Source organism: Sminthopsis crassicaudata, chromosome 1 (assembly GCF_048593235.1).
Source record: "Sminthopsis crassicaudata isolate SCR6 chromosome 1, ASM4859323v1, whole genome shotgun sequence".
In the NCBI taxonomy this organism is placed as follows: Eukaryota; Metazoa; Chordata; class Mammalia; order Dasyuromorphia; family Dasyuridae; genus Sminthopsis; species Sminthopsis crassicaudata.
The window spans coordinates 101,963,727-102,035,815 of NC_133617.1; the positions used below are offsets into that span (position 1 = coordinate 101,963,727).

Here is a 72,089-nt window from a genome sequence, read left to right on the forward strand (position 1 = left end):
TTCCATCATCATTATATCTTGCTTCTCTGCCAAGTTTGAAACCTATTTCTTGAACTTGCCATTCATTTCCTCCTTTTGACTGGGTGGTTTCTAGTATACTCCACCACAATATTATTTCTGTTTCTCCTGACCCATCCCCCTTTGGTTCTCATCCAAATACTCTCCTCTATGCTTCCTCTATGCTATGTTTCAAGGATTTCCTTGCATGAGCATCTCTTTTTGATACATGATGCTACTCTGACCTCCTTTTATCTGATCTATTTCATCCAAATGAAGCATTCTCTTCCAGAGTTATATTTCCAGGCATCAGCCACTTAATCTTGTCCTTACTTTAAGGTAGGATTTACTTCCTTGCATTAAGGTTTCTAGTTTATAGTGTTTATTATCCACCCTCTGCAGATTTGTTTATAAATATCAAGGGCATTGGGTTTTATTATCGCTTTTCCTTTTGGTTATTTTTTTTTTCTGTGAATTACTGATAGTTTCCGTTGCTATTCTTCACATGCCATACTTATAATTCTCCATAGTATCTGGGCTCATTTATATAATTAGGCAATTTTCTACCTTTCTTTTTACTTTCAATTTAAATCTCTCTAGATCATATTAAGACATTTCCAGACAAGTTCACATATTTCATTGGTCCTTGATAGATGCATTCCCTGGTAAAAAACTCATCATTCCTAAATTTTGCACTCTTGTCCAGAAAGCCAAACTCTTTGTAAACACAATTTTTAATAGTAACATTTTATTTTTCACAATTACATATAAAAACAATTTTGAAATATTCATTTAAAAATTTGAGTTCCCATTTTATTTGTTCCTTTCCATCTTTCCTGCCACCATTCTAAAACAGTAAGCAATTTTATATAGGTAAAACATGTGCAATCATATAAAACATATTTTCATATTAATAATCTTGTGAAAGAAACACATTCCAAAAAAATTCCATACACAAAAAAGAAAATGAAAATTAGCTTGCCTCAATTTGCATTTAGGCTCCATTAGTTCTTTCTCTGAAGGTGGTTAGCTTTTTTTTTTTTTTATTTTTGGTCATGAGCCCTTTGGAATTGACAGACATTATATTCTTAACCAACTGTTCACCTATGATGTCCTCTTTTTCCTTCTGGATTTTCAGCTTTTTTAAAAAATAGAACTTTATGATCCCTAGGAAAATTTCCTAAGTTCTTTTTAGCTGTATTCTTTGTCATTATGAGAATTTCATAAGTGGTTAGTAGTCATTGGCTTTGACTAATGTAGGTATGCCTTCCATCATTGCTTGAATCTAACATCTGGGAAGATAGCATCACTTCCATATTGTTTATTTCCATTTGACATAAGGTTAGCACTTCCTCTTCTTGCTTCTTCTCTGACCAGAATAGAATGCCATCTCTCCTGGTGGCTTCTATTTGGAGGTGTTTCATCAATCCCTTGAGAACAAATTGATACTTCCTCCTTAGAAGTTTCAGTTTTCCTGGAATTTACAAAGTCAGACCCATTTTTCATGCCCGATATTTAATGACCCTCTTACTTCCCTTCTGTTTCTGTCACATTCTTTATCTTTCCAACCTTCTGACATAAAAGCTCTGAATTTTCATGTTTCTTTGCTTTCTGTTTAAAGCACCTTTTCCATTCTCTCTAGTAACCCTTAATTATTTTTTTCTGATCACTTGGAGAATATACACATGTTCTTCCAGAACTTTTCCTTTTTGTTCTGGTAAGGAAGTCAGCCATAGATGGAAAGGCCCAGTGATCCAGAGAGTACAATGGTGGGACAGATTTGACTTTTTATTCTGGAAAGCAAATCAACCATGGACGGAAAGATTCAATACCATGGATAGAAAAATAGAAAGGTCCTGAGAGTACCATGGCAAGACAGATAAGTAAGACCCAATCCTTCACATGTTTCAGAACACTTTTACATTAATTACCCTATTAGATAATCAAAGTATAATTTCATGCTGGTAGGAAGGGCATGCATTTTTGTCTCCATTTTACAGATGAGGAAACTAAGACTCAGGAAGGTTGACTAATAAATTGAATTTTGCCTGTGAGTCATCCAGTAAGTGACAGAGTCAGTATTCAAACTAAGCTCATTTGACTCTAAGTCCTGCATCATTCTCATTATCCTCTGCTGTCTCACCTTTATTTTCTGCCTTCTCCCTTTATTTATTAGAATCCTAATAACATATGTAAACACATACAAACAAAATTTGTATTCAGTAGATTTGGACTTGAATTCTGACTTACATGATTGTGTAGCATTCAACATAAACTCTCAGAGTTACTAATTTCTTATCTGCAAAATAGGGATATTAATACCTATTCTGTCTAATATACACAAATCAGTCGGATAATCAAATGTAAATGAAATGATTGTTATATGAAGAAATATTGTTATTAATTATAAAATTGCTCAGGTTTATTCCAATGGTTTACTATAGCTTTTTCTTTGCTAACATGGCACAGACAGTTATATTTAAAGCTTAATTGTTGGAATAGTCACTGAATTTCCATTAATGGTTATTTGGGACTTTAACATTCTCCCAGATGTATGTATCCCCCCCAACCCCAACTCTGACCACACACATTCATTTAAAAGAGACATCAAATGTAGAGTTAAAGTAACTTTGCTGAATACTATTTTCTTCAACTATACTTTTAATGAAGCTATGGATTTTATATGTTAATTTCTCTTCATGAGCATATGGTCACAATATGTTTCTAGCATGTGATATAGCAAGAAGAGTGAATGTGGAATAACTTGTGGGGGGATTCCAATTCCATAGTTGTGCTAAATGTGGAGAATATGTGAATAAACATAGCCATAATTATAATAGCTAGCCAATCTCTATGAAATACAAGAACAGAACACATTTTTATAGGTTTTAAGCTTTATAAAGAACTTTCTTCCCAACAAAGGTTAATATGCCCATTTTGAAGATGAAGAAACATATCTCAGAAAGGTTAAATGAAACTTCTCATAGTTGCTTAATAATAGCTCATCTTTAAATCATGAAATGGCAGTTAGATAGCACAGGCCTGGAGTTAAGAAGAACTGAGTTTAAATTCAGATTCAGACACTTACTTGCTGTTTGACTCTGGGCAAATCACAAACTTGTTTGCCTCAGTTACCTCATTTTAAAAATGAACTAGAGAAGAAATGTAAAACCACGCCAATATCTTTGCCAAGAAAATCCCAAGTTGAGTCACAAAGAGTCAGAAATAACAAAATAGTGAAAAAGTTTTAGAATATAGAATTTAGAATATAGAATAACTCTATAAGGCTGATGAGTATAAATATCCTTATCTTCACATGGTAGAAGAGAGCATTGTAATTAATAATGAGTAATTCTCAAAGACACCTAACTAGTAAATGGAAGACTCTGCCTTTGAACCCAGAATCAATTTACTCACAGAACTGTAGCTTCTTCAAAGTTCTTGGACTTCTTTAAATACTTTTCAGTGAGCCTAAACTGTTTTGTGGCTTGAAATGTTGCAAGCAGTTTATAAAGTTTATATCAGTAGAGGAAACACTTGGGTGGGCTTTGGTAATGGAGAATATGTTCTTGAGTCCCTTAATATCATTTGCACCATAAATGTGAATTTGGAAGTATTGTGTAGGAAGAGAATATAAGGGTCATGATTCCCCAGAAAGTATTCCCATGTTCATTCCAACCAGTAATTTCAGTTTAAATGATTCACTGATATATCCCTAGAGAAATTGATGGATTTATTATCTCTTTCACTGAGTGGGATAAAAATTAACTTACAGAAATCAGCTTCATTGGAACAGAATAAAACAAACTACCCATAGAATAACAAAGATTTCACATACTTATTTGATTCTTCCAACATCATTATTTTACCCTTTTTATGAATAAAGAAATAGACTCAGAAAGGTCATTGAAAATAGACTTTGAATTGGAAAATAATAATCATATCTCCTTCATTGTATTCATATGCCTGTTCTCTTTAACTAGGCAAATCTTTTAAAACTAATTGCTGGGTCTTTTGATTTGTTTATATCCTGTCCACAGAGTCGTAGTAATAGCCACATATTAGACACTTATCAAATACTTCCTAAAAAATGAACTTCAGTGGAATATGAATTCCTAATTAACTTTATATTTTGGAAGGTAATTCTCTTTGGCTTAGTATGCATATGTTTTGTAAATAAAAAAACTTTAAATAAATGTTTAATAAATGTATGTTGATGACATCTAGACATCCCAAGAATTCTTAGAAGAGCTTGCAACTTAAACTCACACCACTGGTTTAGATAAACTCACAGTTTAGTAATAGATTGAATGAAATTAAATAACAGGTAGATGATGCACTAAGGGTGTTCTAGAGTATCCAACAGATAGCTTCTCTGTAGTGAACCAAGATATATAGTCAGAAGTGTGGTCTTTTGCCTCTCTATCCAAGGAACAGAAAGTATGAGTAAAGGCTTCAAGTCATATGTCAAAATATTATCTAAACCAGTGGTGTGAGTTTAAGTTGCAAGCTCTTCTAAGAATTCTTGGAATGTCTGGATGTCATCAAAATACATTTATTAAACACTTATTAAAGTTTTTTATTTACAAAATATATGCATGGGTAATTTTTCAACATTGACCCTTGCAAAACCTTCTGTTACAAATTTTCTCCTCTTTCTACCCACCTCCTCTCCTAGATGACAGGTAGTCCAATACATGTTAAATATGTTAAAATATATGTTAAATCCAATATATGTATAGATGTTTACAGTTATCTTGCTGCACAAGAAAAAATGGATAAAGAAGGAAAAAAAACTGAGAAAGAAAACAAAATGCAAGCAAACTATATTATACAGATTATATGTGCATATATATACATATTTATTTCCATTACAGATTTACCACAGCCAAAGAATTCACTATTTAATGATCACCTTACTGGTGATGAATCTAGCTACAGCTAGACCAATTCCTGGTCAAGAGACATAGTTTATATTCAGAGCTTTATAAAAACCAGTTTGTTGAGATAGCACAGTTGACATTGATATAAATACTTTAAGGTTTTAGCAATACCTCTCTATCATAGTGAAGAATTGAAGTAGACTTTTAGAGAATTAGATGGTTCATAATGCCCTTTCACATACATTTAAAAATATATTTTGCTGATATAGTTTGTACTTAAGTCATCTGTGGTTCTACTATCTCCTATTCTTTGAACTGAGTCTTCCCTTGAAACTCTCTTGGTCTAAGGTGAAATCTCATTTCCAATTGAAGAACTCATTAACTCTTGTGTATTCATTGTTATATTTTTATTTTATGTAGTTTATTCAGTTTGCATTTGCTGTTTTCTCTGGATAAATGGATTTACTTAACTAAGAAAATAAAGATTGTCATCCTCAGGAGGACTGGTAATAAACTATCATTATTGCTAAAAGATGCCTTCATCCAGTATCATGAATCCTACTTTCTAAGTCAATTTCTATTTCCTAAAGCACCCATTTAAGTTCCCAAATAAGTGCTTTTGTTTCATTCTTAGGATTTTTGGTGTTCCTGCCATTTAAATTGATTAGTGAGTGCTATTATTTGAATCCTGATTTGGATTCCATCTCTTTCTCCCTAGGCAGTGGGAATTTTTCTCAGATCTATTGTTGACTTACATTAGTCATCAGCATAAATTTCTGGTCCCTCCTGAGAACTCTGATAGGTAAGACAATATTATTATACCCATTTTAGAGATAAGAAAAGTGAGATTCAAGGAGGTCAAATAAGCTGCCCAAGGCTGCTAATTAAGAAGAAAGGCAGGACTAAAAAACACCTTTGGCTCCAACTCTTTGTTCCCATGAAATTCTGTCTAGCCTCACCCTATCCTTACTGCCCATAGCTGCCAACATAAATTATTTTTAGACCATAAAAAGGAAAGAATTGTGCATTTTATTTTCTTTCTCATTTTTTCCGGTTTGATTTGAAATTTTTTTGTGCAGCAAGATAATTGTATAAATATGTATGCATATATTGGATTTAATATATATTCCTACCAGGCTTAACATATATTGGCCTATTTGCCATCTAGGGGAAGGGGTGGGAGAAGAAGGGAGATTGTAATGTAGGGCTTTGCAATGGTTAATATTGAAGAAATATCCATGCTGTTCATTTTGAAAAATGAAAAGCTTTAACAAAGAAATTTTTTTTAAAAGGAAAGCATACTTAGTTGACAGAAATCTGGATGTGAATGGTGATGTTTTTATTTAATCTAAGTCAGGTTGTCACACATAGCCTTTCAAGACACTCACTACTCATTACCAAAAAGACTTTGGAGCTTGGAGTGACCTTTACAAAGTAGAGCTTCACTATAACTACCCTGACAACTTTCTATTCCACTAATGTTTTTGAAAATTGTATTATGGAAGGCAGCTAGATGGTGCAATGGATAGAGTGTTGGCCCTAAAGTCAGGAGGACCTGAGTTCAAATGTGACCTCAGACACTTAGTACTTCCTAGCTGTGTGATCCTGGGCAAGTCACTTAACCCCAATTGCCTCAAGGAAAAAAAGAAAGAAAATTGTATTATGGGAACTTATTTCAAATATGCTTCACTAGGAAAGTAATCTAATTTTTATAATGCTTGTAAAGGGCTGAAACTCTGAGTTGATGCACTGGGGTTGGACAACTAAGCACTTAAGACTAAGCTCCGATTGGACAATACTCTATTAGCATATGCTTGGAAAGTGGCCCTTCTCACTATTCTGTGCTGGTTCTATCTTTTGGTGTATACAGAGAATTGTGGGAGAGATTAGGGAGTAGAGTAAGACAAGCCAGGGTCACTTTGGCAATAGATGAGGAGAAAGGATGTTGTGGAGATCCTGGGTCCATCTCCTTTACTTCGACCCCCAAATACCAAGAATAAAGATCAAGGACTTTTGCTTATCCTGACTCTGACTGATCTAAGGCATTCGGGGTGCTAATTTGGTCTTCATAAATGCCATTTGTAATTATCTTCTGGTTTTATCTTTTTGCAAAATAAAAAGTGAAGCTAACCAGAGACCATTCTAAGTAAACTTTCTTTTATCCTGTTTAAAGAGTATCTCACTTTTTTTTTTTGTTCTGATTCAAAAAAGATAATAGTTTTTTGAAAGGGTGTTCTAGAAAAGTACCTGCTTTGGATAGTTTGTAGGAGAGGTATTGGTCATGATAAAGATGTAGCAGAAGGATCTAGAAAACAGGGTTAGTCAGGTTGAACAGAAAGGGGAAAAAAACTAGGAGAGAGTTATGACACATAACCCAGAGAGGGAGGAGACAGTATCCAGGACGGAGGAGTTGGAGATCTGTGTCAAATGAAACATAAAGATCAGAAAAGATAAAGACCAAGAAAAGGCCATGGAATTTAGCAATTAAGAGATCATTAGTAATCTTGGACTAAACAATTTAAATTGAGTCATGTGGATGAAAATTAGGTTTCAATGGATTGTAGTCAACGGAAAGGATAAGGAGAAGAAAAGGTGTTAAGTATATTATTAAATTGTTAAATGCTTTCAAGGATCTCACTTACCTTTAGATATTTCCTATTATTCCCATTCATTAATTTTTATGTTCTAGGAAATTTATCTGTTCCAGAATTTAGAATTCCTTCTTTGTACAGCATTCCCTCATTTTTGGAACATATTCTCTTTTTCATTTCTGCCTCTTGAGAATCCATAGCTTTCTCCAAAGGTCAGCACTGGCCAGCTCCTCACTGAAGTCTTCCATCATCTTACATTCTCTTGGCTCCCAGTTTATCTGTATTCCCTTAATTATGTACCTATGATACCTCAGTAGAATGAAAGAAAAAAAAGAAAGAATAAGAGAAAGAGGAAAGAAAGAAAAAGGAGGCAGAAATAGAAAAAAGTAAGGGAGTTAAGAAAGGGAGAGAAAAAGGGAGAATGGAAGGAAAAAAGAGAGGGAGAGAGGAAGAAACAATGAAGTAAGGAAGGAAAAAGTATCTATTAAGGAATTTCATAGGGCAGCTAGGTGGCACAGTGGATTGAGCACCAGCCTTGTAATCAAGAGGACCTATGTTCAAATATGACATCAATTATCAACTGTGTGACCCTGGACAAATCACTTAACCCTGATTGCATCTAAAACAAACATGCAAATAAACAACAAGAAAAGAAACAATGCAGCAAGGAAGGAAAAAACAGCATCTGTTAAATATTTTTTAAATACTGTGTTCTATTCTAAGTATTAGGTATACTACTAAGAAAAGGTAAGTCAATGACTTCAAGGATCTTATTTTCTAGATGTTAGAACCTAAGCAGAGATGGTTTAGTTTTTGTTTTATGCATTCTCAGTGCTTAACACAATCTGCTAAACAAAGTAGTTCCTTAAAAAATGCTTGTTGACTGTATTTGAATTGAATTGTATTGAGTGGAGTGAGGGGAAGATGTCATGTCAGATTTCTCTTTGATATAAGGGAAAAAATTCTAAGAATTAATTTTTAAAAATTGTCCATTGAATTAGTGTTGGAGCTGAACTCAGTTCAGTCAGGGAAGCAAATAAAAATTTGCAATTATTTCTGCTATATTATACTTGACTAATTCACCTTTAGTAGGGTCTAAAGCTTGAGACTATTGGTATCCTGATACTTAGGAAGTTAACTGAGCATTATTAAGGGGCACCAGATTAGGAGCCTGTGGGTCTGGATTCGTAGATTTGGAATGTACAAAATTTGAGTCTGGGCAAACAATTTAATCTTTTTGATAATAGTATTCACTCCAAAATCACAGGGTTACTGTAAGGGAAAAAATGGGATGTATGAGAATATTAGAAATTTGTCAAATGTGTATTACGATGATATATATTTCATATCTGCTCAGGCCTCACAGATCCTACAGGGCTCCATTATTGGTTAACAGAAATGGCTTATGAATTTAAACTGAAAATTTTATTAAACATTTAGTGCCAGAAATCAGCATGACCAACTAAATTTGTTGAGCAATTATTTACATTTAAGTCAATGTGGCTGAAATAACAAAGTATACTTTTTTTTTCTTCTAAATTTCTATCAGGATCTTTTGTTACTTCTTTTCATTCTTAGTCACAAACTTTTCCTTTTATATGGACACCAGGTGTACTTCATTATCTGGTTTTGTTTTGTTTTCTTGTTTTTTTGCCTAGTGCTATTTCAAGGTCTTTGCAGATTTCTTTGCATTTCTTGAACTTGTATGCCTTTATGGAATCTGGAGTCTGGCTTAGAGTTAACAAAAGGGAGGACAGAAAATGTTGAGATGAAAAGTCTGCATATTTACTAAAAATGAAATTATTGTGTCAATATGCATGACTATTTTTACAACTCTTATGATGCACAGTCACATTTCGCTCCCCCAAAATTCCATAAGTTTGTACTTTTACTAGTAGTGAATGGATACCTGTTCACAGTTTAGTCAACACTGGATTTTGTGTCTACATTTTCTGATAATTTCATGGGTATGAGATTGTTTTTAAAAGTTGCTTTAATTTGTTCCTTTGTCAATAAGGTAGAATATTTTTTGAGTTATTGAAAATATGTATTTCCTTTTAAAATTTGTTCATCTCGATTATTATCTTTATAATAGATTTTTATCAATCAATCAATAGAATTTTATCACTCAATCTTTTATCAATATCCTCTCTAATACCAAATTTTAAAAAGAAGAACGGATGGTCAATCAATCATTAAACAAACATTTATTAAGCACTTAGTATGCACCAGCCATTGTGTTAAGTATTGGGGATACAAAGACAAGAGTGAAGCAGTCCTTGCCCTCAAGAAGCTTATATTTTAAGAATTCTCAGGAACTATTTTTGGTAGTGTTAATAGTGGTGAAAAACTCCCTTCTTCAAGCTACTTCCCATTGGCTTCTTCTGAGATATGAAATTCCCATCAGTATACCTAATTGGTTAAAACATTGGATGTACTCTATATCAAAAAGAAAATAATTTGACAAAATCTTTGCTTCTGGGCCTCAGTTTCTACATCAGTAAAAATGAAACATTTAGATGTTATATTATTTCTGAGGTTATTTTTAGCTGTTTTTTGTTTTGAAATATTTTTATTCCCCTTTTACTAACTTGATATGACATTTGCTTCACTAACATAAAAACCAATTAATTTCTTATTTCACTAAAACATAAGGGCTGGGCAAATCAGGGCAGGCTCAAACCCTATGTGGCATTGGGATCTATATAATTCTGCCTACAATTCTATGAAATTCACCTTCTCTTCACCATCCTCCCCTCCCTCACAGCTACAAAATGGTAACCTTTGGTATTTCAGAAATCATGGTGACAATGTGCTTCAGTTATCCTCAGAGAAGATAACACTAACCCATATTTCTATAGCATTTTAAGGTTTACAAATCACTTTGCTAAAAAGAACTCAGCCATAGAGAGGGAGATTATTTTACTGCCTATTTTATAGTTGTAGAAATTGAAGTTCAGAAAGCTTGAGTGGTCAGTCACAGAGCCAGTATTCACTAGAGCTGACAGATGAATTCAGGTATCCTTAATTCTGAATCCTGCCATGCCAGAAGCTATTAGAATTTGGTTTGGACTTTGTTGGGATCAGTAATGATTTTTATTTTATGGTTCTTAAGATATGAAGTATTGCTACTCTTTCTCTGTCTCTGTCTCTGTCTCTGTCTCTCTTTCTCTGTCTCTCTGTCTCTTTGTCTCTCTGTTTCTCTGTCTCTCTCTCTGTCTCTCTGAATCTCTTTGTCTTCCTCTGTCTCTCTGCCTCTCTTTCTGTTTAGGGAGGTGGTGGATTATGAACCAGTCAACTATTCTCAAAATTAGAATGGGATAGTGAGGAAAAAATCTAGAAGCCAAAAGCATTGGTCTCATTGACCCTGCCTTATGTCCCTTAACAGCTTTGAATAATCAATTGGTTTTTGCTGAATACCTGTGTATTGAGCAGAACTATACAGAGGAAGACAAAACTTAGCATTCTTCTTTCCTATAAAAAAAGCTCAAACTGGGTACACAGAGGGAAGGTTCATGCATATGAATTTAAAGAGGGTTGTCTTACTCAGCAGGGAAAAGAAAGCATATTCATTTCATGTCTGCCGCTTGGCTTGTCTCTTGTGATGGGGCCTCCTCCTGGACTCTTTAATCTCATCTTTTGTCAGATGTGAGAATGGAATTTTTTTTTTCTTTTAAAAAAATACAGGAGGACTCTTTTGTTAAGGAAGGTCAGGTCAAGTAGAAAGAGGTGACCCTCCATGACTAGGGATGTTGATGTCTGAGCACAAAGAAATGCCCCTGGAAGGGGGAGTGGCTTCAGGCTTTGGGTCCCCAGAACGCAAAGGCTTAATCCTCTGTAATGACCTGTGTTTGGCAGTGTCTTTGTGCACAGGATGAAAGGAAGCTGTCCTATGTAGAGGCCATTTCTACTCTTCAAACTTTTTTTTTGCCATCAGTTCCCAGAGTGTCTTGGGTTTCTTCTAATGACTAGGTAAGTTATAAATGAATCTATATGGGGAATTACCATCTATCACAAATATGGGGAGAATAACCCTGGCATTGGGCCATTGGGTCCCACCAGCAGGCACTTGGCACCATTCAGGGAAAGAACTTGAAATCACCCTAGGAAGCCCCTCTGAAGCATCGGAAATAGTGCTGCCAATAACTACTCACATTTAATTACACTCTCAGTTTTACAAAGTGCTTGCCTCACAATGACTCCAGGGAGCTGTGTATTATATCATTATCTTCTTTTTAAAATGAGGAAGTTGAGTTTCAGAGATGTTGGCAGTTTTGCCTATAGTCACACAGCTGAAGGATTAGGCTGAGCCACTATTTAAACCCAGAATTTCTGGTACCAAGTCCAGTCCTCTTTCTCCAACACTATTTTATTCACATTGAATTAGAAGTAGGGGAGTCATATTTAATTGTCTCTAAGGTGTTTTCTCCACTGCCTAAAACAAATTTTCTTTGTATTTGTATTGTCTATTTATTGCATTAATATTGGTATAAACATTGCTTTCCGTAGGAAAATACAAACTTCTTGAAGGTAAGAATTATGTCATCTCTTTCTTCTTTTCTTCAGTGTCTAACACAGGTATGCTTTTGTTGAATTTAATTCCAACTCTAATGTTCTAACATAGTTCCTTTTTAGGGATGGTTTTGAAGTTTAGAAAGTACTTTTCTACCGAGTTCTATGGGCTAGGCAGTATAAGTATTATATTAGTAGTTGATAATAATTGCTATATAATACTATGTGCAAGACACTATGTTAAATGCTTTACAACTATTATCTCATTTGATCTTCACAAAAACCCTGTAAGGTGATAATAATAATAATAATAATAATAATAATAATAACAATAATAATATTCACATAGTACTGATTGTATGCCAGATGCTTCACCATAATCCTCATAATAATCCTGCAAGAAAGATTTATTATCTCCCTTTTATTGATGAGATAACTTGGGCAAATGGAAGTAAATGACTTGCCCGGTTACATAACTAGGAAGTATCTGAGATTTGAATTCAGATTTTTTTTTTTTTTAACTTCAGGCCCTCAGATCTATATACTGTACCACCTACCTTTATTATTAACTTCTTTTTAACTCATTTTATCTAAAGCATTGTAGAAGGAAATGGCAAACCACTCTTGTATCTTTTCCAAGAAAACTCCAGAGGGGAATCATGAAGAGTTACACATAACTGAGATGACTAAACAACAACAATCTAAAGCATAAAAAGATGGAGAAATTTTCCCACAATAGTTTGTAGTGATTTTAAACCTGAATCTTCTGACAAGATGTAAACCCTTTGAATCAGACAACATTGACTCTCAAAGTGCCAACCAACTCAGACCTACTCAGAGATGTAATCAAGTTTGTGACCAATTCCCTTGAAATCCTGATCCTCTTTTCTTACATGGTATTTGCTTTTAAACAGAGGAAAATATCTGTGTCTCCTACCTGAATGCAGACATTCTAAGGAGTTGCTGCTAAGAATTTTACTTTGGTATGGAGCAATACAGGGAGAGAGGAGAAACCCAGGGGTGAAGTGATGTTTCTGGGAAAATATTCTAAATGGAAATCTTGAGAAAGTTGGAAAAGCAGCTACAAGTTGGCTTCCAAGTTGAGGTTAGCAGAGAAGAGAAAATGAGCTTGATCTGAATTAAATATATATTTAGCTGAATTCCTGGCTAACTTGAGAGGCTCCACACCTTTCTTGTTAGTGCCACTCCTAGGGGATGTGAAGTCATGGTACATAGAGAGCCTAGAGAATTATGTTCTAGTTCAGGCTTTGTCATTAAATTTCTGGGTGGCCCTGAGCAAATCATAGTTGTTCTCTGAAAATTTGTTTCCTCCTCCATAATATGAAATGGTAAGATTAGAATGCAGGACCATGGCAGGGACCGTTTAATTCCCTTTTTTTTTTCTTCTCAGAGGAATATCTAAGTTTTAGAGAGACCAAATGATTTGTCTAAAGTCATACAATTATTAGGAGAGGTAATTGGGATCTAGAGTCTCTTAATAAAAATCTAGCATTCTATCTCCTCTATCAGGATGCTTACTCAAAATGATCTCAGCTTTGACATAGCAGAAGGGATAGTGACACTGGCTTCTTAGGAATTAGACTTACAAGGGAATCTTACAGATCTCTGGATAGGAGAATTCTCACTGGCTGCTGGACATGTCACACTAGCCCTGAAAGATTCAGATGTACTTGGACTCAGAATCTGGAAGACCTGACTTTCAATTCTATCTACCTCGGACACTTTATGGCAGTGTGACTCTAGGCAAATCATTTAATCTTTGTGCAAAATGAGGGTAAACCCATCTCTGTAGAAATAAAAGACCTTTGATTCCAGGCCTCTTTTGACCTCCATTTTGGTTTTAATCCAAATCAGATTCAAAGCACTGGGGAGAATGCTTTGGGGTGTGTGTGTGTGTGTGTGTGTGTGTGTGTGTGTGTGTGTGTGTGCCTTTACTTTGTGGAAAGAGAAATTTAAAACCCACTACAGCCCAGCTGGAGACAAAATATGATAGAGGACCATGGAGGGCCTTACCAGAGCCAAAGCAAACACAGGCCTGGGAGTCACAAATGACTGAGCCATTGAATATTCCAGACTCATAAAGGATTCCAATTTAATTGATTAAAAAAATAGGCTTCTTTTAAAATCCCCTAATTGACAAACTAACTAGAACCTATTTCCTGTTGTCTTAAAAAACTCTACACTGGGGCCATCTCCAGTCATCCTGATCCATATCTTGCCACTGGACTCAGATGGGTTCAGAGGACAAAGTGAAGCTGGTGACTTTATCCAGCTCTCCCTTGGTCAAGTCCAATTCACTTGCATGTCATGCCATTACCTCCCTGATGTCATGATCTTCAAGAACAAAGGTCAAACAACAACAACAACAACAAAACTATCTTTATTTCTTTATGGACTTTTGAGATTGGCATTTTTCTAAATATTTTCTCCTGAAGTTTGAAGGCCTCAAGATCTTTTAGGAAAGCAGGCTAGCATAGTGGAAAGAACAACAGACTGTGAATTGAGAAGTCTTGGGTTAAGTTCTGGTTTGCTATTAACCTCTTATAGAATTTTGGAAAAATTAATTTCTCCTTATTTGAAAAATAGGGGGTTGAAACTAGATGATGCTTAAGGTATTTTTTAGATTCATAATAATAATAATAAATAATCATTTACTAAACATCTACTATGTTCCAAATACTGTGAAGTATTTTACAAATATCTCTTTTGATTCGCACAAGAGCTCTGAGAGATACATATTATTAAAGTAAGTATACTTTACACATGAAGAAATTGAGGCAGACAGAGGTTAAGTGGGTTGCCCAAATTCCTAAGAAAATTAAGAAAATATGTAAGGCTGTATTTTGACTCAGCTCTTCTTGATTTCAGGCCTAGCCCTTTATACATTCTGCAACCTCACTTACTCTTAACACTTAATTAATTTGCTAAGATCTCATCCATCAGGTTTTATAATTTTAATTTCTGGCATGCATATTCTAACATTTATATCCTGATTTCCTTCCAACCAGAATATTTTGTGTTCTAAAGTTTCTTCCAACTTAAGAAATCTGTATAATATTTTTTGTTTTAAAATTCTATATTCTAAGGTCCATTTAAGGGCTTATATTTTATGTCGTAGGGTCTTTCCCAACTCTGAAATTCTACGTTTCAAAAGTACTTTCAACTCTAACATTTTATTCTATGTTACCTTCTAGCTCCAGCATGGTTCTAAAGTCTCACATCCTACGGCCACTTCCAGTTCTGCTTTATATTAATACTAAGCCAGCTCTGTGTTCTAAGATTACTCCTAAGTATGATCCCATGTTTCTTAAGATTTTCTAACAGCACAGCCGATGCTATCTTTGTTCCTGTTCCTCTGTTTCTTTTCCCTTGGTACTGAACTTGATTCAAACCATATACGGCCTTGGGTTTGTTGCTGAGTATTCCGGGTGCTCACCATTAGCACGCTTGTTAACTTCTTCATTCACAGGACTGGCCCTGAATTTTAATTATATGTCACATGTAGCACTTATTGATTTGCAGGCTATTTTCCTTACAAGAGCTCTTGGGTGGTAAATAGGTGGTACAAGTAGTCTTAGATTACCATTTATAGAAAAATCAGTTCAATTTAACAGGTCAAGACAGGGGTGGGAGGAAAGACAGTTTAGGTTCAGGCAACAGTTTCCTAAATAGAGAAAAGTACATGGCATGCTTGGGAAAGACTAAAAAGTTTTATTTCACTGAATGATGGAGTATGTGAAAAGGAAAGTGTGATGAGTAGTGGTGGGAGTGAAGTGTTTTCAAGACCTAGAGTGCCAGACTTAGGAGTCTGGATTTGTAGACAATTGTTGCTGAAAATTTCTGAACAAATAATGACACGTAGTGGATTCTCATATTGATTACAATTACATATTGCACCATATTAAACATTGATTCTAAATGTTCCACTGTTAGCATTTTAAGAATGATCCATCAGATTTTTCAAAAACAAGAAAATGTAAATGTAAAAACATTGTTTTTCTGTTCTTGAAGAGGACCATGACATTAGGGAGATGATGCCATGACATGTAATTGAATTGGACTTAAGTGAGGGAGGGCTGTGCAAGGTCACCTGCCTCACTTTCCCCTCCAGACTATCTGGATCTAGTGGCAAGGTATAGGCCAGTATGACTGGAAATGCCTCGGATGCAATGGGAGATTGAGGTCATATCCATTCAGTGATTAAGGCTAGGGAAAATAAAATCAGGAAACATATGAGTTTGAGATGTGAGAAATTAACTAACTTTAGGCTTAAGCCATTTTTGTACACATTATTATTGACTTTTTATTAGTATAATATACTATCACTTCTTCGGTCATTGTTTGTGTCCTGATTGACTCAGAGTGAATGTGAATAGCAATCATTTTTGGTTTGGCCAGAAGAGTTTTTTCCCTCCCAGATCTATCTATCTATCTATCTATCTATCTATCTATCTATCTATCTATCTATCTATCTATCTATCCATCTATCCATCTATCTATTAAGGTTTTTTGGCTAGGTGAGAGAGGAAATTTAAAAGCAAAGAATGTTAGCCAACTAGCATTTATTAAGTTTCTACTATGAGACAGACACCAAAGCAAGTGCTAGGAATACAAAGAATAGTAGGAAAAACAAAACAAAACAAAACTCCCCAGCACAATGAGTTGGTTCTCAAGGATGTTATAGACTAATGAGGACACCACATGCAATCAACTATGTACAAGCAAGATATTTACAGGATTAAAGAAGAATAATCTCAGAGAGACAATATTGGGATTCAGGATGACTAAGAAAAGCTTTTTGTGGAGGGTGGGGCTGGAGGAAAGTTGAGGATGATGAGAAGGGTGAGAGTGCTAGACATGGGGTCCATCTATTGAAAATATGGAATCAAGAGATGAAAATTATCTTAAAATAAAGAATCACCTAGATTCAAACCAGATATATTTACATAAGACTCTTCTTTGATGGAGAGAATGATTATTTCACAATATGTGCCTGAGTGAGGGGGAGTTGGTATGACGATTTGAGAGAAGGAAACACTTTTTAAGGAGAAACCCTCTGCATCCCAGAGTCTTTTTCATTTATCTCCACCTTTCGTCTCACTTCACAAAGACTTTTCTTTCTCTTTGATTTCACATTTTCAACTGTTTGGAATCAACCTTATCCTCTCTTGGAGCAAAAAGGAAGCAATCTCTCTTCTTTCAAGTTCTTATTCCAACTCCACTCAGCATAGACACATAGCATAGTGTAATGATTTCTACCAATTTGAAGCTCATACTAATGCAACAATAAATTTGAGCTCTAGGTCACATTCAAATGTTAGAACATAGATTATTAAGAACTGGAAGATAACTTTTATATCACCGAATTCCATACTCTCATTTTAAAGAAGACAATGGACCTCAGAGAAACTGAATTATTAACTTAACGTCATTTGGCTGGTTAATTTCAGAACTAAGATGAAAACTGTGATCCACTTCCAGCCCAACTCATTTCAATTGGAGAACACTGCCCTCAGCCTCCATTTAACTATCGGTATTCTCCTTAGTGAAAAATGACCAAATTAGCAAAGTGTATCTTTAATGATATTCATGCTTACAATTACTATGTCTTCTTAGATTCCTCCTTTCTTCTTTTAGTGTCTTTTAGTCTCTGGGGTTCCCTATTTTCAAACAGTACATCACCTAGACATGTTGCACTGAGTAACATCCTATACTCAAGATATTTCCTTTCCCTTATTCCCTTCCTCCTTCCCACCCAGATTGCTAGTTTTTGTCCTATAATTTATCTCTACCAATGTGCAGATAGCGGTAAATGGGTATTAACGGGTTAATGTCACAATCTCCTCTTCCCCTCATAAGATGCTTACATTTTAACAGGAACTCTCCGATGAACAGGTTTGACCCAAAGAAGTAAATTTTATAGTGGCCATTTTAGGAACAATAGTAGGCCCATTGAATAGATGTTTGGAAGACTATGAAAGTTTTATCATTTCTGTGATGCATTCAGGACTATGTCAGATAGTTTGTCACTTAGTGGTTGCTAGTGGAAAAAGCTATAACTAGCAATTTTTGTATGAGGGACAAACATCACAAAATATTCTCTGAGACAAGCAGTAGGTAAAATGTTCTTGAATTCATTTTTTTTTCGATGAGGCAATTGGGATTAAGTGACTTGCCCAGGGCACACAGCTAGGAAGTGTTAAGGGTATGAGGTCAAATTTGAACTCAGATACTCCTGACTTCAGGGCTGGTGCTCTAATCACTGCACCAACTAGCTGCCCCTGAATTCACTTTTATAGACAATTTACATGGAGACCTAGAATAGATTTCAGATTCTGAGATACAGATCCTAATGGTAGGAGGGAAGATACTAGGAAAAATTTGAGGAGGGTGTCAGGGAGCCTGACAACAGGTGGAGGAGATCATCTGAAGGGCAGAATCTGGGAAGGAGGCTATATGCCATCTGCTAGGTTTTGATTTTAACTCATTCATAGTAACTAGAAGTATAGATAATTTTTGTTTAGTCATTTTCAACTGTGTCCAACTCTTCATGATGTCATTCTTGCTAAAGATACTGGAGTAGTTTGCCATTTACTTCTCCATCTCATTTTTACCCGTGAGAAAACTAGAGTAAACAGGGTTAAGATATTCACTCAGGATCACAAAGCTAATAATTGAGACTGGATTTGAACTCAGATCTTTTTTGATTTTAGGCCTGGATTCACTATCCATTGTGCCATCTAATTGCCTGTATGGATCATAGGAACATAAATGTAGAGCTAGAAAGGTCATCTAGTCTGACCCTTCAATTTACAGATGGTAAAACTGATGCTCTTAGATATTGTGACTTTCCCATATTCACTTATAGTGAGGAACAGTTAGAGTTTGAACTTGGGTAAGGTATTTTTCCCCCACTATTCTGCTTGCCAGATACTATACTTAGTATTTTTATCTGGTAGAGGAGAACAAGTGTAATCAGTGTCCTTTCAATTTTGATTAACCAGGACAAACACTCTGATCACCCCATCTGTTTATACCTCTCCTAGTGTTTGTGATATTCTGGATTAACAAATACCACTCTAAGAAAGTAATTTTGAGAAAGAAGGGGAATGCCTATGAATATTATTCATTTAAATGATTCAAAAGACAATAATTTTTTTCAGTTTGAATAAACCCTCAATAAAATGCAAATCATGAAATCTCTATATGTTGATATATGGCCTTCATGGGTTGTGTGGATAAATACAAAACCAAAATCAAAACAAAATATTTCTCACCTGCCAATGAGCCTTTTCTCTATGTGCCTGGCTAACCTTTAGGCAAGTTATGTAGTCAGTTTCTTGAAGTCCCCTTAGTTATATAATATCTGCAATTCTTGAGAATGAACTTCAGTAACTTAGGATCCATTCCACGCATCACAGCTAGATGTTGCTGGATTCACTTGCACACATATATTTTAAAATATGCATATATTATTGTATATGTAATATGAATACAAATATGTATGAATATATGCAAACCTCAAAACTTTAAATCATATTTTCACTGTCATAGTTGTTTTTTCTGGGATCCTCTCAACCTCCTTTCCTTTGGAATCTATAGTTTTGGGTCATGTCTTTCACTTAGATTCATTTATCCCTAGTCAGCCCCACTGTCTTAAAATTACCCCCCTTCTTTTTGTCTGCATATTATTCCCACTCTAAACCCTTCAGCTGCCATACTCTTTCGAGACAAAAAGTTTCTACATGGAGCTCACATATGTATTTTTCTCTTTTCAAAAGGGATCTCATTTTTTTCCCCCCTGATCTTATTGGAATTCATTGGATCCTGTCAGTGGCTTATTTACTCCAATTACATGGGGCTGATTCACAGAGTGCTGAGCCTCTACAGTGGAAGACATGATTGGCTCTGCTCCTCCATAAGCACTCACTGAAGGATGGAGTTCATGCTTGAATGAAATGATTGTGGCTACACTCTTCCTTTTCCTCTATTCCCATGTCCACTAGAGGCCTGCATATTTTTTCTGACCTTGATTTGCTCAGTGTCTACAAGCTCTGCCCACTAACTAATTGGGGTTCCTAATCCAAGTCAGCTGCAATCTTGCCATATCAAATTTAGATTGTACAACTGTGAAATTATCTCCAAATTCCTCTTCTACCTTGCAACCTCCTTACTCTCAGTTCCCCTCTACTCTTGCTCATGGCTTTTTGTAATGAGTAGCATTTTGTTCTCTCTTTCTTGTCCTTTGTTTTATACTAATAATGACATATCTCCAAGGGTGAGGAAGAAGAAATCCATTCCACGTGACCTCTTCACAAATATGGTAGCTGTGATAGAGAATGTACATGAGGTTCATTAAGTCAGGGGATTAAGTATGATCTACACCATCATGATTAGTGTGTGTATTATAAATGTATAGGTGTATATATATATATACATATATATGTATGTATATATAGTATGTATATATACATGCATACATGTGTGTCTATATTGACTCTCTCTATCACACACACACACATATATATATACAATCATACATACATACATCTATTGATTTATATATCTCAGGGATAGCTATTCCTCTACTAATATGTTTCTCTAATTTTTTTCATTATAGCATGAACATTATCTTGGCTTTTCAAAGATTACACCAGTAGAACTCAAACCCTGGAAGTGAAGACTCATTTTCCTGGTTCAAATCTGGCTTCAGACACTTCCTATATGTGTGATCTTAGGCACTTAATCCTCTTTACCTCAGTTTCCTCATCTATAAAATGAGCTGGAGAAGAAAATGGAAAACCACTTCAGTATTTTTGCCAAGAAAACCCCCAAATGGGGTCATGAAGTATCAGAAAAAACTGAACAACAAGCAATAACCAAATGATGAATTACATGGCTATCATTTGAAGACCAAATTGACTAGGTCTTGGAGAAGCTCATCTGATGGAAGAAGAAATATTTTTTTCAGCCTTAATTGTAGGCATCCAAGTGGTGCAGTGGACAAAACACTGGATCTGGAGTCAGGAACTCAACTAGAATTTAAATCTTGTCCCATAGCAGATAACTTTTGGCAAGTCACTTTAATCTTTGTCTGCCTCAGTTTCCTCATCTATAAAATAGTAATGATAATGCCTACTTCCCAAAGTTGTTGTATGGATTAAATGAAAGAATATTTATAAAGCTTTTTCCAAATCTTAAAGAGCCATGCGAAGGATGATAACAATGATGAGAATGATGATTATAATGTTGGTTCTCAGGTTGTGGAGAGATTGGAGCCCTATGTTTGTGGAAAAAGTGCTCACACTGGCCCAATAGTGAAATTTTGAAGTATTGAGTTGCAAAAGATATTTTATTACAAAATTCGAAATATTTTGCAAGCCAATTTGTAACATAGGGCTCAATCCACTGAATGACTATATCGTCTGCATGTTTTTCACATTTGCAAAAATACAATCAATCCATCCCCAAGGTATTTTTACCATTGAGTATTTGTGAATCGGCTTTAAACAAATAGTTTTTCACGAGTAGTAGAGATCACTGATCTCTACTAAGTAAACTAAGTCACTTAGTAGAACTATCAAAAAATTTTTTGAGTAAGATGAATTGGGAATATGGGATAATTCCCAGCTATCTCTACATGATGCTTACTGAACTCTGGCCATCATTCTCTTCTTTCTCTTGGAACCTTCCACCTCCTGGTACATCATACATTGCCAGATAAGTTTTTCCCTTACTTGTCTTAAACGAGGCCTCTGTGACTTTTCTCAACCAGAAACACACTATTCTACTATACTTCTCTACTTCATTTACATGTTACATATGTTACTTTTCTCTTTAGGATGTAAGCTTCTTGAGGACAGGGACTATCTAGTTTGCTTGTATTTATTTACTTATTTTCAGTACTTAACAGAGTCTGAAACATAGTAGGTGCTTAATAAATACTCCCTTCCCCATCCATTCATTCCTCCCTCCCTCTAAGTAAGTGCCTGATACCTGTAGATATTTAATTGACTCTATGAAAAGTAAAATAAACAAAGGTGTGAAGTGGTGAACACCATGTATTATGGAACATAACGAAGATGAAATTGTAAAGGAAGGATAAGCCTAGAGTGATGAGTTGGTGCAGTGGATAGTGCCCTGGTCCTGGAGTAATGCTTATAGTCCTCAGTTCAGATATGGACTCAGACACTTACTGGGTGTGACTCCAAATGGAGTCATGAAGAACCAGACATAACTGGAAAACAGCTGAACAAAATTGAGTGATGCACTGAGAAGTCTTAGAGTCATGAGGAGTTTGAATGTGATTTTCACAGGTACCTGCTACATCTTGTATCAATGGCATGCTTATCAAATGTAGATGCATATTGCTAGGAGTTGACAAACTGAGGGGAAGATGAGGAAGTGGAGTCTTCTAACATAGATAATTTCCTAGGAGTTTGGTAAACCAACAAGCAAACAAACAAAAAGAATAGAAACAGGATGTCTATTTTTAATTTAGGATTGTGAAGACCTGGAGCCAATAATAATAAGATATAGGAAGAGAAGGAATAATGGAGAGGATAAAGCCCTAGACAGCATGAGGAAAAAAGATAATTGGAGAGGGTCAAGCAGAAGGGCTATTTTTTTGAGTCTGCAGCATATAGGGAGAGAAAGTGAGGGATGAGTGATGAGGGTTTTGCAGGAGGGAAATAATGGAAAAGAGGCAACTTTTTACAGATGAACTCAATTTTTTCCAAAAAAGGGAGTTTTTGGTGGAGGAGGAGATTCTGTATAGGGAGCTATAGCCAATGTGAAGAGCCTATCCATGAGGGAAGAATAAAAAGATTGTTGAACAATAGCAAGGGCCAGGTGAAATCAGATAGCCTGATTTTTAAAAAAATAAATCAAGTCAGGACAGTAGTATCATTTTTGTCCAGCCATATCTAGCAGCAAATTATTAGGAGAAGAGAAGAAAGATGTTTCGGACACTTCAGGGTGACAAATAGGTGGCACAGTGGATAAATGTGCTGTTCCTGGATTCAGAAAGACTCACCTTCTTGAGTCTGAATCTGCCACCAAACCTGTAACTGGTTATGTGACTTTGGGCATGTCACTTTATCTTGTTTGCCTCAGTTTCCTTATCTGTAAAATGAACTGGAAAAGGAAATGGCAAACCCCTTTTTTCCTACTGCACTTCCTCTCTTCTCCTATGTACTGAGGACATAGTAGGCATTTTAAAATACCTGTAGAATGGTTGACACTCAGTTAATCTTTAGAAAAATGAACTATTTTTTCTTAATGCGATTTGGGAGACCTGACTTCTTGAAACATTAATGTAAAATTGTTGAATTGTGATATTGTTAAATGGAAATGTTGTTCAATTCTAAATATTAACAGAAAACAAATCTGTTGTCCCACTTCTATACTCTCTTTCCCACATCCCTTTATTGCCTGAGGGCTATGAGGAAGTAATTGGTGTGTATACTCAGGAACCTCCCTCATTTTCAGTCATCACATCACAAGTTGCCAGAGTGGATTGCAATGAATGGCACCTAACAATGATGGGATGTGACATGGCACATTCATAGACCTGGTTACTGTTCAGTTTATAATGAGAAGCATTTGGTAGGTTTGGATGAAAGGAATAAAACTCAAATGCTCCCTTTTTGTTAATTGATATCTGAGAATGAGAGTATTGTGGAGAAATGTAGAGAACCCTGATAATCAATAACTTATTGGGAAAACATTTGCTGGTGTGATCCTTTGCATCTAAGAACATTTCTTGCAAATCTCTTTATATTATGTCCTCAAGCCCTCTACTTTTTAGATCAGGGAAAATGGTCCCAAAAGGTCAGTAATTAGCCTTGGATGACACAGTAGTGCTGAGGTTAGAAACAAGACGTCCTTAAATTTTAACCAGTGTCATTCCGGTACTGGCCTGCCGATACCACTAATATCAGCTATCATCTCCATTTGATGAATTTTCCTCTATTTTGTGAAGGACTTTAGCACAGGTTTCATTGTTTCTTTTCCAGCTGTGTTCCTGACTCTCATGGACTTCCCCATTTTGAATTGAACTAACATTTTCCTTAGCATTTGGGGCCTTCTTACCTCAGAACCATGCCAGCCCCCTTATCCTATTGGTGAGTTTCTTCTATGTACCTAAATTTTAGTGATGGTCACAAGCTGGTCATGCTTCATTCATCTCATGGCTTTGTTGCCATATCTCTTCTCCTTCATCCACTGCTTTTCAGCTCCTCTTTATGTGTTGTCTTCTATTAGAATGTAAGCTCTTTCTTTTTATTTGCATTCCAACACTTAACACACTGCCTGGAACATAGTAAGCAAATCATAAATATCGATTGCCTCTTTACTAATTAATAGACTACTTTGGAAAATTATGGCACATTTATTTTGTATTGTAATATGTTATTTTGCTTGGTTTCTTTTGTAATCTTAGCTGCATTGGTTCAATTCTTACAAACAAATCAAATTAATTTAAAAATAAGAATTCTAGGTGACTTGCATGTTTACTATTGTATGTTTCTACATTATAAAAAACCCAAACAAAACCCAAATTCTTTTCAGGGAAAAAGAAATTAAAATATACAATCAATTATATAGGAACTAAGTCTTTATAGGGCTACAGATATAATCCAAGATGATATTTTTGTATAATGCTGAGGCTGCTTTTGTGTGTTTTTTTTTAAACTAGAAGAAATGCAAGTGGTTATTTAAAGTCAATGCTGTCTGCTAACCTCATGGTTATCTTGGTTGTAGATTCTAAAGCCTTTAAAGGCAGCACTTTTTAGAACTCCTCCTGTCAAACTTACTGAAGCCCATTTGTACAAAAGGAAACTTGCTGTAGTATAGTAACCTTAAGCTCCCCTCTTCTGCTCACAAATTGCCATCATTTTTTCCTTCCCCTTTCCTTCAAAAACTTCAAGAAGAAAAGGCAAAAAGAAAAAAAAAGCCCAACTAGTCCAAGGAGAGATGGAGTCATTGGCAAGGTCTAGGGAGAGCATATACAGAGGGTGGGTTCAGATTGAGATAATGTTTTCTTATGGAACCTCAAAGGTTCAGGGATATATATATATATATATATATATATATATATATATATATCTATAGATATATCTAGATATATCTATAGATATATATATATCTCCCTGTAAAACTCTCCCCATTGGTATTACTCATTCAAGAGTTGGATTCTGCTTCATGATCCTCAAAGTGGAAAAAGAGCTTTGATGGCTTAGAGACAGAAGATCAAACTTGTCTGCTTTTATATATATATATATATGTATATATATATATGTACATATATATATATACATACATACACTTCACACACACATATATATACATACACACACACACACACATATATATATATATACATACACATACACACACACACATATATACATACATACACACACACACAAATATATATATATATATATGTATATATAAATGGGTAAGTAGAAGTAGAAAATCTCCAGGATCGATTCTTAGCCAAGATTTTGTCATCAATGTCTTGGAGTCAATGTAAGTCAAGTCTACAATCATTGATTAAGCAATTGTTGTGTACCAGCACTGTGATAAGCACTGAGGAAGAAAAAAGACAAAAATAATCTCTTCCCTCAAGGAGATTATATTCTAGGGTGGAAGATCTCATCCAAACAACTATGTATATATTATCTATATATACATGCATATCCACATAGCAATACTTGTATACATAAATGTAGGTGAGTATGTATATGCACATATATGTATGTGCTTATATATAATTAAAGGTAGTTCACATTATAATATATAAACATAGATATAAACATCTATGAATTAATATATAAATATCACATATGTATATGCTTGTATGTGCACACATCTATACATATATACACAGTATACAATACACACATATGTATACATACACATATATACATGTATGCTGAGATTTAGGCATATGGCCTCAATCAATAAAAAAGATCCAGAATTATCTTGTGTAATGTACATTTTGAGCAAGTTGATTGAGAGGCCAAATAAATGGTCTTTCCAGGTTATAGAAAAAGATAAACTAGGTGACTTTTCACTCTAAGACTTAAGATTTGGTGACATCATGCCTTTTGGTTCTCAAATTTAGAAACAAAACATGTTCTCCAATTTTGTCAGCTTCAATATTTAGTTACTAAATCATTGGGTATTGCCTCTAACATATAGAGATAGGAGATATACCCAAGTTCACACTCAACTAGTAAGTATCAGAGATAGAATTTGAAGGCAACTAGGTAGCACTGTGGGTGGAGTACTGAGCTTGGATTCTGGAAGACTTGAGTTCAAATTCAGTCTCAGATATTTACTAGCTGTATGATCTAGGGAGAAACACGTAACTTCTGCCTACTTCAATTTCCTTAACTATAAAATGGGGATTATAAAAGTACAATATTGTTGTGAGGATCCAATGGGATTGTGTTTGTAAAGGGCTTAACCTAGCCTCCCCTCTGTTTTTTACATAGAATCATAGAATAGAGCAAAAGCAGCATTTATTCCTATTTCTAGTTCTGCCTTTAATTGTCATAAAGTTTGGTTCTGGGATAAATTGTAGGGCTTATCTACCTTAGTATCCTCATTTGACAGATGAGCAAAGTAAAGCTTAGGAAATCAAAAATGACCCATTATATTGACTACCTTGTACTACTTTCATACTTTGGAGAATCATTTATCCAAATTTCCAGTTTCCTCATCTGTGAATAAGGGAGTTTGACTAGGTGGTCACTAAATCCTCTCTAAATTGTGTGATCCTAAGCACTAGAGCTAGGTCCAGAAGCCAGGTGTCCTAACTCTAAATCCAAGTCCTCTTTTGCTCTCCACACTACCTCCAGCTATGGCTGCATAGCTCAAAGCCCAAGCCGAAGGCCATTCGACCCTCACAGATGGCGTCAGTCCTTCACACAAGCTCTTATCTGTATTCTTCATCAATAAACCCCTTTAGCTAGATATATACATTTTGGGGCCAGCAGTATGGGCACGCGCCATGAAAGACCCCCGTGCTCCGCCCAATAATTAAGCTGTTGTAAGATGTGTTGAATGAGATTCTTTTTTCCCTTTAGAAGTATAGATTTGGGTTTTGGCATAGTCCTAATGACCTAAAGAAAGATGCAGGAAATGATTTCCTTGCTCTTCACTGAGAGAAACATTAGCTCTTTGTTTAAAAATTACATTTGCGGGGGCTTTTCTGCACCACACTGCTTCTGAGTAACTCCTTGGAAGTCCTCACAGTTTGGGTTTCTGTGGAAGTTGTTGGCATCGAAGCCTGTGGCTTTCTTTCTGCCTTTTTTTGTTCCTTTCTTTCATTGAATCCAGCATGTATTGAACACACTCATAATCCATTTGGACAAAAACAACACTTGTATTTATTATACATAGCAGGTAATATATGGATGTTATGTAGAGGATATTATATATATATATATATATATATATATATATAAATTTGTATAGAGATGTATACACTATATATATATGTATATATAAAATACAAGTATATGTTTCTTTCTATGTTGTAATTGTGTGACAGTAGAATAATCTTCCTTTTTGAGATTACCTTCCATATATTCTGCATATATCATGTATATGCCTAGTTAATTTCATGTAGTCTTTCTATTAGAATGTAAGGTTTTTGAGAACAAGGCCTGGCTTTCGTCCCTTCCCTCTCTCCCTTCCTCCCTCCCTCCCTCTCTCCCTCCTTCCCTCCTTTTCTTCCTCTCTCTCTCCCTCCCTCCTTCCCTCTGTCCCTCCCTCCCTCCCTCCCTTCCTCCCTCTCTCCCTCCCTCCCTCCCTCCCTTTCTCCCTTCCTCTCTTCATCCCTCCCTCCCTCCCTCTCTCCCTTCTTCCTTCCCTTCCTCCCTCCTTCCCTCCCTCCCTCCCTCTCTCCCTCCTTCCTTCCCTTCCTCCCTCCTCCCTCCCTCTTTCCCTCTCTCCCTCCCTCTCTCCCTCCCTCTCTCCCTCTCTCTCTCCCTCCCTCCCTCCTTCCCTCTCTCCCTCCCTCCCTCCTTCCCTCTGTCTCTCCCTCCTTCCCTCTCTCCCTCCCTTTCTCCCTCTCTCTCCCCCTCCCTCCTTCCCTCTCTCCCTCCCTCCCTCCTTCCCTCTGTCCCTCTCTCCCTCCCTTCATCCCTCCCTCCCTCTCTCCCTTCTTCCTTCCTCCTTCCCTCCCTCCCTCTCTCCCTCCTTCCTTCCCTTCCTCCCTCCTTCCTTCCCTCCCTCTCTCCCTCCTTCCTTCCCTTCCTCCTTCCTCACTCCCTCCTTCCCTCTCTCCCTCCCTCTCTCCCTCCCTCTCTCCCTCTCTCTCTCCCTCCCTCCCTCCTTCCCTCTCTCCCTCCCTCCCTCCTTCCCTCTGTCCCTCCCTCCTTCCCTCTGTCCCTCCCTTTCTCCCCCTCTCTCCCTCCCTCCATCCTTCCCTCTCTCCCTCCCTCCCTCCTTCCCTCTGTCCCTCCTCCTTCCCTCTCTCCCTTCCTCCCTCTTTCCCTCCCTCCCTGCCTCCCTCTCTCCCTTCCTCCCTCTTTCCCCCCTCCCTCCCTCTCTCCCTTCCTCCCTCCTTCCCTCCCTCCCTCCCTCCCTGCCTCCCTCCTTCCCTCCCTCCCTCTTTCCCTCCCTCCCTCTTTCCCTCTCTCCTTTCCCCCTCCTTCTCTCCCTCCCTCTCTCCCTCCCTCCCTCCCTCCTTCCCTCCCTCTTTCCCTCCCTTCCTTCCTCCTTCCCTCCTTCCCTCTGTCCCTCCTTCCCTCCCTCTGTCCCTCCCTCCCTCCCTCCCTCTTTCCCTCTGTCCTTCCCTCCCTCTCTCCCTTCTTCCTTCCCTCCCTCCCTCTCTCCCTTCTTCCTTCCCTCCCTCCCTTCTTCCCTTCCTCTCTCCCTTCCTCCCTCCCTCTCTCCCTCCCTTCCTCCCTCTTTCCCTTCCTCCCTCCCTCTCTCCCTCCCTTCCTCCCTCTTTCCCTTCCTCCCTCCCTCTCTCCCTCCCTCCCTCTCTCCCTTCCTCCCTCCCTTCCTCCCTCCTTCCCTCCCTCTCTCCCTTCTTCCTTCCCTCCCTCCCTTCCTCCCTCCTTCCCTCCCTCTCTCCCTTCTTCCTTCCCTCCCTCCCTTCCTCTCTCCCTCCCTCCTCCCTCCCTCCCTTCTTTCCTCCCTCCATCCCTCCCTCCCTCCCTCCCTTCCTTCCTCCCTTCCTTCCTCCCTCCCTCCCTCCCTCCCTTCCTGCCTTCTTTCCTCCCTCCATCCCTCCCTCCCTCCCTCCCTTCCTTCCTCCCTCCCTCTCTCTCTCCATCCCTTCTTTCTTTTCTTCCTCCCTCCCTCCCTCCTTCCTTCCCCCCGACTCTCTCTGTCTTTTTCCTCTCCCTGCTCCTCCTCCTTTTTCTTCTTCTCCTCCTCTTTCCCTTCTCCTCTTCCTTTCCCAGATTCAAGTCTTGTTTCTAATATGACTCAGCCATATGACTTTGGAAGTCACATAATTAATTATTTAATCTCTCTGTACCCCAGGGACCTATCCAAGACTATAAGTCGTATATGGGGTTTTTGTTTGTATACATAATGATCTTACCATAAGGAATTTTCTAAACAGAAGAAGTCATAAATCTTGTCTAAAAGATACACACACACATAAGCATAGACATAGACACATAAACCTGTCAATGCGGAGTTTTACATATACATATACACATAAATCCACATACACATGCATATACAGTATATATGTACATATATAACTATGTGAACACATATAGCAATATACATATATAGTATGCATGTATATGTGTATATATATGTGTATATGCTTGAATGAAATATAGATACAGATTTGTGATTTGTGGTTTCATTACTATGGTAAGTTCTAATGTGGAAGCTGAAACTTCTTCAATTATGCCCAACTTGTTTCTTGCCTCTAATTTATTATTTTAGAGAGTTCCCTTTGACCCTGTATGGGTAATAGATTTGCCTCAGGTCTCATAATTAATATATGTTAGAAGTAGGATTTTACCTTGGATCTTCGTGACTGAAAGCTCAGCACTCTTCTATCTTCCTGCTGCTTCTCACTGAATGTTTCACCCAGTCTGGGCTATGACCCTAACTTATATTTGCTCTTGCAATTTGGGCCCTTAGAGGTATCTGCTACTCTCAGTTTCTATTGTTAGCTGATGAGACTGTAATTCTAAGACTTTAGCTAACATCCACTGGTATACTTTTCCATTTTAGTCAATGAGTAGACACAATTCTTAGCAAAGATATTTATTAAGATCACAGAAAATAATTGCCACAAAATATTTGCTTCTCATAGAGCTGGGGAGGACAGTACATTCCCAAAAATATACACAGCACCTAACAGAAGAGTGAGCCCAAACTTAGAATAAAAAGGAAGTAGGGTGCACATTTTAAAAAATGTATGCACAAGTTAACTTATAAATCAAAACTATAAGGTAAGTCTCTTCTCATAGTTCTCCCTTCAATCCAAATTGGAACTGACCATTGCTAGTTCTCTTTGAGTCCATTGCCAGGTCTTTTCTCTGCTGCCAGGAGTCATAATGTTTAAAACTGTTCAATGAATGCAGGTTTCTCCTTCTAATTAAGTAGTTATGCATCAAAGCAACATGATTGATCTGCCCCAAAGAGAAGAAGGAAATACTATTTCTCAAAATCTAGTTCTCTTTCAAAAGTCGGGGTCTTCTCTCATTATTGGATTTAAATGCTAGACTGCCTAAAACACAACTATTTTTTTGTGGTGCTAGTTTTAAATACATTTTTATTCTCCAGGATAAGAATTGTATTTCCACTTATTTAGAGTACTAATAAAGTGCAATGTTGTTTACTGCACTTACTTTGCATAACCAAGTATTCAAAATTTTATATAGTATTTATATAGTAATTCACAAGTTATTTTAAAACCACCCCTGTATCCATTGTTGACTACATCTGATTCTTAAATTTTTGAAAAGATGCAGGGAATGCTCTCTCTTCTGTTGCATTTAGTTAGCTTCTTCAATGATGACTTCAGAAGAAGAATCTACAAATTGGTCTGCTTTATCACTTGGAGATCCACTGGGCATGCCTCCTTCATTCTGCTACAGTTTAGTAATGGGTTAAAATACCTTTGCCAAGTCTTTCCATTGAGGCTCATTTTCTTCCTTCTTGGCAAAACTTGCTCTTATCCAGTCAGTTTATCACTTCATAGTACCTGTCAAGAAATTTCTGTTTGTCTTTATCACAATTTTTGCTTCAGACTTTTTTTAAATCTTCCCTTGTAGTTTTCATATTGAAAGCAAAAGAATCAAGTAAGTTCTTGGAAGATACCTTGTCCTTTTGTTTTAGCCTTGTATTTCTCTACTTTTTAGGTCAACATCTTTTTTTTTTTTTTTTTTTTTTTTTTTTTTTTTTACTCAAGTTGCCTTTGTCATCAGTAATAGTTTATTCTCCTTGTTTTTTATTTTATCCATACCTGTTGTTGTTTTTCCTTCATTTTTGAAGAGGATCCATAATATCACAGGGAGATGTCTTGATTTGCACATGAACTGGATTTAAGTTAAGCAAAGTTGCATAGTTAATTTTCTGGATAGTGATAATGCAAGCAGAATCACCTGCCACTACAATATCATGGATCTTTGACTTATGTAATTTGACTTCCTTTAGGACCTTCTCTATGGGGTCTAGTGTGCCACAGATAGGTCAGATGTCAGATATTCAAAATGGGCAAGAGTGATAGAGGCAAAAAAGTCGATACCTTCAAAGAGGGAGTCAAGTTTAGTATTGGCCTGGATATTGGAAGAGAAAATGTACTTCTCATATTCACTAGTGGTGAGGTAGGAATAGGGACAAGTGAGAAGGTGAGAAAAACTTTTATTCTTGCTAATAATAATATCTAATATTCATACAGAACTATAAAATGAACTGGAGAAGAAAAAAAACACATCAGTATCTTTGCCAAAAACAATCCCAAATAATGTCACAAAGAATTGGACATGACTGAAATAACTGAACAACAAATATCCTCATTTTTATAGAAAAGGAAACTGAGGCAAGCAGGATTAGTGACTTGTTCAGCATTACAAAGCTAGTAAATGTAGCAGGATTCAAACTGAAGTCTTCATGTATTCTTATATATTTCTCTGTACATTATGTGGATACTAGTGGAATACATAGTTTATTTATCCATTATTCCTTACTCTTGTCACAAGAACACTTCACTGTCTTTTCCAATTTTATATTTCACTGATGATATTATCTACACCATTTGCTCTAAAAGAAAAGCTAGTGATGTATCACAGCCAATTGGCCTACTTAAGCCCATCATGCACTCTGCTCACTGCTCTTTGGGACATTTTTTTTTCAACAATACACACATATATAATGATAATACATAAACCCATATATATATACATATACACACATATATAAAATCTTTTGAGCCTTGGTTTTTCCACATGCAAATTGGGGTTGATGGTGTTTTTTATGATCTCTGACTTTTCTTCCTCTCTAAATCCTATGAACATGCTCCAAATATGTGCTTGAGTAGTTCTTATTCTTATTTTATAGTTGAAAAAAGAGATATTCAAAATAAGGGGAGAATTGAGTTATTCCTACTCACATAGTAAGGAGGTAGCATAATCATATATCAATAACATATCCCAAGATAAGATTATCTCATTTTTGTGAATACATAAATTGAGAATCAGAGTGGTTAGTGGATTTTCTCAAAGTAATACATTATTGAGAATGGGATTTAGAACATGTCTTCCAGCCCCAAGTTTTATGCTGTTTTTGTTGTCTAAGCTGTTGTCAAGTCTCCACTAAAGATGTGTATTGTGAAAATGACTTGGGCATTTGATCCCAAAATTTCTGCTTTCACAATTGTATAGACAATAATAAAAGCAATAATTTAAAAGAAAGAATATTGACTCACATTTTCAATAATAGATATCAAATGGGCAATTCTAGGGTAGACATGAGACATTTTTTTTCCTAGCCATGGGTTCTTCTACATTCATTTTACATACCACTCAATAAAATTAACCTTCCTCCCCACCCAAAAAATAAAAAGAAAACAATTTTCATTTGGTAGATGCCGCAGAGATTATTTAGTCCAACTATTACCTGGCGTAGTAATACTTTTTCAGCACTCTTGACAAGTGATCAGCTGCTGTATCATTGAGCACTCATCAGTGATGAGTAACATCCTCCTGCTCAAGGTAGCCCATTTCATTTTTTGGATAAAACCAATTGTTGGGAAGATCTTTTCCCCATAAAACTGAAATCTGTGCCAATTTAACTCCCACTCTTGCTTTCAGTTTCATCTTTTGGGGTCAAGCAGAATGAATCTAGTTTTTCTGGATAATAGTGTTTCAAACATTTTAAAACACTCAGTATTAAAAACTCTCAAATATTTAAAGATATGTTTTCTTCCCCATAAATGGGTGAGGAAAAGATGAAGGTTTGGCTGTGGAGTATAACAATTGTCATTAAATATTTGAAAGATAGATAACTTAGAAGCATAGAGAAATATCAACCTTCATTTCAGGTTTCAAGGATAATAATAACAGTTTCTGTAGAATTCAAAGATCTATGGAAGACCTTTAAAGGAAAATATTCAAGAGAGTATGTAGTGTACATACTATTTTGATTCCCATTTCATAGATGGGGAAACTAAGATTGAGAGAGTCTAGATCACTCACCCAGTATCAAATAGCTAGTAAGAAGAAGCAATAAGTAATAGAGAGGATTCATGAATTTAGAGTCCTTAAGCTCTAAGTACAGTGCTCTTTCCATTTTGAAAGCTTTTGGTGACAGTATAGCTAGACAAAGATTTATAAAACTCTATTCTTTTGAGGGGGTATATATAAACTTGTGATTTCATCTGTGTGAGGGAGTTCCTGTTATAAAACCCCTTCTACTATTGCAGATCAACAACTCGTCTCTATTTTATAGTCAAGAGGCCATCACATTTGGCAATTAAGAAATCCTTGATAACTTTGGAGAGGGAAGTTTCAGTTTTTTAATGAGATCTGAAGCAAGATTATGAAGGATTAATGAGTGAGTGTGAGATGACAAAATGAGGCTAGGCAATGACTGTAGATAGCTTTTTCTAGGGGTGTGACTATAAAAAGAAGTAGAAATATAGGATTATAATGAAGGGATATGATAAGGTCTTGTGAGAGGTTTTTAAAAAATATTATTTATTTTATTCTGAACTTAAACAATTAAACAAGTATTTCCATGGCATAGTAGAATAGGAAAAAAAAATAATTGCACATGAAACCACAAATCTGTTATGTACAATTTGCTATTCTTTTTAAATATATAAAGTTATTATGTAACTTTTCCCTTTTTTCTTCATTTCCTCAGCTTCCCCTCCTCCAGATATTATTACCATTAGACATAAATATGTATGTGTGTATATGTTTTCATATATATGCATATGTATATATATATGTGTGTATATGTAAAATCATTCTATACAAATTTCTATTTAACAATCTTTTCGCCTCTAGGGTCATATTTTTAAGAATGACCTTTTAATTTCTAGCAAATAGGAAAAAATAGCTATGGAATTTTGGAGTTTTTCTTGAAATAAAGGGTTACCTGAGATGTGACTATTTGTTCTAGCAGGTAAGTGTAAAGCTAGTCTCCTTGATTCATTGCTTGCATTGTTCTTTCTGCTTTAGACCTCAGTAAGCACTTAGCTCAAGCCCTTCATTTTACAGATGAAGAAGCTGAGGATCAGTTCTTCCTTGAATCCTTTCAATTGTTTCTAAGTCCAACACTCTTTCACCTGTATCCCATTATGAGTACTGAAAATGCAGTTAGGATACATCAGTCTGAATTCTGGCTCCAATTATTTGTTAGCTAATTGACAATGAGCAAATAAATAAATCCCTTATTTCAAACTCAATTTTCTCATCTGGAAAATGGGAAAAAATTTTTTTTGCATTGTCAGCCTGGCAGACTTGTGAGGAAAATGCTTTGCATATCCTAAAACATTTTAGGAATGTGACATAATTAGTCTTGCTTTCTTAACAAGACTGGCAAATTCCTTAAGGTCAAAGAATATATTTTCTATTTATTTTCTTTCTTTCAAGTGCTAGATGCATAGTCTACCTTTAATAGGGACCTTAGTGCATCTAATACTTCATTTTGCAGATGAGGAAATTGAGAGATTGAGCAACTTGCTTATGAGAAAGTAGGTACTAAATGTCATGTGTGGGACTTTAGGAGTTTCTTAATCTGCTCATTACTTCATAAGTTTTCAATGAGAGAGATGAAGATAGATTTTAGGGGGTCTATGAATTTGGATGGGAAAATAAATGACATTTCTTTTCACTAATTTCTGACAGAAATTTAGCATTTTCTTTTAATTTATGGATATTGGCAACAAACATTATCCCAAGAAAGAGTTCCTCAGCTTCATCTGACTGCCAAAGGTTCATCAGAACAAAAATACTAAAAAACTTTGTACTGTGCTATTTTTGCCTAAGTATTGTTTTATGAAGAGAGAATAAAGAAAGGTGTCTATTTGCTTCCCAAAGGCTCTAGCATTCATTAACATTTACTCTGTGTCAGGCATCTTCAACAATAGATCACTTATTAGACATTTATTAAAGACAGACCACTTGCTTGGCACTTAGTAAGCATTTAATAACTATTTGTTGAGTTGAGTTGAGATAAGACATTGAGCTTAACATCCAGAAGTGAGGATATACTATTTATACAATATTATATAGCATGTCCCCAAAGTCATAGTATAGTGTAAAGTATGTTAATAGCTTAAAACTTCACTAAGACTTTTGGGACACTTCTTAGTAAATATTGAGCATTAGAAAAGTTCATACTTTTTTTTTTTTGCAACTCATAGGTTTTCACTTAAAAAGAGTATCTTCCATAACTCAAAGATCTGAAAACATCCTGTAATTTTTTTTTCATGAATCAGAGGAGCCAAATTAGTAGAATCATAAAATGTTACAGCTGGAAGGAGCCTTATAAAACATATTGTTCTACTTCATCATTTTCCAAATGAGAATGTTGATACCTAATCCAAGGGAGTTAAGTAGAAGAACTAATATTCATGAAGACAAGCCAGAACTCTTGATTCTCACTCATTCTATTTCCATTGTTTTCTCAGTTACAAAGAAGGTACCTATACTGCTATTGTGTGATTTGCAGCTTTGTCTGTTGGGGACTCCTTGAGTATCTCTATGCATCCTTATTTTTTTTAAGTTTTCAGGGACTGCTTGAGCAGTGGCCAATCCCTTGGCTTGTGGCTTTGACATTGTTACTATTCTTAAAATGATCAGAAACCAGATCTATAGACACACGCTGGGGTGTCTTTTTTGGGGACACTGAGAATCTGGCATTGCAAAAAGAAGCAAACAACACTCTGTCTATGTGGATTCTTTCTCCTTCTGCCAGGGCCAATGAGGATCTTGGATGCAGGGTCCTATTGAAGGGAACCACAATAACACATTTTCTCCCCTGCCGCCTGGAGGGAAAACACAGAGTTAGCTGAGGCACAAGAAGAGGGTTGTTTCACTGGGAGCCAGCAGCCTGAAAATTCAGTCGAGCAGCTGAAGGAGATAAGTAGTCAAAACACCCTGGAGAACCAAGAACTATGGTGCCCTAGAGATAAAAGATAAGGAGAATGCCCAAGAAAACACACTGCTTTATTTCTCTGGATGCTGGCAACGAATGCTTTGACAATTGTTTGCAACCAGAGGCCGCAGTGGTGGGTTTTTTCTTTTTAAATAAAGAACTTATGTCAGGGAAAAATAGAGTTCCTGTTGTTACAAGAGTGATAGCAAAATGAAAAGTCTTCAGTGTTAAAATGAGTGAAGGCCAGATCCCCAAACTGGCCTCTCTGTGTGTTGCTTCCCCTCTTTGGGCTTTAGTATTTTCCTTTATAAAATGAAGGGTTGGTTAGATGATATCTAAATTGGGAGACAGTTTTGTGCAATGTGAGGAATGTTGAATTTGGAGTTGGAACCTCTGTGTTCAAATTCTAGCTCTGCAATATTATCTATGTGATTTCAGAGAAAGTCATTTTTTTCTTTTCAGATCTCAGTGTTTTTTTTTCATCTATAGAATGAGGTAGTTGGACCAGAAGATCTTGGATTTTTCTTTGTGAGTTCAAAATCTAGGAGTCTGAGTTATAACATTAATCACCAAATTAATGGAACAAGAAATAGATAATTTAAACAACCCAATCTCAAAAGAAGAAATTAAACAAAGTGTAAATGAGTTCCCAAAGAAGGAAAAACCCAAGAGTCAATGGATTCACAGGTGAATTCTATCGAACATTCAATGTACAATTAATTCTAATATCATGTAAAATGTTTACAAAAATAGCAAAAAAAGAGATGGAGTAATCCTACTAAATTCCTTTTATGATACAGATTTGAGGCCAAAACAGGCAATATTTATCAATATTGAAAAAAGAAGTAATGAGACTGTCACCCTGGCTTAAAAACAGTTTGTCCTAGTGCTAATGGGTTAGATCTTGCCTTAGAGACATTTCCTCATCTATCCTCATCCTCATCTAGCAAATACATAATCAATATAAAGTGTTTTTGGAACATTCTGATTGAATGGATAACCATTGATGAGAATTAGATAAGGAGTATCTAAATTAAATTAGGTTTAATTGAGGTCTAGTGGCAGGTTCGGGGTATAGGAAGTCAAATAGAGCTCCCCTGCAACCCCTTTGGATTTGATGCAAGGATGCAAAGTTAAATGCAGTCTAGTAGCATGCAGAGTCCCCTGTAAAGGACCCGAAAACCTAGATTGATAAAAGGGGTTTGTTGTGGAGTTTGGAAGTAAGGTTAGAAGGTAGAAAGACACAGGGCCAAGGCTGACACCGGTGGGCAGAAACCCTTGACATGGCTGGAAGGATGCCATGTTTGGGATTTCTGCAAAGAGTGGACTCCAGGGTTCCCCCTTTTTATCTGAAGGGGCTCCTGGGTGCAGTTCCAGGTTGGCTACTGGCTGGGTTTTAGCCAGGGTTAGAATTTGAATAGAATTCAATGGGTTTTTAGATAAAGAGGAAGCTGTTTGTGCTTGGGGGGGGGGTTTGGAAACCTGAACAGATCATTAGAATGGGGGTTGGGACAGCCCAAGTTGGCTCAGATCTGATGGGAGCTGGGAGAGCCCAGATATCTCCCACTGGAATTCATGGAGGTTGGGAATCAGAAAGGAATCTTGACCCACATCACCACTACTGCTAAGACAAAAACAAAAGGAATTGAAGGAACTAATTGTAGGAATTCCTTCTTAACAATAACAAAACAAAAAACCCAACAAATCTCCAACTCTCAGCCTCCATACCCATAGGGAAAGCTTTCATCTTCGTATAAAGGAGTTCAAGGGAAGAAATGAGATACAGGATTGCCACTTTAAGGGTCTGTAGTCTGCGGTTTCAGCAGCACAGCTTTCCCCCCATTATACCTCATGCACAATTAGCTCCAGCAGTCTCATTTCAAGAGTGCTTTTTTTTGTTTGTTTGTTTTGTTTTGTTTTTTTGTTGGCAGTTCTTTTTGCCTTCCCTTAGTTCCACGTAGCTTGTTAAGATTCCGTTTTCTCAGGTTCTGTTCTTCTGCTCATCTCCACAAGCTTCTTAGAGTCTCTCTTTTGGACAATTTGGTTATTTAGAGACATGACATAGTTCTTCATCCCATCATTTGGTTTCCCTTCTGATTCATTTAAGGAAACAATTTGCAAATAATGAAGAGAAAATTTATCTATCTCTGCATCTTTTATGGTTAGCTTAATACCTTGTTTCCATCCATTTTCTCTTAGTAGATTCTAGACTTTCCACTACACTAATATTTGATGAGGTTTTTTTTTACATATATTATTTCATTTAAGGATAAGGATGGTTTCATTTTTGTTTTGTATCTCAAGTAGTTAGCATAGTGTCTTAACACATCATAGATATTATGTTTGTGGAAGAAATGAATGAGTAAGTGACATTTTTCTACCCAATATATTTAGACATGAGTATTAGTACTATCTCATGGAAGACACAAGCACATCAAGCAGCCTCTCTAGTTTTACTATCTTCCAGATTTATCCCAGCATTTAGATATCCTGCTCTTCATCCTTGCCTTTTGGCTTATGCTCCTATCTGTAGTTTAAATTATATATGATGATAATGTTCATCCTTAGTTCAATCATATCACAATACACACTGTATTAGGGGCAGCTAGATGGTGCAGTAGATAGCTTTCTAGCTCAGGAAGACCTGAGTTCAAATCAGACCTCAGATATTTAACATTTACAAATTGTATGACCTTAAGCAAGTCATTTAACACCAGTTGCCTAACCAAAAAAATCCAATATGCTATATTAAAACTATGAACAAAACCAAAATTCATCATATATACATAGCATAGTTTTTAAAATGATAATTGGAAAGTAATGGAGATGAAATGGTTAAATTAACATGAATTCTACTTAGTCCTTACACTCTGCTGATTATAGAGTCATGTAGATCTGCTTTAAAACTGTGTCTCTGACATCTCTAGCTATGTAATCAATGAGGAAGTAACTTAAATTTTTTGATTATCTGTTTCTTTGTCTGAAAAAATGGGACCAATATATTTGCCCTATTAAAAGTGCGAAGCAGCTCTTTTCTCTCTGAGCTCTTGTCCAGCAGCTAGCAACATGGTTAAATATATCAAGAAGGTTGTAATTGTTAGTAAATATGGAGCAAATAATGGTGCATTTCTGAGAAAAATGGTGAAGAAAACTTAGAAGAGTGAAGAAATTAGCCAGCATTCCATGAATATTTCTTTCTTTTTTTTGGCAAGACCACAATAAAGGGATAAGCTGTGGGTACTTGCCATTGTGGATCCTTTATGAAAACAGTAACTGATGGTACATGGACCTACCTTATGACTTCTGCAGGCAGAGTCAAAACTGCCATTAGAAGACTAAAGGAATTGAAAGAAAAAATTTTTCCCCCCTGAGGCTGGGGTTAAGTGACTTGCCCAGGGTCACACAGCTAGGAAGTATTAAGTGTCTGAGACCAAATTTGAACTCGGGTCCTCCTGAATTCAGGGCTGGTGCTTTATCCACTGCACCACCTAGCTGCCCCCTGAAAGAAATTCTTAATACCAAATATCAGTAATCCAACAAAAAATGAGTTAATTTATGGAATAATAATAATAATAACAAAGCTTGAAGCAGTTATCAATGATATGAACAAAAGTACAGATGATATGCTCATCAAATTTCCAGATGGCTTTAAATTTGGAAGGATAGCAAACACTTTGAATGCGGGAGTTTGAAACAAAAAAAAAATGGGATTTTACTAGACTAGAATTGAAGGGTAATTCTAATCATAAGCAATTGGATAGAGATAAATTTAAAATTGTAATAAAGGGGGTAGCAAAATTAAAAAAAATACAAGATGAGAGAGGCAGGACTAAATTATGTGTAAATTATTTGAGTTTACCTTGAGTGAAAACAAACATATTATGAAGGTGATTGTTTAGAATCACACAATCAATGTATTCCCAAGGCAGGACCTAAATACAAGCCTTTATGACTTTGAGGCCGGCTCTCTAACCTACTATACTGCATTCTTTCTCCTTATGCTATTAAAAGAGATGCAAAACACATATGAAGAAATAAGCATCTAGATTCATTCTTTTCACTTCTTTTACTTTTACTCACTTCTCTGAACTGTGCAACTTAGCTTCTGACATCATCACTCAACTGAAGCTTTTCTCTCCAAAGTTATCAATGGTCTCAGAATTGTCAGATGTCTTGACTTTTTCTCAGGTCTTATCCTTTTAGATCTGTCAGAGGCAGTTGAAACTTCTGATCACTTTTCCCCAGCTAGAACACTCCTTTTTCTGGGTTTTCATTACATTATTCACTCTCGACTCTTCTAGCTTTCTGACTATTCATTCCTCAGTCACTATTATTTTCATCATCCATATCATGCCCTGTTACTATTGTTATTACCCCAAGGCTATACTGTACCTTTTCAAATTTTTTATTCTCTATATCTTCTTACTGAATAATCTCATGATTTTCTATGAATTTAATTATCCTCTTTATTCAAATACTATAGATTTGATCCTCATCTCTAGTCTATTTTCTGACTTCCTGTCAAAGATCTTCAACTTCCTATAGGATATTCCAGTACTGACACCTGAAGATCAATATTTCCAAAACTAACGCTGTTACCTTTCCCCCTAAATCCACATTTCTTCCAAACTTTCCTATTTTTATAGAGCAGGGATTCTTAGCTTTTTCCACTGGTGACCCTTTTTTTTCTCTGAGAAATTTTAATGTGATACCAGGTATATAAGTGCATAAAATAGACATGTAAATGTTTACTGACTTTTTTTTAAAACTGATTTTGCTGATTTACTGGAATTTTTTTTACTGATTTAACATTGGCTGATAATAAATTATAATTTTGTTACCCCCAAATTCAGTTAAACAATGACCCACAATTTAAGAAGTTTTGCCTTAGAGGTCAATGCTACTCAACTTGTTAACCAGAGTTGCAAAGTTGGCATTACTCATGATTCACATATTTCCTCAGACTTTATAATTAATTGTTTACCAAGTCTTGTCAATTCTACTTCCCCACCAGTTCTCTACTCCTATGGCTATTACCTTAGCTCAGACCGTTATCACCTCTTGTGTGAATAATACATTATTCTAATTTGTTCCCTACTTTAAATATTCCATTTCTCTAATCGATCTTGCTTGTAGCTATGAAAGCAATTTTTCTAAAGAGCAACTCTATTTCACTTCCTTACTTAATAAGCTCCAGAGGCTCCCTATTGTCATAGATCAAATATAAGTACCTTTATTTATCTATTAAAACTCTTCTCAAATTAACTCCAAATTACCTTTTAGCTTTATTTGATATTATTTCCCTTCTAGAATGCTAGTGTATCTTCCTAGCTCTTCCTCACACATAATGCTCTGTCTTCTGTCTCTGAATCTTTGCTGTAGTTGAACCCCATCGTGCCTGGAATGTACTACGTCTTCATTTCTACCTATATATCTATATCTATATATCTTATTTTTTCCAAATTCTGCCCAAACACTGCCTTCTTCAGGAAGCCTTTGTTAATTCCTCCTTCTTTTCTTCTTTGCCCACATATCTCTACCTAAATATATTTTATATTTATTTTGTATATATTTCACATTATATATTTATATACATATTGTTTATTGAATAAATGAAATCTTATTGAATGCAAATATTGGGCAAGGTGTGTATGTGTGTGTGTGTGTGTGTGTGTGTATGTGTGTGAGTGTGCATGCATATCCCTAGTATTTAGCAGCCTAGCTATGTGACAGGGATATAATTGAAGCTTCATAAATACTTGCTGCCAGTCAATAGTTATGTTTTGCTATGCAATGCTTATGCTTGGATCACATCAGGAGTATTATATAATGCTTGCTTTAAGTACTAATAATTTAAAGGAAAGAAAACTAGGATACTGAAGAATATTGAAATCATCTCAGGGTCAGGAGAAAAATGGCTTTAGTGAAATTGTATATAACTATCTTTAAGTAGCTGAAGTGTTGGCATGTGGAAGAAAGATTAGACTTTTTTTTATTCCAGAAAGAAGAATTAAAAGCAATAGGTAAATATTTTAGAGGATCAGAGTAGAACTCTAGGTCAACAAAAGTTCTACTCCCCTCTGCTACCTAGTTGATAGACAAAAGCTTGCTTTGGCTGCCATGTAGTTGTTTTTTTTTTTTTTTAGTTTATGGAATAAAAATCATTTCCATATTTCTCAGATATGATTTAGAAAGACTTTCTTATTCAGGAATAGATTGGACTTTAAGTTTTCTAGGATTCTGTGAAATTTTTTCTACTTGATTCATTTCAAACATAATTACATCTCTTACTTCTCTGAATTAATTATGACTAAATCTGAATCATTTGTAGATTCCTTTGCTTTGTGTAATATCTTCTTTTTTTCAGTTTTTATAATCATATGTGACCGTGAGAATTCTCCAATGCCTTTTTATAATATTTAGTTGACCCTTGGTTATGGAAGACTAAGGCCAGCTTAGCACAAGTTCAGTTATTCCTTCTCCTAGCCAAACTATTCTTTTTGTGGTTCCCCATTTCATGCCTTCATCTCCATATCTTTGTAATCAATCAAACATTTATTAAACATCTTCCATATTGTGCTAAATGCTTGTAATGCACAAGAAGAAACAGTTCCTGCTCTAGGAAGCTTACATTGTAAAGGTAGGGACTATGCATTCATATATAGGAATATAGATGATTACATACAAAGTAGACACTAGAAAATGAGAGAAACAGGAGTGATCTGATAAAGGCAACACTTAAATTAAGCCCTCAAGGAAATCAGTGATTCCAAGGGGTTGATGTGAAGAAGGAGAACATTTTATGAGTGTGGTATTGGCAGTATAATGACATAGGTGGTAGATGGAGTGTCATGGATGAGTAATAGGAAGTGGGCCAGTATGGCTAGACTAGAGGAGAGTAAGAAAACTGGAAAGGTAGGAAGAGGTCAGGTTGTAAAGCACTTTAAATGCCTCACAAAGGAATTTATTGAAGAGGAAGCTGAGGTCAGTTTTGCAAGTTAGGAAAACCATTTTGTCAGTTGTCTGGAAATTGGATTGAAGTAGATGGAGGTTTGAATTAGAAAGTTATTATAATAATCCAGAAAAGAGGTGTTGAGGGCCTCCACAATTATAGAAAAAAGGAATATACATCAGAAAGCTATATTTTACATTATTATATTTCATTACATCGCTTTATATATATATATATATATATATTTGTGTTATAGACCTAATAGGGGAAGATTTGACTACTGATTGGATATGTCTGGTGGGCAAGAAAGAGGAATAGAGGGTTATATCAAGAATGTTATCTTATGTGATTGGGAAGGTGGCAGTATCATAGACATTGATTAGGAAGTCAAGAATGCAGGTCTTTTTGGGGATGAGGGGAGAAGTGAGTTCTGCTTTGGGTATGTTGATTTTGAGATGCCTATGGGACTTCAAGTTCAAAATATCCAGTAGACTATATAAATTGTAGCACTAGAGTTCAGAAGAGAAACTAGAATTGAATATATGGATTTTGATGTCCTATATTCTCTCTACCTCTTTTACAATCCTTAGATTTCTTTGAGGATCAGTTCAAGTACAGTTTCCTACTTGAGGCCTTCCCCCCATTTCCTTACTCCCAAATTACATTAACTTTCTATATATTTTGTATTTATTTGGCTGTATAAATAGATGCCTTTTGCCCTCCCCCATGAAAGTGGGGGGAGTCATGTGACAATAACTTCGGAGAAACAGTTTTTGAAATTTTCTCCAAACCCCAAACCTCAAAAAGAAAAAAAAAGGAATTATGCACAAGATATAGAGTAATTGCAGCTGAATCCACAAGATAAGAAGACAGTACCCCCACTTAAGATTAAAAACCTCAGGAATTGCCACCAGACAGCCTCAATATTTAGAGCTCCCATTCATCACCCCTATTCCTATGGAGGACTTCCTCCCGGCAGATGTACAGTCAGTGCAATATCTAGCATTTGGCAGTTAGTTAATAAATGCTTATGATATTAAATGTCAGCTAGGTTCTACTAAGAATAGGTGGAGGGAAGAAGCAAAGTCTGGCTAGGTACCAGATGATGGATTATATCTATAGCCCTAAGTGAAGATCTTAGAATAAGAGATTTGGAATTGTGAGAGACCTTTGATGACATGCCCTTGAAGCCCTATGTTACAGGTGAGAAAGTGAAACCCTGAATAGTTAAATGTCTAAAATCATACTAGTAGTACATAGCAGGGTTGGGATTTGAATCCAAGTATTCTGACAGTAAATCTGTTCTCCATTCCGCTTTAACATTCTGCCTTCCCAGGGAATGCTCATCACCAGAAAAATGGACTTTGGGTGATAATTTCTTTCTTTTTTTAAGCCCACAGTAAATCACTAAACTGACTGCTAACCCATAGAAAAATTTTGATCAGCTTCAGTGAGTGGAGTATTACCCAATCCAGGGAAATCATTGATCCTTGAAGCTTTTAAAAAAGTGACTATTAAGTACTCACTGGTGTGTCTATTTCATTACTTTAACCCCTGGGATTATTTCTTTGTTGACTTCATATAGGAGGCCTCCTTTGTCACCAGGGGCCTTTCTGATGTGCTCTGCTCTTTGAAGGAGCTGTACAGAGACTGGGATGCTTCAACATTTTGTACTCAGGGTTCTCAAGGGGCTAGTTGTAAATTGTTTCTCTTCCCCTCCTCCTTCTTACAAAATAAATCATTGAAACCTGACCTGTTGTCCCCTTGGTCTTTGATTCTCACTGCATTCTTACTGGATTAAGGGTTTCCAGTTTCCTGGAAGGAATAAAATACAGCTATCGAAGTGGGGGGTGGAGAGAAAGAGGTCTCAGTAAACTCTGTAATGGGAGTTTTTATGGGACATATTTTCACCTCATTTAGCTTTTATTTTATTGTGATTCTTTCATCTGTAGGAGCCCAAAGGATAAGAGGATAGAGGAATGGGAAGAGCTTCTAGAATCTGGAAATGAAAGCAGAAATCAAGAACCATGTTTGCTTACCTCAATTAAAAAATGAAAAAATGAACAGATACACATACATTTACATAAATCAAAGAAACCCAAAACAATGAAAACAGAAGAATTGAAACTTCTGGATGCATCAACTCTGTAAAATACAATAATGTCTCATTCATAAAATGCTTTACAGTTAACAAAATTATTTTCAAGCAACTACCCTGTGAGAAAGGTAATGAAAGTATTCTAAAGTAAGTATTCAGATTTTCCTTGTGGGCAGGGAAAATTCTGAGACCCAGATGCATGGACTTCTGGGAATTGTAGTTCCAATTGGCTCTTTTCATCTCTGTCACTATCTCCTTCCTCTACCTCCTCCTATGAGAAAGATGATCCTGAGTAGAAAATTCATTTTGGATTTTGATGAAAAGCAGGCCATGCAGGAGGAGGTCTAGTGGTTAGTGATATAGAGGCACTCCAAGGATTCTTTGCATAGCTTCTTAAACTGTAGTGTTAATGAGTCCATACCATGTTCCCTCTCTTCTACCCCTGGGGGTTTATCTATTTAAACCCACTGATCAGGGATGGAGTTCAAGCTGAGAATGGCAAAAAGACACTGAAAGTTTAAATCCTAATTTTTCTGTACTTTCTTTCAGTTGACAATATTCCAGTGTCTTTAAACTCTTTTTAATTTTTGATTTTTTCCTCATATAAATTATAATTTATCTTCATATAAAATTATAAATTCTCTATTTCTTAATGAATTACATAAGGATGAATTGCAATGGAAGAAGCCAATTAATAATTTAGTATATACAGAATAAAACAGAACAGCAGTTTGAATTTTAGTCTCAAGTAGCTAGAGTGTCCCAGATTTTGTGTACTCTGAGCTGTAATTGTTAGAGAATCTTATGATTTTGGTCTTTTAAAAATTAATAACACCTGTAAACTTCTAAACTGAAAAGCTATATTAATCATGTAATTCAGGAAAATTCAGGTATCATTGCACAGTAAACAGGTATTTCAGTGAATTATCTGACCTAAGGAGCAAGAAGGAGAGTAAAAAAAAATTAGCACAGTCTAATGGAAGATCACTCCAACTAAGCCATCTAGTTGAAGGAGAAAGGCTTGGTTTGGTTACTGAAATTTAGAAGAGATGACCAAACCCCAAATTCCAAAAGTGGTATCTATTTTCTCACCTGTAGGTAACATTACCCAAGAATTTGAGACAGAGACTGGATCTTTAACAACTCCTGATGAAGAAGCTTTTTAAGAGTTTATGCCTTTTTTGTAATAATCATGGAGAATCTCTTAGAAAACTAGGAAATTAAATGACTTGTCCAGGCTTACATGGTCAGTATGTATTAAAGATGGGATTTAACCTTAGGTATCCCTGGATCCAAAGCAGCTTTGTATCTACTACTCTATGCAACTTTACAATGTAAATATCATTCCCTTCACCCCATTTCACAGATGAAGAAGCTAAGGCTCAGAAAAGTTGATGGCTTCTAGGTATGATGATTTTTAGATCCAGGAATATGGATAAGAGTGGGAACAATATGGCAGAAATACATACGGAGAAATGAGGAATCTGAGACTCTTAGCAAGAGGTTCTAATTCCCAGCCAAATGCTATCTTTGCTAGGCTAAACTAGCTCTCCAATATCCAATATGAAAAAAATAAGTCTGAGAAGCCAGTCATTCAGATTCAGTATTAGAATAAACCAGACAATTACAATGTTAATTCATTTACTTATTTATTCACTTACTAGCTTTCATGAAGCTAATATTTATTATTTTACATAATTAATATGACATGGCGTTGCGTTAACCATATAATCATAGATAAGATTAAGCTCCCAATCTTAGTGAGCTTTCAGTACTTGAAATGAAATATTGCTTTTGTTGTTCAGTTGTATCCAACTCTTTGTGAGCCTCTCTTGGCAAGGTACTGGAGTGGTTTGCCATTTCTTCTCCAGTTCATTTTAAAGATGAGAAAATTAAAGTAAACAGGGTTAAATAATTTGCCAGGGCCACAAGACTAGTAAATTTCTGAGACTGGATTTGAACTCAGGAGGATGAGTTTTTCTGACTTCAGGACTGACACTTTATTTATTATGCCATTTAGTTGCAGAGAAGTAGAATAAGTTGTACACAGCTAGAAAATGACACAGCAAGAAGAACAACAAAGGGTATGAAAAGAGGGTTGTTGGCTGTGAGAGACAATTGAATGTTGGTAGTGTAATCAACTTGGAGTTAGATTTGACCAATGATACTTAGTATCTGTGTGATCATGGTTGTTACATAATTTTTCTAAGCCTTAGCTTCTTCATCTATAAAGTGAGGGTTATAACTTGTGTTGTGAGGCTTTCATGAGATAATGTTGCAGAACTCTTTGAAAACTTTAAAGAACCATAGAAATATTTGTTGTTGTTTTTTGTTATGAAGGAGAGATCATTTCTGTCCAGAGGGATGATGCATAAGTTCATGTTAGTCTCTCCAGGCCTCTCTGAAATCATCTTGCTGATCTTTATGAATAGCAATATTTTATAACATTCACATACTATAACTTATTCAGCCATTTCCCAGCTGATGGGCAGCCACTTAGTTTCCAATTTATTGCCACTATAAAAAGGACTGCTACAAACAATTTTGCACACATAGGTTCTTTCTCCCTTTTAATGATCTATTTAGGATATAGGTGTAGTAGAGACACTGCTGGATCAAAGGATATGCATTGTTTGATCACTTTGGGAATAGTTTCAAATTGGTCTCCACAATGGTTGGATCAGCTCACAATTCCACCAACCGTGTATTAGTGTGCCAGTTTTCCCACATTCCCTCTTAACATTTATCATTATCTTTTCCTATCATTTTAGCCAATCTGAGAGGTATGTAAACTATTTTTAGTTGAAATTATGCTCTAATAAAGAGACATTCTGATTTTTCTTCCACTATTTTGAGGATGGAAAAAGGAATAGAAATGTAAGGAAGATGGCTTTAATTTCAAGGATGATATTATCATCATCATTATTATCACCATCATCAGAAAAAGCAAGTATCATACAACGTAACATTTCCCTGTAGTAATGTCTCCCGTTTTGATAGGATTTGTGGCTAGAAGGACTGAGTTGGAATTCCAGATCTTAGAGTATTTCCTGTGTGACTATGAGTAAATCATTTCCTCTCTTTGGACTTCCATTTCCTTATCTGTACAATGAGGAGATTGACTGATCACAGAATCACAGAATTTTAAAGCTGGAAGGAACTGCCATCTCATCCAACCTAAACATGAAAAAAATCCCTGTTATAACACACTTGAAAATTGGTTGTCTAATAAAAGGATCTTGAACAAGGGACTGTTGACTACATCAGTCTATTCTACTTTTGGAATTTGAATTTTTTGTATGCTTTTCCTGACATGGAGTCTAAATTGGGGTCTTTGTAACTTCTACTCATTACTCCTAAATACCCTTTGAACCAAACTAAGCAAGTTTAAGTTCTCCAACTTGTTGTCATTCAGTCATCTTTTAAGTCATATCCACTTCTTTGTGATCCAATTTAGGATTTTCTTGGCAAAGATACTGGAATAGCTCGTCATTTCCTTCTCTAGCTGATATTACAGATAAGGAAATTGAAGCAAGCAGGGTTAAATGAATTACCCAGGATAATACAGCTAATAAGTATCAAAGACTGGTATCCTGACACTTTATCTAGTATGTCACCTAATTGTCTTCAACAAGAAGGTCCTTCAAAAATTTGAAGATAGCTATAATGTAGTTTGCTCAGAATTTTTTTTTAATTTCCTATTGCTTCCTGAATGATTTTATAGGTCCATTGTTTTGTGTTCAAAGCCTTGTATGATTTGGCTCATTTAGCTAAAGAGATTTATTTTATGTTATTCCCAACCAAACTGAAATTCATAAACCCATCCAGTACATGCCTGTCTCTGTGCCTTCTTCTGTATTGCTCCCAATATTTGCCAAGAATTCCTTTTCAATCTTTCAAGTCTGACATACATGTATGCTGTCTTTAAAAAAAACAGAAAGATAGAATTTGAATCTGGACTTCCTAACTCCAATTTTAACTCTATAACTCTATATCCTTATTTTATACCATCTCATAAATGTATATACAAATATATGTGCATATATACATATATACACATTTCATATATACATACATGTCTATCTACATATAATATGTATATTCATACATACATAATCAGATTGTTGCTGAATTATTATCTTTATAATCAGTGATAATATTTGTAGTAGCATCTAGGAAGCAAAAAGTTAATCAAATTAAAACAAAGACAGGTATTTAGAGACATTTGCTTTTCCTTTCTGTGGTCATAATTGAAATATGAAATAGTGAGATTGGTAGAGAATTAGTCTGGGAAATTTCCTTAATATGGATGGTTTACTGTTTACCTAGAGGAGACTTAACTCTCCAGGAAATCAAAGCTCAGGATCTAGTTTTGTGCACATCATAGAATTTCAGATTGGAAAGACCCTCTGACACCATTATAATCCAGTTCATCCATAAACAGCAGCTTCTTTGCATCAGACCTCACAAGTGGTCACCATAGCTTTGTTGGCAGATCTCCCACAAGAGGAAACCCATGAGTCTTTGAGGCAGCCCATTCCACTTTTAGATGGCTCTTTAATTTGAGATGGACCTTTGCCAGTCATCTTGACTCTTGTCTTCTCCTTTGACGCTGGAGGAGAGAGTAGGCAGATGGCTTTGAATAATTCTCTTTCACTTAAGTTCAATTCATTCACAAGTCAAGACATCACTCTCATGATATCATTGATCCTCTTTGAGAACAAAGGGCAAACAATTACTACTACCACAATACAGTTATTAAAGAAGTTTTTCTATATTGCAAGCTAAATTGGCTTCAAAGATTGCCTTTTTTCTATCATCATGGATTACTTTTAATTCTGTCCTCTAAACCCAAACACAATGAATCGAAGTTGGTCTCCATGTAACAAGCTCTTCAGGAAGCTAGAATTCTATGTAGTGTTGTGCTGTGTCTGGTCTCAGACAATCTCAAGGTTTTGGGGCTTCATAATTATGAAGCATTTTAAAACAGTGGTTGCCAATATTTTCTAGTTTTAAGATTTCTTTATAAAGTTAAAAACATTGCTCAGACTCCTAACCTTATTGAAATAATAACTAGGTAGCACAGTGGAGCTGTTTGCCTCAGTTTCCTCACCTATAAAGTCTGCTAGAAAAGAAATAACAAATCTTTCCAGTGTCTTGCCAAAAAAATCCCAAATAGGATCATGAAGACGCAGAAATTATTGCATAACTGAAATGACTAGAGTGCTGGGCTTGATTTGAATCTTGTCTTATATAACAATATCAACAACAACTTCTATAGAACATTAACTATGTACCCCTTAGAGTCTGTAGCCAATATGTGGGGAGTCATGGTTTTAGGAACTATATAGTTGTTGCCAATATGAAACAATTAAAAAAACTTGTCCTCCACATCTCATTCTTATTTAGGACTCAGATAGAGGTTCTCTGCCTTTAAATAGGGACTATTCAGAATTGTGCTGAGCAGATCATAGATTTGGAATGAGAAGAACTAGACAGTTGTCTAGTGCAAGAGAAGACTGCTGGTTTGGAAGTCAAAGGATTTTACCTCAAATTCTAGCCCAGATACTTGTTAAATGCATGAACTTGGGCAATTCATGTCACTTCCAAGGACCTCTATTTTTTTTTTTTAATCTGGAAAATGAAATCTCCACCAGATGACCTCCAAGACCCCTTTGAAATTCTATATCCTAGGGACCTATATATTTGATTCCCCATATTGATTGTGTGATCATCAGCAAGCAACTTTGTCTATCTGAGCCTCACTTCCTCATCTATAAAATGAGTATAATAGTTGCAATCCTCCCTTCAAGGTGGATTTGCTATAAGAATTATGTAGGTTAATGGATGTGCTTCAAAACATTGAGGGAAAAAAGCTACTCAAGTACAAATAATTATTATTACTTTTGTTGTTAAAATAATCTTTGGCTATTGAGAGTAAAGGATTGTTTTGTTCTTTGGATACCTGTTATTTAGAGGAGAACTTGACACAGATTAAGTACTAAATAAATGTCACTTTATTATTTTAACCTTTGTTAGAGCTCTAGACCCATTTATTTTATTTTTTCCCCAAGAGGTTCTTTTGTCTGTGCTTTGCCAGAATTCCCAGTAGGGAGCAGCAAAACCCCACGTTAAAGTCATTTGTGTTTCCATGTTATTTACTACAATTTCAATTCAATTCCTTGATAATTTAAAAAATTTTAAAGTTGATTTCATTGATATATTTTTTTATATCACTTTCATTTGTATCTGTATCTCCCTTCCTCCCCACTGCCAGGAAGATATTCTTTATAAAAAAGAATTGTTGTTTTTTTTTTAAAGGGGGCAAGGAGAAAAATGTCTAGAAAATCTAGTTAACATAATGTAAAAGTCGGATATTACATGCAATATTACACAACTGAAAGGCATTGGGGGAAGAGAAGAAGGGGTCTTCTCTTTTATTTGGGGCCAAGATTAGTCATTAACATTTAGCAACATTCACTTTTGGTGGTCCTATTGCTATTCTTTCTATTTATATTATTATAATGTGTACATTGTTTACATTATTGCAATTGCATATGTTGTTTTTCTGGATATGATTAATTTATTTTATTAGTTTATATGTCTTTTCATGTTTTAATTGTCAAGGTTATTAGTTCTTATATGACAATGATATTCCATTATATCTTATTCATCACAATTTATTAAACCACCCTAATAAGCAGACATTATACTTTTTGCCAGTTCAATATTCAGCATTTAGGTGGTACAGTAGATAGAGTTCTGGACTTGGAGTCAGGAAGATTAATTTCCTGAGTTCGAATCTATCCTCAGACACTTCTTAGCTGTATGATGTTGGCAAGTCAGGAAATGGTAAATCCATTTTTGGGGGACCAAGAAAACTCCAAATCAGGCCAGGAAAAGTTGGACATGACTGAAACAATGAAACAATATCAATACTCAACCATCTTTATATGAGAAACTTGATGCAACAGTTTTTTTTTCCAAACTACTTCTTTATTAGATTTGTTCGTGTGATTTTTTCATTGAATTAATAAAAAATTCCATTTTATTTTGTATGATTCTCTCAATTATTTTTTTGTTTAGAATGAACTTCTCACCAATCTGTAAATATAAAAAAAACAATTTACTCCTTGTTCCTTTATTATTATTATTATTATTATTATTATTATAATGCAAATCTTTATATTTAGGTTACTCATCCATTTGAAGTTTATTTTGATATGTTGTATGAGATGTTGGTTTAAGCCTAAATCAGATTGATAACAGTACCCACCATTTTTTTCCAGTTTTCTTTGGGACAGATCTCTCTGTCTCTCTCTGTCTCTCTGTCTCTATCTCTCTCACTTTGTCTCTCTGTCTGTCTTTCTCTTTCTCTCTCATTAATACTAAGCCATTTTAATGATTTCTACTGTGTAGTGCTGCTTGAGATATGGTACTGCTAGATCCTCTTCATTCTCACTTTATAAAATATTCGTTTGGCAATTTGATTGGTATAACATTGAATAAGTAAATTAACTTAGTATAATATTTTTATTATATTGACTTAATCTTCTTATTAGCAATTAACATTTCTCTAATTGTTTAGTTCATTCTTGTACTGGCAAGACCAATTTGATTACAGATTATCAGACTTACAGGGACATTTTCAATTTTATTTGGTCCAACTTTTAAATTTTATGCATGAAGAAACTGAAGCCCAGGGAAAAGTGCTTTGATAGAGGCAGAGCTTTACTCAGATCTAGGTTTCCTGATTACCAAGGATTCACCAAGGATTCCTTCTTCCTCTATCACAGGGAATTTTTGGGCAACTTCTCCATTCTCAGAAAGTATATAATGTTCCCAATCCAATCTATTAATCTAATATATTGGATTATGTGTGATGGTTCATGTCTTAACTAATTTTTATATTCCCCTCTATTCCAATACCTTAAATAGAGTTTGAACTTAGTAGTTGTTAACATGAAGCCCCTCAGACTCTCTCCAGTCTTTAGGCGATGATTTTATTTGTAGCTATGACAAATTAACAAAAAAAAATCACTGAATGGCCATTCTTCTGGTGATGAAGGTTTCTTAACAAATTAAGCTGGTTCTTGAAAATCAACTATTCAGAAAGTATAACTAGGAATTTCTTCATTAAGAATATTCATTAAGAAATACTATTCATGTGGGGGGCTTGCTCATATCAATAGCAATTCAACCATAGCAATATCAATTTTTTACAGGTGATGAGAGTTGATACCCCAACCCCTATGAGCCAGAGGAGGAGGAAGGAGAGAAAATGATTTCTGGAATGTCTCAGGGAAGAAGCATTGTCCTTGTTCAAAGGGAAATTCCCATTAGCCCTAGAAATTCTCTAGTACTGATGGATTGCTACAATCTTCCCAGCCTATGAGGAAATGGCAGAGATGTTCAACTGCAACATATAAGAATTGCCAGAAAACATATCTCTATATTAAATATTCTTTAACATTTTTTATATCATGGAACACTTTTCACAATTAGATGAAACTTTTCTTGACATAATATATTTTAAAAAATCATATTGAAAGAATTTCTAAATTTCAGTTAGAGGTTAGTGAAAATAAATACGAAAGTTTTTTACACTGAAGTTCATGAATAGCTCCCCTGAAATCTATCATGAAGTGCCATAGCAGACCATGGACTGCAAGTTAAGAATTCCTAGTCCATTACATGAATTGATGCCAAGTGAAGTGAGTAGAACCAAAAGAACATTGTACACACTAACAACAAGATTATGTGATGATCAATTGTGATGGATTCGGCTCATTTCAACAATGATTCAAGCTGATTCTAATTGTGTTGGAGAGAGCCATCTGCATGTAGAAAGAGGACTATGGGTATTGAATGTGGATCACAACATAGTATTTTCATCTTTGCTGTTGTTTATTTGCTTTTTTTCCCCCTCACTTTTTTCTTTTTGTGCAGATAAATGTGGAAATATGTTTAGAAAAAAATCCTGGTCTAGATCAACATTTGCTTTTTCTTCTTTATAGATAGTGAAGTGAAAAATTAGAGAGATGAATTAATATGTCTAAGATCGTACATGTAGCAAGGAGTAAAGGAAGATTTCAAACCAAGGTTTTCTTAAAATAGTCTTGTTACATACTATGTTGCCCTGAAAAAAAAGTAGATTCATCTATTTTCAAACCAGCTTTCTCTAACAAATTCAGAGACCATATTATATTCTTCCTTTATTGAAGATACTTTCAGAGTAAGAGTAATTTAGAATCACAAGGCATTCTAGCTGTAAGGAGGCTGAAATTTTCTAATTTAATTCCTTCATCTTAGAGGTTGAGGGAAGATCACTTGCTTTGCAAAGGTTACAAAACCTCTAATTCATGGTCGAGTTGGGACTTCAAGTCTCCTGACCTCTAGTGCTCTTTCCACCAGGATGGAGATAATATAGGTCAAAGATTTTGAACACGTCCAACATATAGTAGGAGCTTAACAAATATTTGTTGACTTGACTCTGAGCACAAGTGGTCTAAAAATGTAGTCAAGGTCAGATGGATCTTTGATTCTCTTTCACTTTTCCTTTTAGGACTTTCCTCCTGATGTCAAGTTTGTTCTCTCTCTCTCCCTCTCTCTCTCTCTCTCTCTCTCTCTCTCTCTCTCTCTCTCTCTCTCTCTCTCTCTCTCTCTCTCTCTTTCTCTCACTCTAAAATTGATCTTAACTGGCCACCCTCTGTCAAATGTTTTAGAGTACCACCTAAAAATTGCCTAAATCTTTGGCCAATCCCTGCTTAAGTAATTATTTCCTCAAATATTTATATTTTAATCAAAGTATCAACAACCATTTATTAAGTACATACTATGTTTCAAGAACTCTATCAAGTTTTGGGGATATGAAGAAGAACCTCAAATAGTTCCTTCCCTTAAAGAGTATGTATTCTCATGAGGAGAGGATTTCTACATGGATAGGAATATTTTTTGGTAAGAGAGAGTAGATATGAGGTTATTATTAAAGGAGAAAGTGCAAGAATCTGGGAAAATCTAAAATGTCTTTTTTTGTCCCTATGGTATGTTATGAAAGTTAAAAATTTTGAACAATAGGACAGGTATTGGAAGAATTATATTTGCATAGAGGAACCTCTTCAGAATCGTTGCCAAGAAAATTCCATGGATACTATTGGCATACTATGGTCTGTGAGATTATAAAAAATTTGTACATGATTTTATGACTGAATGACTGACCAAAAACAACAATAACAAGAGCAAGGCCATGTTCTATATTGGAAAAGTGGATTTGGGATAAAAGTGTCTGAGTTCAAATTCCTCCTCTTCTATTGTGACTATGTGTTTTTGAACTTAACCTCAATTGTTCTCATTTTTATCAGCTGTGCAATGGGATGGTGTACAGCCTTTGAGATTACTCCCAAATCTAGCTTTATACTGTTATAATCTCTCTTCCTCCAAACCCACCTACTTGGCCTTCATATAAGATTTTTGCCTTTCTATATGTGGAAAGGGCAAGAGAATACTGGTTCTTTTTTTTCTTGGACCCTGAGAAAGGTCAGAATATGTTTGTATCTTGAGGGAAGATGGAAGGTGGGAAAGTAGGAAATTCACTTTTGAGGTCTTAGGGTATGATGTGAACTCACTTTTTGCTTAGGATCTTAGTGATTAGTGATTGAAATATAGTAGATGCTTAATAAAAGCTAGTTGACTGATTTTGGGTAATAATTAGAAATTGGAGTGGACAGGATAGAATATGAGCCAATACAAGAAAAAATAGAAGAGAGAGGAATGAATTTGATTGGAGAAGAGCCATAGAATTATGTTATAAGAGTTTACAATGATACAATGGAAAGAGAAATAGATTTTCCCAGAGAAATTTGGTAGTGCAGTAAATAGAATAATGGGTCTGAAGTCAGTCACATCTTTCTGTGTTCAAATCTGGCCTCAGACAATTACTAGATGTGTGACCCTGGGCAAATCGCTTAATCCTATTTGCTTCAGTACCTCATCTGTAAAATGGAGCTGGAAAAGGATATGACAAACCATTCTAGTATCTTTGTCAAGAAAACCACAAAAGGGATCACGAAGAATCAGATATGGCTAAAATGATTGAATGACAACAATATCGGGAAGACTCAAATTTTGCTTCTGGGACTTAACAGCTTTGTTATCTTGGGTAAGCAACAATTTCTCTGGCCCTCAATTAATTTGTTTGTGAATTAAGAATGAGAAAGTCTGGGCCTTAATTTTTTTTCCTCTGTAAATTTGGGAAATGGAGAAAAGATTGATCTATATGCACACTAAATCCCAGAATGCTGTGATGGTGATGGCATAAGGGATAGAGTGCTGGAATCAGTGGCTGGAAAAATAATAAGTTTAAGTTTTGCCTTCAGTACTTTCTATGAGTAACACTCAGAAATTCACTTAATATTTCAGAATCTCAGTGTCTACAGTTATGATACTAATGATGATAATATTAATAATATCCATCTCACAGAGTTGTTGTGTCAAATGAGATAATGTATGTTAAGTGTTTCACAAATATTTAAAAACTATTTAAAGGCCAATAGTTATTCTGTCTGAGGTCCCTGTAAGTTTTAAATTCATTGATGTGAAGTAGAATGAGCTCATGCCCATTGACTGTGTATGTCCCCTAAGACATTGTTTTGGGCCTTCTCTTTTCCCATTATGATATTTCACTTGCTGATTTCATTAGCATCCATGGGTTCAATTATCATCTTTAAACAGATGACCATAGATCTAGATATTAAATCCTTGTCTCTCTTGTGCCTTCCAGGCCTATGTCACCAACAGCATTTTGAATCAGTTGAATTTGATATTCCAGAAGCATTTCAAATGCAATATATCCAAAAGAGATTACCTTTTCCTTCAAACCCTTCCCTATTCTGGATTTCCTTATTACCACTAAAAATGCCATCCTCCTTCTACTTATCTAAGCTCCCAGCCCTAGGGTTATCTTTGATTTCTGACTTGTACTCACTCCATATATCCAAGTCATTGCCAAATCTTTTCACTTCTACTGCCACAGCTCTCATATTTATTCTGTCCTTTCCACTTCTATTTTTCCAGTCTTTACATGCTTTACTTTCTTCCACTTATTTATCAATAATTGCCTACTCTTGTAATTTTTCACACATGACACTTCATTCCCAACTTTGTGTATTTGTAAAACAGTTCCCATTCTAGAATGTGCTATCCTCTATATTCCCTCTGAGTTTCTGTGACTTCTTTCTGTCATGTTAGCTAATCTGATAGGTATGAAGCAGTATCTCAGAGCTGTCTTCATTTGTATTTTTCTAATCAATAGTGATTTAGAGTATTTTTTTTTCTTCATGACAGTAGATAACTTTAATTTCTTCTCCTTAATACTGACAGTCTAAATCCTTTGGTCATTTATCAATTGCGATCCCTAGTCTTTCTAGCAAACTGATTGAGTTTAATTTATTTCAAGCATTTACTTTTGTATTTCTCTCTCTGTTTGTAGTAGCCCTTTGGACTTAATTCCAAATTGTTCTTTGGAACAGTTGGACCAGTTCACAAGTTCACAGCTCAAAACACACTTTCTACACAACACCTTCCATGTTCATCCCAGCTGATAATGGAGTACGTTCCATTTATTTTGTAAGCATTTTATATTTACTTAACTGCTCACATATCATCTTCTTCATCAGAATATAAATTCCTCAATGGCAGAGGATGTGTCTATGAATTTATTTTTTTCTCTAGTATTTAGCTTAATACCTAGCACATAGTATAAATAAATGCTTGTTGACTTTGACTTCACTGTTGGAGAGTCAAATCATCTACTATATGCTAGGCACTAGGGAAGGAACTCTAGTATCTTTGCCAAAAAAGTCCCATGGAGGGTATGAATATCTGGACACTACTGAACAAAAATGACAATGTGTAGAGTATTGAGCTGGGCATTAGGAAAATGGGGAAAAAAGGCAAAAGTGATTATTATATTCAAGGAACTCATAATCAAATGGAGGAAATAGCATAAAAAACCACCTATAAGATAGACAGGAAAAGTTGGAGATAATTTCAGAGAGAAAACTCTCTCATTAAGGAAGGCCAAGAAAAGCTTCTTGAACAAGATGGGTTTTTAGCTAAGATCTGAAGTGAGTCAGGAGACAGAGGTAAGGAGAGAGAGCTTTCCACAAGAGAGGGAGATAAAATGTCTAGGCTGAGGAAATGCAAGGAGGCTGCAGTCACAGGACCTTACATCTGTAAGGTATAAGAATACCAAAAAAGTAGGAAGGGGACAGGTTAGGAAGGATTAAAAAAAAGCAAACAAAAGATTTCATATTTTATCCTGAAACCACTGGAGTTTATTATATAGGTGAGTTACATTTTCTATATTAGGAAAGTCACTTTGATAAGTGGAGTGAATTTGCTAGGGAAGAAGTGGGGGAATTTATTTGTCATACAATGGAAAAAGTACTGGATTTTGGATCAGAAGAGCTAAATTTGAATCTTAATTCTGTTCCTTTTCTGACCTGTGGGATTTTGAGCAAGCGATTTAATATCTAGGCCTCAGCTTTTTCATCTGTAAAATGGGGAAATTGTATTAGATGACCTCTAAGATCAGGATATATTATCTTCTAGCATTTTAAATCACATTTGAAATATACTAATATTCATGTTGGAGCCCTTGCTATTATAGTGTCATGAGTGTCTTTGAATGTGTCATCATCACAGTGAATTGTAGTTGGTGCTGTCAGCACTCTGAACATTTTTATAACAAAATAAAATAAGGGTAAACCAAACAAAGACAGCTAAATTATAATAGGAGAAAGGGGAAACTCTGGTGAAAATGCTCCATGGGTTATTTTTATTGGCTAGTGGAGCCCCAGTGTTTCTTTTTCCTTTTAACACTCATTTTTTTTTTAGTTTCAAATTCTCTCCCTTCCTCTGCTCCTTTCTGTACCCATTAAGCAGCTAAGAAATAGGATAAAAATTATATATGAGGAATCATGCTAAATATACCTCCACATTACCCATGCTGAAAAATAAACAAAACAAAACAAGCAAACAACAGAAATCAAGAAACAAAAAGAAAGTGGAAAAAAGTATGTTACAATCTTCACTCAGAGTTCATCAGGACTCTCTCTCTGGAGGTAGATAACATTTGTCATCATGAGTCCTTTGAAATTATCTTGGATCATTGAATTGATCGGAGTAGCTTAATCTTTCAAAGTTGATCATTATTATAATATTGCTATCCTGCATACAATATTATCCTGGTTCTGTTCACTTCATTTTGCATCAATTCATATATGTATTTCCAGTTTTTTTCTGAAGTTATTCTTCTTGTCATATCTTATAGCACAACAGCATTCCATCACAATCATATACCAAAACTTGTTCAGCCATTCCCCAATTGATGGACACTCCTTAACTTTCAATTTTTTGTTTCTACAAAAAAGTTGCTATAAATATTTTTGCAGATAGACACTTTTCCCTTTTTTGTGATCTCTTTGGGATATAGACTTAGTACTAGTATTGCTGCATCAAAGAGCATGAACAATTTTATTGTCTTTTGGTTATAGTTCCAAATTGTTCTTTAGAATGCTTTGACCAGTTTACAACTCCATTAAAATGCATTAATATTCCTATTTTTTCATATCTCCTCCAGGATTTATCATTTTCTTTTTCTGTCATGTTCGCCAATCTGACAGGTATGAAGCAGTATCTCAGAGCTGTCCTCATTTGCATTTTTCTAATCAATAGTGATTTAGAGTACCTTTTTTTCATGACCGTAGATAACTTTGATTTCTTCTCCTGAATACTGAGTATCTAAGTCCTTTGGCCATTTATCAATTGGGATCGTTAGTCTTTCTAGAAAGCTGATTGAGGTTAGTTTATTTCAAGCATATACTTTTGTATTTCTTTCTCTTTTTGTAGTAGCCCTTTGGGTATAATTCCAAATTGCTCTTTGGAATAATTTGACCAGTTCACAAGTTCACTACATTGGTATTACATGGATCCATAGTTATTTTTGTTTATTTGTTTTTTTTTAACACATGTAACTGAGAGATTGGCCAGTATCCCAGTTTTTCTAGCTTGTCTACTCTATTTGTTGGTATCTAATTTTTAGAAGTTCATGATGCTATGTGATGGAGATGCTCTATCTCTATCTCTGCCTCAGAACATGCACAGGCATTCTGGAGCTATTCCCATTCATTTACTAACTACATTGTTAAGAAGTTTTAAAAATTATTACTGAAACAAATATAAATATGTTTACAAGAAGAAATTTGGGTAGTAATCACTGGATATTAATATTAGATAGAACATACCAGAATGAGACCTTGAGCTAATAGCATTAGAAAACCTTCATTTATCTTGAGGGGTACCTAACTTCATCCATCGAAACTAGCCAACCTGGGAACTTGAACTGCTAGTGTGCATGTTAAAAGAGTGTATCCAGAAAGTCACTACCCAAGAAACATTTCTTTCTCTTCCACTGGCCATCTACCTGAGGAAATGACCATTTGGTAGCAGCCCAGGAATTGGTTAAACTCATGGTTCAGGTTGAATTTTCAGAAACATTAAGGAGAAAGCTTTGGGCATGGGATGAATATATCTGCATTTGAACTCCAGACATGGTATTTACTATTCATTATGCTTTATCATCTGAGCTTGGAAGAAACTATTTCCCTTTTTTGTGATCTCTTCATCTGTGGAGGGGAGATAATTCTAATTCTTATATTTCTTATCTCTCAGAATGGTAGAGGAAAAACAAACCAAAACAACCAATTTTTATATCTCATATGAAAATATTAATATGACTTTTTTGTTTATGACTCAGACAGAGATATGATTTATCAGGAGTAAATGTGAAAAATCCTTTCACAGTTAATCTATAAAAGTGATTTTAACTTCTTTTTGTGTATTGTGGACCCCTTTTGGATATGAAATGAAGTTTGGAAACACTATTCAGATTAATGTATTTAAATAATTGAATAAATGCTAAATTTTAGTTACAAATTGGAAAACATAAATATCTTTTTTTTTTTTTTTGCCTTCAGGTTCATGGCTCTCTTGCAATCTAACTATAGATCAATCCCATGGACCTCATGTTAAGAAGTTCTGAACTATAACTTCGAATTCTAACTATAATTTGAATGTTTTTAGGAGGCATTGAGGGTAACTTTCCCAGGGTCACATAGCCAGGAGGTGTCCGAGGGAGGACCTGAACCTAGGACTTTCTGACCTCCTAAATACCATGGTCTTATGTTTGTCAAAAAAGGAGTTATTCTTATTTTCTGCCCTCTTAGAAGTGGCTCTGCCTGAGAGGATGAGAGGATCTGCCTTTTGGTGGATTTTCTTAATTTCTTTTTAATTAGTCAATTAATCATCAACTAAATCTTTAGTAAATATTTACTATATTCTAAGTCTGGGGATACAATGACAAAAATGAATAGTGCACCCCCCAAAGTACATCCATTCTATCAGAGACACAGAATATACATGAATAAAACTATACAAAATACATGAAATAAATTCAGGGTAAATTTTTAAAGTAGGAGGAGGTTAAATTCTGGAGGGCCAGAAAGGTTTCATGTAGAAGGTGAGTTTTGGAGGAAACAAGGGATTTCTAGAGGTAGAATACATTTCTAATAAGAGAAGGCCAGTGGGAATGTGGTAAGATGAGAGGAGCAATATTTGGTGTGAAGAACAGCAAGAAGATTGGGTGATTGGATCATATAATGTGGGAAGAGAAGTAAGGTATAATCAAGTTGGAGAGATAGGTTGGGACTAGTTTGTGTCTGTTGCTTATTTATTTGTGCCCCCAACCATTTCCTATGGCCTCTACCTTGTTCCTCACCCCCTTCCTCTCCTCTGACCCCTACTTTATGGATGCTGCCACCTGTTTTCTAGTCAGGAAAGCAATAAAGTTTGGAGAATGGCCTCAACTCCCTGTGAACCTCTGGCTAAATCACTTAATTTCAGAAAATGCAGATGTAGTTTGAAGTTACAGTTAAGATTCCAGGGACAATAAATGACATGAGCAGCTGGAAGACCCCTCTCCTCCCACATTGCCCCCAATTTTTTCTTACTTTTTCTCTTTTTAGAGCACAACTCATGCAGTGGGGATACGAAACCTGAGCCTTGCATAAGAACTCTTAGGCCGCGGATTGTTCGTTTGGTCCAGCCAGAAACAGCTGTACTGGGGGCAGGGGGAGTGTGAGCATTTTGATGGGTCTCTGGAAGGATTTGTCTGGGGAATTGTGGCTGGAGGGTCCTAGGCCCCCCTCTCCTTGCACAATCTATCTTTAGAGAATTGCAAGTTCATTTCTCAGAAAGGCTAAGAGCAGTGAGTACTTCTAAACTGACAAACCACTTCCTGCAATCGTTAACTGAATTGAAAGTGTAGTGTGGAGTAGGTTGGGGAAGATTGTTCACACTTTTCCACCCCCACCCCTTTCTATAGCCCACCATTGGACCAGTGTCAGAAATGATGGGGAAAGGAGATGAAGCCTTGACAGTGATAGCAGACATTTCACAGAAACATGAAACATTTCCTGCAAGAGGAATGAGCCCATTCAAAGGTCATTCTAGATTTTGAACTTCACTTTTCTCTGTAAAAGAGGGGATTGGACTAGATGACTTTAATTATCTCTTCTAGCTCCAAGATTTTGATCCATAAATGGGAGCCAAAATGGAATCCAAGGTCATTTTAATGCAAACCAGAGATTTCCCCCTTACATTCCTTTATTTTTGTTCTGAACTTAAAAATTTGTGCTGCTTCTTCTTTCAGTTTAAGACAGAGTTTGGAATATGCCAACATAGAATGATATAAATTGGTAGAGAGTGAGAGGGAAGCATGGACCAGCAGAAAACACTTTGCATTTGGAATCAGGAGACTTGAGTTCACATTCTGGCTATTAACTGATACTTGTATGATCTTGTAGGATCTTGGGACTCTGAGCTTCAGTTTCCATTATCAAATGAGAGGATTGGACCAGATAGTCATTTCTAAACCTATGATTCTATAAATCTGAACTAACATGGAATCCAAGGTCATTGTAATACAAATCAGAGGCAAATTGTAAGCCTCCTTTACTTAGCCATTAAAGGACCTCTACAATCTGGTCCTCAACCTTTGAGAAAGAGAATGAGATAGAGGGAAGTGTGTAAAACTTGGGATTAATTTTTAATCCTGAATTTACCACTTGCACTTAATAATTGTGTGACCACAGAGAAGTCACATAATCTCTGTGTTTCCTCGTCCATAAAATGGGAAGAATGGTACAATTTTGTCTTCCCCATAGGTCATTCTCCAATGAGCCAATATAGGCCACATGTTTTGAAAACTTGAAAGCATAAACATAACCATATTACCCTCTTAGCTTGTGTAATACTGCTAAGATGCTCTTCCCTACTGCCTGAACCACTTTTCAACTCTCTCCTACCATCACAATTTTGCTGATCTTTCTTCTTGGAATTCCCTTTTTCTCCTCCTCCCTTTCTCTTCTTCCTCCTCCCCTCTTTCTCTTCTTTCTCCTCCTCCTCCTTTTTCTCCATACATTCATTGTCTTACTGATAATTCTTTAAAGCCCAATTCAAATGCCATTTTCTTTAAGAAGCTTTCCCTAGTCCCTTAGAGTTGGTGCCAACCTTCCTTTGGGATTTCACAGATTTCATTATAGATAAGTTTAATGGATATGAGTAGGAGGGTTTCCTACAACAATGAAATTAGAAGTCATTGATATATAGAATGTTCTGAAAGTCTTTAGTGCAGTTTTAAGCACTGACTTTTGGGACACCCCATAATAATGTGTAGTAATTTATATTTATTTTTTTCACATCCTCCTTAATCTAGATTACAAATTCTATGAGATCAGGGACCATACCTTTTCTAAACTTTGCTTCTCCCCTCATTACCATCTAGAATAGTGCTTTGTCAAGTATAGATTATGTTGGATAAAATATTTGAATGCTCTAAGGAAGGCTGAGAAAAATCATATCAGATCAGGCAATGCCTCAGTTTCTCAATTTGCAAAATGAGGAGGTTAGATAAGATTTCCTCTAAAGTCTTTTCCAGTTTTAGATCTGAGACAGCCCTTTGATTCCCACATCTGTAAAATGGGGGTGATAATAACACCCACTTCACAATGTTATTGTGAAGCGAAATCAGGCAACATCCACAAAATATTTTGCGAAACTTCAAGCATCATTTAAAATAATGTTATTGCTAGTGTTGATATTATATTATTATTGGGAGTTATTTGACCATGAATTTTTAGACAAATTGGGCTCGCTGGTATTTTATGAACCAATGTTCCTTTTCTTACTATTTTGACTTAGGGTGGATTGTCTTTCTCTTATACTTGGAGTGCTCCTTATCTCTACCTCTTTGATTTCTTACCTTCCTTCAAGTTTCAACTTAGATGCTACCTCCATCCAGCCTTTCCTAATCCTCTAGCCTTTAGTACTCTCATCTCATTAAACTGCCACAAATATACTCATCTATTTATATATTATATTCCTCAGGTGAATGCATGCTCTCTGAGGTCAGAGGCATTATCTGTTTTACTAGTTAGTGTCTAAGAAGTGCCTCACACATAGCAGATGCTTGATTAAAAATAAATCACCATGAAAAGAAAAAACAATCCATTCTGATGGAAAAATACTTGGCCTAAGAATTAGGAAATTTAGTCTCTAATCTCTATTCTCCCATGATCTACCTAATTGATGTATGACAAGGATAGGAGTAGTAGGAAGCCAACTCAAATAGGCTTCTAAGCTCAGTGTTAAATTTCCAGTGTGATCATTCATACCTTAGAAATTGGCAAACATCTAAAATCAAGTCTTAATTTTGTGTTCCTTGTCTAGACTTTAGAATGTGATAGAAAAAATGATAACACAGGCTAAGCTTAAAATAAGTCATCCTTTTTTTCTCTCAGAAAGCCAGTTGTAAATATTTACTAATGCATGCTTGGACAAAGAACTTTACTTCCCTTTAGCATTATATGTTTGGACTAAGTAGTCTCAAAGATCCCATTCCAGAACTAATGCACTAGATATATTTTCCTGAGAAAATTTTTGAAATGTAATGGAGAGGGCAAATGTTTCTCAGGCGGAGTGATGGTAGCTAGGGGGCAGAGTATATAGTGTACAGGATTTGGCATTAGAAAGACCTGAGTCAAAAATCCTGATTCAGATACTTAACTGTAGGTTCCTAGACAAATAACAACCTTTTCATTTTCTGTTTTCTCATCTGTAAAATGAGATTATTAATAGCATGTGCCTCCCAAGCGCTATTGTGAGGATTAAATGAGATAACATATGCAAAGCATTTTGCAAACCTTATGATACTAAATTGTTACATATTTCAATTGTTATCATCATCATCATCACCATAAAGTAAATAATAATAACTATTATTATTATTATTTCTTTTATTATCCTCTGATACTATTTTAGAAGTGAGTCATTTTTGGGGGTTGCCTAATACCATGTTTCAGTGCAGAGAAGAGGAGTTGGGTCATTGATAGCTGTGTTAGTGGCTGCCTTTATTGACTAAATGAAAGGTTATTTGATAATGTTGGTCACTTGATCACAAACCTTTCCAATGTTTCACTTTCAGGTTAAGTCCCTGGGCAGCAGAAAACAGATCTTATTTCAAGGTTTGCTTTTTTGTGCTCTTGGAACTTTGCTGAAACATTCAGACTCCATCTTTTGAAAACAATCATAGTTGATAGCAAAGGTAACCAGGGGCAGAAAGAGCCTCCAACATTTCCAAAGATGGGCATCTGACTTGGATAACACATGGAATAGGCTGTTAGTACCAGCTCATCCTCACTCTTTCTCTTCTTTGCTTTGCCTTCTTACATTTCCTTTCTTTCATACATATGCACACATAGGTGCCATAGATATATTTGCATTTTATTTGGTATATATCACACATATCCTTTAACACAGTACCATAGATTTACTTATTGGATAGTGAAAAATACCTATATACTACCATCAATCTAATTTATGACCTCAACCCAAATTATCTTTTGTTTGGACCATATCAATAGCCTTTTAATTGCCCCTTACTTCATAACTTTGTACACCCTCATTCATCCTATTTAATTTTGCCAAAGAGATATTCCTAAAACATAGTCTTGACCATATCATTCCATTTCATTGCTCAAAAATTCCAGTTGTTCACTATTGTTTTTGGGATAAAACCTAAACTCTTCAGAATGGCATTTAAAGTTCCCTTTAAGCATGGTGGTAGCTTGCCCTTTTAAGCTACATTTACTTCCCTTCAAGAACTCTACCTGACACTTGCTGATCCTTTCGTGTCTCCTTGCCTTTGCTCTCCAAGCTTGGAATGTACTTCCTCTTCCTCATCTCCACCTATAAGAATCTCCAGTTTTCTTCAAAGATCAGTTGAAATAAAATCCTGATTCTCCTTTCCCTCTAGATGCTAGTTCTTGCTCTCTTCCTACTCTATCATCTTTTGTTTATTTTTTACACAGTTTACATTTATTTATCTGTATCCATCTTGTTTTCCCAGACAGAATGTGGATGATTTGAGGGAAAGGAGTATTTCATTCCCCCCCTACCCCCTTTATCTACAGCTCCTAGAATAATGCCTGGGCCATACATACTAGATTCTTAACTAATGTTTATTGATTTCCACTGCACTGTGATGTTGAAAGTCTCCCATAGCTCTAAAGCCTATGAAGCTACAAAGAGAAGAGTGGTTGCCCTTGGAAACAGGAGAGTGAGCTCAGGTTGGCGGTTCTGAGAAACAAGAGAGAATTGGGCTTGTTGGATTCCAGACGTATGGCAGAGAAATAGTGGCACTTAGCTTTTAGTAAAATCTTATTAATGGGGAGACTACCTAATGCAGACTACCTAATTTTTTTAGGACAGCTGTGAAGATTACATAAGATAACAGATATTATTGATCTATTATTGACCACTCCCATGTATATACTGCATCCCTAAAATGAAATATTCAGACACAAACACATATAGTTACACAACACACATGTGCACACAAATGAACACATATATGTATTTATGCATACACATGAAAATTACACAATTTCCCTGCACATTTGGTTATATACACTTATACATAAATGCATATGCATAGACACATATAGATATGTTGGTATGTATATATATACACATACAATGTATATACATGTGTATCCAGGCATGTACATATATGTATAAATATTTCATTTATATTTTTCTGTATAAAATCTATACATTTGCACAGGCATAATACACATATACAGTGTTTTGATATAAATAGATAATATAACATGGTAAATATAACAGTTTCGGGTATGAATGTATGTGAGAGTATACAAAATGCTAAAATGACTAAGGGCAGCATTCAAGTAGCATTTGCTATGTGTGTATAAGTGTATGCAAATACATGCATGTACATGCACCAGCATGTGTATATGAACAATATACAACACCCACATCTATGCCTGGATGCATGCACATGCACACAGCACATACATGTTTGTGTGTGCACATGCACATAAGCGTGAATGTGTATGTGTGTGAAAATGATAAAATGATTAAGGGCTACTAAAAAACCTTTGGCCTATATTTAAACTATTTTGAATATTTTGCATCTAATAGTGGAGGAAGAGATGTTTGTGTGTGTGTGTGTGTGTGTGTGAAAATGGCAGAATGATTAAGGGCTACTAAAAATCTTTGGTCTATATTTAAATTACTTTGAATCCAATAATGGCAGTACAGATAAAAAATATTAATTGTATGTTTGTGTGTGCATGCATGTGTGTGTATGTATGTGTATAAAAATGGTAAAATGATAAAGGGCTATTAAAAAACCTTTGGTCTTTACTTAAAGTACTTTGAATACTTTGAATCCAATAGTGGCAATAGAGATTAAAAAAAATGCTAAGTGTGTGCGTGTGTGTGTGTGTGTGTGTGTGTGTGTTGTGTGTGTGTATATATTATTATATGGTGATTGAAGCTGCTTCCTGATACAATATAAACTCCTCAAGATCTAGGTTTACTTCACTGTTGCCTTTGTAACTTCAGTGTCTGACACATAATAGGCATTTTATAATTACGTGTTGACAGATTGAATGATTACCACACACTGTGGTGTACAAAGTACTTTCTCATAGTAAGCCTGTAAGTTAGATAGCAAAGTATTACTAGTATCTTCATCAGTAGAAGAAGAAACTCAGACTTAGAATTAATCAGATAACTTTTTTGGGGATTCTAAATCCAAGTACAAAACTTATCTTTCTCTGCTCTTTTATAGTATCTCTTCAAAGAAGGACATTTGCTCAGTTACACAAGAATGGCATATATTCCAGGTAGAACTGCTCTCCCACCCAACTCTGATCTTTAGAAATCTGTGCCCCATCCATTAGTTTTGGGGGCATCCACATCCACATGGATAATGCCACCTTAGACTTTGGAAATAAATTCTCATCCAGCAGTCCCAGAGAGAGACCCTTGCCCCACTGGGAGTGGGGAGGGGGACATTCCAGGAAAGTATTAATTCATGTTGACGGTTTCCATTTCCTCATTTCCCAGGCTGATCTGGTTTCCAGAACGTTCTGAGGTCCCCACGTGTGCTACACTCACATATGGTTTGTATGCTTCAGATTACGTTTATGGTAATTGTGTCTGGAGATCAAAGGGGGTGAATTGTGAAGTGAATTCCAGGCCATCCCTCCCAGCTGGCCCGCTGCAACCTTCTCAGCTCTGACTTCACCAGCTTCCACACTGCTGCCCTTCACAAGTAGAAGAAATTCTCTCCACCTTTGAAACGGGGCAGTTAACCATTTAGAAAAGGGGAGGGAGGAGAAAAAAAGGAGAAATTATACTGGTGATACCCCATCTCAGCAGGGACATCAGATAGAGAAGGCAAAACACTTACCTGATGCCATGTTAGAGGGCTCAAAGAAGTCCTTATGGATACTACCCCAAATCACTGACTCATGTCTGAAATCCCAACAGCCTTGATTTGAGAAACAACACATATTTCACAAATATCCATCATGTGGAGATATGAATGAAAATTGGTCTTGGAATCAGGGAAACCTACTAGCCGTTTCTTTCAACTTTTCTTGGCTGTGTGACCCTGAGGAAATCATTAAAATTTTCAGTGTCCCAAGGGACTCTGTCCTTGTATAGCCAATGCAAGTTTCCTAATCATAAGTTCTTTCTACCAATGAAGGATGGAAGGGGGCAAAAAAGACCATTTGATAATCCCTCCCTCCCCAACTTGCAGATGAAAAATTTGAATCTTCTGAAAGAGCAAGGACTTGTTAAAAGCAGTCTTAGGACTACACCCAGATGCTTGTAGAGTGAAGACTGCTAGATTTATTGCTCCTTCCCTACAGCTCCCAGGTACTTTCCTTATTTGCTGACACATTCCACAATTCAGCAACATTCATATTCATATGAAAATCTGCACAGATATTTTTATATATTATATCAAATCTAAAACATACTCTAAAAATAGACATATTTCACTCTTTGAATGATATTTCTAGGGGCAGTTATATGGCGTAGTGGATAGAGAACTAGCCCTGAAGTCAGAAGGACTTGAGTTCAAATCTGAACTTAGCCATTTAACACTTAACACTTCCTGGCTGTGTGATTCTAGACAAGTCACTTAACCCCAATTACCTCAGCAAAAAAAAAAATAAAATATATATATATATATAATATCTCTTAAAATGGAATTTTCTTATTTTCTGATTTGAATAAATTGATTTTTAATCCCTGTGTACTTTTAAATTAGGAATAAGCTTCTATTTATAACAACTCAACTTTCTCATTTATGAATTAGTTGCTGTATTCTCACTCTAACACCTAACTTTGTCCTGAGTAAACTCACCATACTACAACTTTTTGTTTTTGGAAAGAGCATTACAGCAGGAACTAATTAACTTGAGTTTTCATAGTTATTTTGCCACTGGTTCACTGACAGATCTTTAATAATTCATTTCATTTCTCTGGACACTGTTTCTTCATATATAAAATGAGGGGATTGTACTGGATGATCTCTAAGGTTCCTCTCAGTGCTTATATTTTGTGTTGTAAGCTCCCTTTCAGTTCTGGAAGTTCTGAATCTAGGTGATAATCCTATCACAGTAGGTCCTGATCTGGCCACATCTGAAGCAATGCATTTTAGCTTTACTTAAGATCTTTAAGTAAGAGTTGTTTGATTACTTCTCATATATGCTGCATACAGAATTTTTATTTAGAATCAGATTGGATTAGATGGTCTATGAAGTCCTAGTGAGTAAAATTCTGTGTATCTAAGTACATTAGATACTATGGTTCTCTCTAATTGAAATGATCTATTACCTCAGAGAATCACAGAATTTCAGAGTAGGAGGAAACCTCAAGGGCAATTTAGTTCAACTCATAAGTGATAAAAGATTCCCTTCATCACATTCCTGATAGAAGACTGTCTGGGAGAAGACCCATTTCATTTTTGTATATTGTATTCATAGAGGTAAACATTACATATACATATACATGACACACATGGAAATGTTATTTTTTCCAGATTCATGCCTAGTTCTCTGTGTCCCCATTTAGAGTTTTCTTGGCAGAGATACTTGGAATGGTTTGAAATTTCCTTCTCTAGCTCATTTGACAGATGAGGAACTGAAGCAAACAGGGTTAAAGGACTAGTCCAGAATCATACAGCTAGTAAGTGTCTGAGGTCAGATTTAAACCTGAGGATGAATTCTCCTGATTCCAAGCCCAGTGCTTTAGCCATTGTGCTACCTTTTCAACCTAAACTTTCCAGGTCTGCAGGACAATTCATTTTTTGGAATATTATTATTTTATTTCAACTTTTCTGTAAAGTATATTTGTTGATTTGTTTATTGATAAATTCTATTTGACATTCTAAATTGCCTCTTCTCTTGAAGTTCCACATCAATCATACTTTTTATTTGAAACTTTTTTCTGATGTTCGGAGTTCACAGTGATGTCCTTGTCCTCAGGACCTTACCAACAGCTACTTCTTATGATTCTTTGTGGTTTCTTAGCATGGATCACCTGTTATTCTCAACTTTAGTTTTCTATATCTAGCATAGAATACTTATCTCAGATTTCACATTATTTTATGTTATTTAGTCTCCCAAAGTATGGACTATAAATTCCATAAGGGCAAGGGTTATGTATTATTCATTTTGGAATCCCCTTCACGGACAAAGATCTCACCTAGAGCAGTTACTCAAAAGACCTTGATTGTTCTTGACTAACTATATTTCTACTTAAAGGGGGAAATTGGGGAGGATTGTGTGTTGTACTCAATTTTGTATGTATCTAACCATGAACCTGGCTGATGCTTAGTAGTGGTATACTATATTATATTATACTATACTATACTATGCTATGCCACTGCTCTTGCAGCATTGTTTATTGTCTATACTGATGATAGGAGG

General features: G+C 35.7%; 1 long non-coding RNA gene and 1 pseudogene across 1 annotated transcript; both read left to right on the forward strand.

The window, feature by feature from the left end:
- The first annotated feature begins 11,345 nt into the window (after positions 1–11,345).
- LOC141552725 (uncharacterized) lies at positions 11,346–21,475 on the forward strand. The gene is made up of 2 exons (XR_012485240.1): positions 11,346–11,443; positions 20,625–21,475. It is a non-coding gene; the product is annotated as an uncharacterized LOC141552725 (long non-coding RNA).
- An 18,198-nt stretch (positions 21,476–39,673) lies between these two features.
- On the forward strand, positions 39,674–39,978 carry LOC141548917 (large ribosomal subunit protein eL43-like; annotated as a pseudogene).
- The last annotated feature ends 32,111 nt before the right edge of the window (positions 39,979–72,089 follow it).